Raw genomic sequence first — 72,089 nt, forward strand, 5'->3', positions numbered from 1 at the left:
TATTTGTAATCCCTCAGGTGAATTGGCAACAATATGAATCTTTATATGTGAACATCTTATAAAGCAGCATATAACTCCGCAATTAACATATGAAAGGACAAGTGGATCTTCTGTTAGACCAGTACCAGCAACGTTAGTTAAGTGGAACTGCCCACATATACCTTTAAGTGCAGGTTCCCCTATGACAGCTGCAGGGTCCTTGTATTCTCTCGATCCTATTAATCAGGCCAGGTCGATATCATTACCCAATCACCCCCTTTCATTTACCCAAAACATGTTAAATATTATATCTTTTAACATGTTCCATTTTGTTCCAGTTATTGACCAAGGATGTGAAGCTGCCAAAAAGACATGCGACCAAGTAACAGGACAAGTTGGCGAAAAGCTTCCTGGTGGATGGATGAAGAAATCAAAATAGATGAAATAAGAATGTTAAATATGAGTTAAATAAATAAAACCTATTTACATAACCCAAAATAGTCAACTTTCTTTTTTATTTCGTAAAATACAATGTCTTTTATGTTACATTTTGAGATTCCTCCTACAGGTCCTGATAAATTTACTTAAAAGTGTTCTTCCACTTGCAGTGCAGCCAGTGGCGGATTAATTGTACCATGGGCACTGGGCTGTTGACACAACTTGGGCCCCCTCCTTCCCCCTCACATACAATTCAACCCCTCCAGCCCACTGACACTGTACCAGTCAGTGCCACTGACCTGCCGGATACAGTTTTTAGCACTAGATACAGCTGCTCTGTATTCAGGATAAAAAAGCAGCTGTATCTCAAAAAGTAAAAATAATTTTTAATAAAAAGTATTTAGAAAGATGCACCAAACACTAATAGACTGTTTTATTATAAAGAAAGAAAAAATAATAATAATAATAAAAAAATTATAACACCTCTCTTTATTTTAAACCTTAATAAACCTTGTACGTTTTTCCATCATCGCATTCAAAGATCTATAACTTTTTTTATTTTTGTGTCGACATAGCTGTATAAGGCCTTTTTTTTGCGGGACAAGTTGTACTGTCCCGTACTGAAAACATGATTACAGTACGGGACAGTTGTCCTGCAGCAAGTCAGGGACTCCTAGCATCGTACATAACTATGATGCTAGGAGCCCGGCTGCCTGCACTGTGTTCGGTCCGGGATTAGCGGCCGAAATATATTCCATCCATTACGGACGTAACATGGTCGTGTGAATCCAGCCTAAAACTGACAGGCACCTATTAGGTCATGCCTCCGGAATAGCCAAACAGGCAATCACTAAAGGCAAACCTGGGGGCCTTTGTTAGGCCCCCAGGCTGCCATAGAACCCGTCGGCACCCCGCGATGCACTCCGATGCGGCGCTCGCTATTGAGCGCCGCATCTCAGGGGTTAAATATGATCGGAGAAAAAGCGCTGATTGGCGGAACAACTCATTCTGCCCTGCCAATCAGCGTCATTGTAAGGCGCTGAATGGTCGGGCACGGAACGTACCCGGCAATTCAGCGCTTATGCATGTAATTGTACCTGCGTTCTATAGATGCAGGTACAATTAGTGCAGGAGGAGGTGGCGGTGGCTGGTTTCAGTTGCGCAGCCGCCCCCTCAGAGAGGCAGCAGGGCAGACAGTACGGCCCTATTCCCTCTCAGCTCGCCCCTCCTCCCCATTAGCGGCGCTAGCGTGCTGTAATGTGTTTTTTTTAAATTACATGCGGTTTGGGCAGCCATGGGCCACCTGGGAGCCGTGGGCCCCGGGCGGACGCCCGAACCGCCGATATGATAATCCACCACTCAGTTCAGCTATGCCTCCTGACACAGGACGGTAAAACTGCAGAATTTCCGCACAAAAATTTAGCATCGTTTATGTAAAATAAATGTACATGCTGAAGATTGAAAAGCCGCACCGCAGGTCAATTTCCACAATTGTTTTCTGCAAATTTTTTTCGCAATCCTTAAATAAGATTTGTTCTAAAATCATCCACTTTGCAGATACTGCAATACACTGTGGAATTTCTGCACGGAAAAAACCGCAACATTTCTCTCCCTTTTGCAGGAGGCCTAAAAGGGAAGTGCTATGCAGAAGAGGTTTCAATGTTGTACAATTGCTTAGGCAGCCAGACTACCAGCTTTCTTGGCTGTGTGTCTCCTGCCATCTTGATTCGTACCTGGAATACACTTTATTGCTTTTAGAAAAGACTTGTCTTCCTTTTAGCCAGCCTACATAAACATAACTTGTAGTTGGAGGAAAGGGAAACCATTGCAAAGCTGCCAAAAATCAGTATTTCGTTACTTAGATTATTTTTTCCTATTGTTATTTCCACAAATCTAAGGCAAACTCCAATACTTACAAAAATATACGGTTATTTAGTAGCCAATTATATATTTTTTTACTACAGTTAATAAATAGTTAACAGCTTATAATAAGGAGAGATAGATCTATAGGTGGGTAGCTTTTGAGACAGTAAAGAACATAGCCTAAAAAAGTATGTCTTTGAGATCTCGACTCTGCAAGATACAGTATAGACATTTCATCACTGCATACAAAAAACGTTACATTTGCATCCCAAATCGCGGGATGTTTCAAGTCCCGCCTGGTCCACCAGGGAAGCCCCTTAAGCTCCTTTTCAAGGTCTGGTTTGCATGATAGACCTGATAAAATCTGGACTGTTGGCAACTACGCGAGCACAGAACATGGAGAGATTTCTTGCAAGTGCAATTACAACAATTTGGCATAACTGGGTTAAGACAAAAATTGGGATCCGAGTGCCGTATTAATGAACACTGACCACCACTATTACCAACATGAACAAAATTTCCAGACAACTTATTATTTCAAGTGCTTGAACAGAAAAATGATGATATGCATCGCCAGGTCATTCTGGGGCATGCAGCAGGTTGGAAAATATCAAAAGTAACATATACTAGTTGCTTCTGTGCTGCCATATTCAAAAATGACAGATAAACAAGTAGTATAATTTGTCCTAGTCTATTTATAAATTAGTAAAAAAATGAATGACACATTTGGACCAAAACTACTGACCGTAACCTAGCGGTGAACCGGAGGGACACCTACAGCTGCCGTACCATTTGTATAACACGCATCGTTTGCTGCGCCACGGCCAAAGAAACAGGTGGGCAACCATTCACTACAGAGGGCCTTTCTTATGTGTGATTTTTTTTTTATATGGCATATACCACATTGAAAACACCAATGGCATATCTTCTCTCCAGTACATCATCTTTGTCTCCTTTACATCTCCCATACCATCTTGAGTGATTGTGTAGATGTGGTAGGTCATTCTCCCGGACACGGCTGACCTCTTCAGTAATGCGGCAAAACATTTATTCATACATAGGAGAAAAATGTAGCATTAGGCCGGGTTCACACGAGCGTGTGCGTTTCGCACGCGCAAAAAACGCTGCGTTTTGCACGTGCAAAAGGCACTTGACAGCTCCGTGTGTCAACCCCGCGCAGCCGCCATCATTATAACACTCCGTTTGGATGTTTGTAAACAGAAAAGCACGTGGTGCTTTTCTGTTTTCATTCATCCTTTTGACAGCTGTTGCGCGAATCACGCTGGTCGCACGGAAGTGCTTCTGTGTGGCATGCGTGGTTTTCACGCACCCATTGACTTCAATGGGTGCGTTATGTGCGAAAAACGCCCAAAGAACGGACATGTCGTGACTTTTTTCAGCGGACTCACGCTGAGTAAAAATCACGCACATGTCTGCACGGCCCCATAGACTAATATAGGTCCGTGCGACGCGGGTGAAAATCACGCGCGTTGCACGGACGTATATCCCGTTCGTCTGAATAAGCCCTTAGAAAGAGTTTATAACCATCATAAATATTTCTGTACCACGTGCCTCACCAATACGATTCTGGACAGTGAAATGAAGGCGCAGGTAAGAAAATACTCAAATAATATCACATTTTGTTGAACTAGTTTTGTTTTACTACCTCGGGGAGTTTTTTATGCTTTGTGCACAAACCTATTTAATATTGTGATGTCCTTTTCCATATTGTGCTCCGCTGTTATTGAGTCGCTTTGTTCTACATGCTGTCTATAGTACAATGGGCGCATTGTTTCTAGCAGCGCTTATTACAACCACACCCAGATATCTATGACTAGTTTAGTCATGACAAATACACATGACACATTCTGAGGTCAATCTTTAGGGTGGATTCACACGCGGCAGATTTGTTGCTGAAATCTCCGCAACCTAAAATCAGTTCATTCATCTGAAAGGAACTTGCAGGAATCCATGTGCTTGATTCAGACACAACCCCATTCAAATGAAGTTTCTGTAACAAAATCTGCTGCATTTGACTGCACCCTTAGGGCTTATTCAGACGAACGAGATATACGTCCGTGCAACGCGCGTGATTTTCAGACAGTTGCGTGATTTTTACGCAGCGTGAGTCCTCTGTGAAAAACTCACGACATGTCCGTTCTTTGTGCGTATTTCGCACATCACGCACTCATTGAAGTCAATGAGTGCGTGAAAATCACGAATACCACACGGAAGCACTTCCGTGGGACGTGCGTGAGTCGCGCAACAGCAGTGAAAAGTATGAATGAAAACACCACGTGCTTTTCTGTTCACAAACATACAAACGTCATAATGATGTCATAAAATCACGCAGCCGCGCATCATACGGGGCTGACACACGGAGCTGTTAAGTGCCTTTTGCACACGCAAAACGCAGCGTTTTTTGTGTGCGCAAAACGCACACGCTCGTGTGAATCCGGCCTTAGGGTATGTTCACATGTAAACGCAAAATACGTCTCAAATTACGGAGCTGTTTTCAGGTGAAAACATCTCCTAAATTTCAGACGTTTTTGCAAGTACTCTCGTTTTTCGCTGCGCCTTTTACGGACGTATTTGGAGCTGTTTTTCTTTGGAGTCAATGAAAAACGGCTCCAATAATGTCCCAAGAAGTGCAAGAAAGTGTGTTTGACAGTGACGCGAAAAATTACACCTCGTCTGAACAGAACATCGTAAGACCCATTGCAAGCAATGGCCAGATGTTTGTAGGCGTAATGGAACCGTCTTTTCAGGCGTAATTCGAGGCGTAAAATGCCCAAATTATGCCTGAAAATAGGTCGTAGGAACATACCCTCAGCCTGGGTTCCCAGGGGTCGGATACGCTGCATAAAAAGTACACAGCGAATCCGACCTTCTCTTCTGTGCACAGTCCGGCCTCCTAAGTAGATGTTGCATGTGACGCTGCAGCCTGTGAAACGTCATCCCAGGAGGCCGGACTGCAGGAGGAAAGAGTTCTGGGTAAGTATGAATTATTTTTTTCCTGAGTTGCGATTTTTGCAGCGGAATGGCTGCGATTCCACTGCAATAGTCACAGCACATGGCTTTCTGTTGCAGGTTTTGCATCCCCATTAAATTCGATAGGGAAATCCCTCAACAGAAATGCAAAAAAACACAGCATAAATTGACATGTCAATTTATTAACAATTACACTGGATTTTTTTTCAAAAAACGCTTGTGGGTTTTACAAATGAATAAGATTTACAACCAAAAAAAGCCTCAAAAACCACCTGTATTTTAAAAACCACCTCAAAATCCTTCTGTAAATTTGAAAGTAGATTTTTTCTGCTTGACAAAAAACGGTGAAAATCACACACGTTTCAGATTTTGTTGCAGAAATTTCTGCAAATGAAAATTGGTTCCATTCATCTGTATGGGCTTGTATCTGCTGTGCATGGATTTCTGCAAAGCCAGCAGCATGTGATACTGCTCGAATATGGAACAGAGGGTGATTTCCCTCAAACATATCCATCAAAGACATCAAATTAACATAAAAAAAAGCTTTGTACCTCCCGTGAGAGGTGGGTGAATACTTTTTACTGAATACTGTCCCATGTATCTATTACAAGGTTACATAGTTGATAAGGTTGAAAAAAAAAACAGTCCTTCAAGTCCAAACTATAATCCTACCGTGTTCATCCAGAGGAGGACAAAATGCCCCATTCACAAAGTTTCTTCGCCACATTTAGCCTGTCCCCCGGGAAAGCTGCCGATGCACATGCTAAACGTGTCCATAAGGCTTCATTAGCCCGACAGAGGCCAAATGAGTGTCCTTTGGTATGCATCTTTTTCTTCTGAGGTATGGAATAGAGTAGAAGACTACAGTAATAGTAGAAGACTACAGTAATGCTTCCAAAGATCCTGCAAATAAAAGTATACCGATATGTAAATGGGGGTTGCCAATTGCCTCATATTTAGGGAAAAAATAAATTCCAGCCCCGAAAAATGGCAATCAGAATAAACCTCTTGATCAATGTCACATCTCCAGAATCTAGTGCTTCTAACTTGTGATGATATATCTGTCAACACAGGCATCCAAGCTCCTCTTGAACTCCACAAAATCAACCACCTCAACGTCCTTTGGCAGAGAGTTCCATAGTCTCACTGCTCTCACAGTAAAGAATCCCATCTGTGATGGTGGAGAAACCTTTTCTCCTCTAGATGTAGAGGATGCCCCCTTGTCCTTGTTATAGGCCTAACACCTCTTGCACACTACCGAGTGCTTCAGTGTCTGTTTTTCATTCGATCCGAGTGTCCGGGTTTTTTCATCCGTTCGTGTCCGAGTACCATTCAAGTTGCATCCGCGTCCAGGGGCGTAGCTAAAGGCTCATGGGCCCCGATGCAAAAGTTCTTATTGACCCCCCCCCCGCAAACTCCTCATGGCCGACGGTCCGCAGCTCTCAGCTGCATCGCTGGGTCTCCTAAGTAACCCAACAATGCAGCACTAGCAGCCGGAGGCGTCACTGAGGCTGGGTTCACACACCCTATTTACGGACGTAATTCGGGCGTTTTAGCATTGAATTACGTCCGAAAATGCGGCTCAAAAGCGTTGGCAAACATCTGCCCATTCATTTGAATGGGTCTTACGATGTTCTGTGCCGACGGTCATTTTTTTTACGCCCCGCTGTCAAAAGGCGGCGCGTAAAAAAGACGCCTGCGTCAAAAAGTGCCTGTCCCTTCTTCAGACGTAAATGGAGCCGTTTTCCATGGACTCCATGGAAAAACAGCTCCAATTACGTCCGTAATGGACGCAGCGAAAAACGCCTACACATGCCATTACGTCTGAAATTCCGGAGCTCCTGCAAACAGCACCATAATTTCAGCCATAACGGACGCTGCCGTGTGAACATACCCTCAGGGCTTAAAATGTCAGGGGAAATAGCCCCAATACATGTGTCCGCCCAAAAAAAATGTGTGTATAGGAGACAGCATAGCATATCTATAGCACTACGACCCTATAAACTATGGTTAGGATCAGATACAGAGGCTCAGCAGACAGTATCACACATGATAGGATTAGATACAGTGGCTGAGCAGACAGTATCACACATGATAGGATTAGATACAATGACTCAGCAGACAGTATCACACATGATAGGATCAGATACAGAGGCTCAGCAGACAGTATCACACATGATAGGATTAGATACAGTGGCTGAGCAGACAGTATCACACCTGATCGGATTAGATACAGTGGCTCGGAAGGCAGTATCACACATGATAGGATTAGATACAGCAGCTCAGCAGACAGTATCACACATGATAGGATTAGAGATAGGGCCCAGCAGACAGTATCACACATGACAGGATTAGATACAGCGGCTCAGCAGACAGTATCACACATGATAGGATTAGAGATAGGGCCCAGCAGACAGTATCACACATGATAGGATTAGATACAGTGGCTCAGCAGACAGTATCACACATGATTGGATTAGATATAGGGCCCAGCAGACAGTATCACACATGATAGGATTAGATACAGTGGCTCAGCAGACAGTATCACACATGATAGGATTAGATATAGGGCCCAGCAGACAGTATCACACATGATACGATTAGATACAGGGCCCAGCAGACAGTATCACACATGATTGGATTAGATACAGGGCTCAGCTTGCTGACATTGCGGCTCCAGCGTTGGACCCAGGAAAGGTAAGAATAATAATTTTGCTTCTTTGTGTTACTGATTATTTTTGTGTGTTTGTGGTTTTTTACAGGTTCGGTTGTTGGACTTCGGATACGAGGACTTCAATGATGGCGTTTTTTTTATTCTCAATAAAATGGTTAATGGGGGTTGTGTTTTTTTATTTCAATAAAATATTTTTTCTATGTGCTTGTATCTTTTTAAACTTTATCATCACCGCCTTAGTAATGGCCGCTGGCTGATTGACAACCTCCATTACTAAGGCGGGTCTTAATGTTAGCCGGTGCAAAGGCCAACACTAACCCCCATTATTACCCCGGTACCCACCGACACCAGGGGTGCTGGGAAGAGCCGGGTACGAACCAGTACCCGTCCATCTGTAGTGACGGGCAGGCACCAGGGTGGCCGCAGGCTGGTAGTATTAGGCTGGGGAAGGCCAAAAACAGTGGCCCCCTACCACCCTGGTAATGCTGCCTGCTGCTGCTGTGTTGTATCTGGCTGGTTATGAAAATTGGGGGGGACCCAACATCGTTCTTTCCAATTATTATTATTTTTTTTTAAATGACGTGGGGTCCCCCCATTTTTCATAACCAGCCAGATACAATAAAGCAGCAGCAGGCAGGATCACCAGGGTGGGAAGGGCCACTGTATCTGGCCTTTCCCCTCCTGATAATACCAGCCTGCGGCCACCCCAGTGGCCGACCATCACTACAGATGGTCAAGTACTGGATCGTACCCGACTCTTCCCAGCACCCCTGGTGGCGGTGGGTACCGGGGTAATAATGGTGGTTAGTGTTAGCCTCTGCACCGGCTAACACTAAGCCCCGCCTTAGCAATGGATACTGTCAATCAGCCGGCAGCCATTACTAAGGCGGTAGTAATATAGTTGAAAAAAAAACACAAAGACATAGAAAAAATATTTTATTGAAATAAAAAAAAAAAAACACACACAACCCTCATTAACCATTTTATTGATAATAAAAAAAAAAGCCATCATCGAAGTAGTCCTGGAATTCGACGTAGTCCAACGACCGAACCTGTAAGAAAACACACAAAAAAACAATTAGTAACACATGTGTTAGGCTTAGATACAGGGCCCATGTGTGATACTGTCTGTGGGACCCTGTATCTAAGCCTACCACAACGTAGGCTTAGATACAGGGTCCAGCAGACAGTAATCTTATACAGTATAAGATTACTGTGTGCTGGGGCCCTGTATCTAAACCTACAGTGTGGTAGGCTTATATACAGGGTCCATCAGACAGGATCACACATGGGCCATGTATCTAAGCCTACCATGTGATTGGTTTAGATACAGGGCCCAGCAGACAGGATCACACAATCTGTGATCCTGTCTCATGGGCCCCCTAAGCCTGCTACATTGTAGGCTTAGGGGTTGTGCAGTCCCTAAACATTGATGGCCTATCCTAAGAATAGGCCATCAATAGCTGATGTGTCTCCCGGGACCCGCAAATCAGCTGTTTTGAAGGGGCCGCAGCACTCGTACGAGAGCTGCTTCCCCTTCATTTCACTACTCGCTCACACTGTGAATCGCCGACACGGATTCACAGTGTGACCGGAATGAAGTGACCGGAATGAAGGGGAGCAGCTCTCGTACGAGTGCTGCGGCCCCTTCAAAACAGTTGATTGGCGGGTCCCGGGAGTCGAAACCCGCCAGTCAGGGCTAATCTTACCTTCCTCTTCAGCCGCGGCGGTAGTTCTGTCGTCTCAATGCTGTGCGCGGCGCATACTGCTGTGACGTCATGCGCTGCGCACAGCGCTTGACGTCAGGACCTCCGCTGCGATCCGGAACCAGGAAGGTAAGTAAAGTCTGTTACTATAGTAACAGGGGCCTGCGGCCGGCGTTACTATAGTAACTTTTTATTGATGTGGTGCGGGGGGCTGCGGGCCCCCCTGGCTTCAGGGCCCGGTCGCAATTGCGACCGCTGCGACCCCTATAGCTACGCCAGTGTCCGTTTGTGATCCGATCTGAGTATTAATTTTTTTGCATCCGTTTTCGTCCGAGCACCATTCGTTTCTGTTCCGTTTTTCACTAACCAATGAAAAAAATTAATGGTGTTATTTTGGCAAAAACACCCACAGGAAAGTCACATGGTGTGACAAAAGCCATTTTCTCTGGCATTTACAGCATACAGAGTCTTGTTAGATACCTCCGCTTCCTTGCCTTTGGTTTCTGGCATTTATTGGCATATTTAATCTTGCCACATGTGATCATAATCTGCGGAAGATTTCTTCTTGGCCTGGCTTCTCTCTCGGCGCTTTGGAAAGCAATCTGACATGCTGGAAGAAGAACCGACGAGGAAGAGGAGGAGGTACTGGGTCCATCCCATTGTCTCCCAGCGGGCCTGCAAGGGACACTTCCATACCCTGTACAATCGCCTTCGTCAGCATCAGGAGAAGTTTCACTCCTTCTGTCGGGTGACTGTCCCTACATTTGTTGGAGGCTGTGCGTCCTGGTCTCACCTTCCAGGACACTAATATGCAATTCTGCATATCACCTGAAGAACGGCTCATTGTCACCCTGAGGTAAGCACACACACACTACCCCTGTACCCCATGTGCTCCTGATACAGCTAGCAAGCTATGATTAAGGACCCCACTGGTCTGAAATGCGTAAGCGTGGTCCCGTGATTTTTTGTTTTAACTTCCTTGTTTTAAATATGACCAAATAAACCTTACAACTTTTATTTTGAGTGCTGGATATACCTTCACTATACACCACTATTGCCTTGATTACCTGCTGTCGACACAGGACCAGTTTGGGAATATCTACGAGCACCTGCAGTACTTGTATTTATTTACACCAACTTGCATCAATCAAACGCAATAGAAACACAGTGGAAACGCAACAGAAACGTAGTGGATATGTGGTGAGCGAACTTTTTGTAACACTTCCCCTATTTTAGAACCCTGTCACCCTGATACAGATAGCACTAGTGTGAATGGCCCTGTGTCCTATCACACCCTGTCACCGGGGAGGAATATGACAGTTCTAATTTTTTTTTATCTTTTTCAGATTCCTGGCAACTGGAAATACTTTTTCCTCACTCCACTTTGAATTCCTGTTGGGGACCAGTACCATAGGAAAAATAGTCAGGTTGACTTGTGATCTTATATGGAACACACTTAAGGAGATGGTGATGCCTGTGCCCACAGCTGAAGACTGGCTGCGTATCGCCGACTGGTTTATGGACCGTGCACATTTTCACAATTCCATCGGGGCACTGGATGGAAAGCATATCTGTGTCAAGAAGCCGCCGCACTCCAGCTCCCGATTCTATAATTACAAGCCGTTTTTCTCGGTGGTGCTGTTGGTCTTGGATCACAGTTCATACTAGTTTGTAATTGTGGACATCGGGGCCTATGGAAGCTCTGCGGATGCTCACATCTTTAGGACTTCCAGAATGGGGCAGCAGCTTCTTGACAACCAGCTTGCCCTCCCTGAGCCCCGCCTACTGCCCGGATCATCTGTACCACCTGCAGCCTTTGTTGTAGTTGCTGACGAGGGCTTTGGTCTGTCCACTCATGTGATGCACCCATACCCCAGGCGCGGTTTGGATGACCGGAGGCGCATTTTTAATTACCGGCTTACCAAGGCCCGTCGGTATGTGGAGCGAGCCTTCGGAATTCTGGCCAACAAATGGACGATCTTCATGTCTTCCATCCAGATGGATTGGGACAATGTAAACCTGGTGATTCAAGCTCGTGTCATCCTGCATAATTTCACCAGGATTTATGATGCAAGCTTGGACAGGAACATAGACCAACAAGGGACCGTCTCGACAGTTAATGAAAACTAGACGATGTACGGAAGACCTGGTTCTGCTGGAATTGCTCACTGGGAAGTCTACGTGGACTATTTTGTTTCCCCCGAGGGAGCGGTTCCCTGGCAGCAGGACTACAGTATGTTCGTACAGGTCTATAATTTTTTTCCGCCTCAGGGCACTTGCTTCTGTTTTTTCAGAGTTAGTTAATAGTTTATTTTTTGTTACATAGAGTATGGACTCGCAAGGGAATGAGGACCCTTGACAGGGGTTGTGAGCTTACGTATTTTTGCCAAAATACTTTTTCTTTTACAAAAATGTGAAAATTATTTAAACCTCTTCTGTTTAACATAAATATGTCTAACCTTTTGTATTTCGGCAAAAATATAAACTAATACCTCATCTAAAGAAGATTTTATCCAAAATAATAAAACTTAATACCACCTTAATTGTCTGTGTATACTTTATTAATATTTTAATTATTTTCTGTCAGGCTCTATCGCTAGGACAATCCAGAGATGGTGCATAGTTGCGTGTTAAATCTTTTGAACGTGCTCCTATATCCGGAACGTTGTTTGACTGGTTTAACCACCCCAACTCCCACACTATAAATGACACAAGGCAAAATATTTTTTTTCAGCTTTTTAAAAACCACCCTTATTTTCTTTTTTTCAGGTGCTAAAAGTGCTCATATGCACCAACATGGTGCTAAATACAAATAGCATTGCACCAACATGGTTCTAATTATCAAATTTTATCTACTGGCAATTCAGGTTCTGCCACTCTTCCCCTGCGACTTGTGCCTCTGATTGGTGGACGCTGGAGGTGTATGCCAATAGTCCCCGTGGCAGGAGTAGGTTCCTCTGGCCCCCTCTGTGACTCAGCTGACTGAGTGCTGGCAGGAGATGGGATATGGACAATTTGTGTCTCATCACTGTCCTCTTGCTGCTCCTGTTGTCGAGCCAAGTTGTCTGTTGTGCTATGTAAAAAAGATAAAAAATGAAAAAGATGCACCTTAGCATGATAAGGTGCACACATAACGCAATATAGCATGATAAGGTGCGCACATAACGCAATATAGCATGATAAGGTGCACACATAACGCAATATAGCATGATAAGGTGCACACATAACGCAATATAGCATGATAAGGTGCGCACATAGTATCCTATAGCATGATACGGTGCACACATAGCGCACTACAGCATGCTACAGTGAACACATAGCGCACTATAGCATGATACGGTGCATACACAGCGCACTACAGTATGATGCAGTGAACACATAGCGCATTATTTCATTATACGGTGCACACATAGTGCACTATAGTATGATACAGTGCATACATAGCTCACTGTAGCATGATACGGTGTACACATAGTGCACTATAGCATGATACGGTGTACACATAGCGCACTATAGCATGATACAGTGAACACATAGCGCACTATAGCATGATACGGTGCACACGCAGCACACTATAGTATGATGCAGTGAACACATAGCACATTATTTCATTATACGGTGCACACATAGTGCACTATAGTATGATACAGGGAACACATAGCGCACTATAGCATGATACTGTGCACACGCAGTGCACTATAGTATGATGCAGTGAACACATAGCGCATTAGTTCATTATACGGTGCACACATAGTGCACTATAGTATGATACAGTGAACAAATAGCCCACTATAGCATGATAGAGTGCATACATAGCTCACTGTAGCATGATACGGTGCACACATAGCACACTATAGTATGATACAGTGAACAAATAGCACACTATAGCATGATAGAGTGCATACATAGCTCACTGTAGCATGATACAGTGCACACATAGCGCACTATAGTATGATATAGTGAAAACATAGCACACTATTTCATTATACGTTGCACACATAGTGCACTATAGTATGATACAGTGAACACATAGCCCACTATAGCATGATACAGTGCATACATAGCTCACTGTAGCATGATACGGTGTACACATAGTGCACTATAGCATGATACGGTGTACACATAGGGCACTATAGCATGATACAGTGAACACATAGCGCACTATAGCATGATACAGTGCACACGCAGCACACTATAGTATGATGCAGTGAACACATAGCGCATTATTTCATTATACGGTGCACACATAGTGCACTATAGTATGATACAGTGAACACATAGCGCACTATAGTATGATACAGTGAACACATAGCGCACTATAGCATGATACAGTGCACACGCAGCGCACTATAGTATGATGCAGTGAACACATAGCACATTATTTCATTATACGGTGCACACATAGTGCACTATAGTATGATACAGTGAAAAAATAGCACACTATAGCATGATACAGTGTACACATAGCGCACTATAGCATGATACAGTGTACACATAGCGCACTATAGCATGATACAGTGTACACATAGTGCACTATAGCATGATACTGTGTACACATAGCACACTATAGCATGATACAGTGAACACATAGCGCACTATAGCATGATACGGTGCACACGCAGCACACTATAGTATGATGCAGTGAACACATAGCGCATTATTTCATTATACGGTGCACACATAGTGCACTATAGTATGATACAGTGAACAAATAGCACACTATAGCATGATACAGTGTACACATAGCGCACTATAGCATGATACAGTGTACACATAGTGCACTATAGCATGATACAGTGTACACATAGTACACTATAGCATGATAGGGTGTACACATAGTGCACTATAGCATGATACGGTGTACACATAGTGCACTATAGCATGATACAGTGTACACATAGCGCACTGTAGCATGATACGGTGTACACATAGCGCACTATAGCATGATACGGTGTACACATAGAGCACTATAGCATGATACAGTGTACACATAGTGCACTGCAGCATGATACAGTGTACACATAGCGCCCTGTAGCATGATACGGTGTACACATAGCGCACTGTAGCATGATACGGTGTACACATAGCGCACTGTAGCATGATACGGTGTACACATAGTGCACTATAGCATGATACGGTGCACTCGCTGAGCCTATTTGTGTAAAAAAAGAATACAGAAATAAATAAATACTTACGGGCGGAGGTCCATGACACTGCTTAGTAACCTCAACTGCTCGGTAAACAGGTAGGGCTTCCGGCTAGGTGGGGCATCTCCATTCCTCTTGGCATGATGGATCAGCTCCTTCCGGAATTGCTTGTGACTGCTGTTCCACCTGCCCTTTACATGTTTCACTGGAACAAAATATTTGCATTTAATAATTTACTCATATCACATGACACAGGAGAAACAGAGGTACATGCACTTACAGATTGTTTCACGATCTGTTTTTTCCCTCTGGACCATTCGCTTGGGAAGATCTCCTTGGAGACCGCCTACCACGCAGCATATTTTATATTTTATTGTGGGACACTTCAGAACGGCTGCCAATCTTGTACCAGCGTGACTCATTTTTCCACCTCAAACAGGCGTGGCATGGCTATTTCAGCAAACTTGTGCAGCAGACTCTGTGGTGCAGCAATATCGCCAGGTCTTGTTCCACAATGCTTTGCAGGGCACTGGAGATATTTCCTGCTTTGACTTTTTTTTTAAAATATCTTTACTATATCATGTCTTTTAACAACTGATCAGTGAAAAACAGACGGCACACGGACAACATCCGAGTGCTGTCCGTCTTTTTCACTGCCCCATAGACTTGAATGGAGACTCGGATCACTGAAAACTGACATGAAAAGGACATGTTCTAAAAATTATGGAACGGACACACGGACCAGTTAAAAAAAATGGAAGTGTACATGAGCCCTATTAAATGCATTGATTTTAGTGTATCCGAGTGCTGTCAGTTAATGAAAGTGACAGAACTCGGATAGAAACATCGGTCGTCTGCATGAGCCCATTAGAAAGATCTCTGTACTGTCCAGTTATATATTTGTACATTGTAATTAGATCGCCCCTAAACCAAATTTTTTCCAAAATGAAAAGTTCCTAGATTTTTTTCATCATGGTACTTCGATCTACCTAATAACTATTTTGTGTGGTATTACTATCTGTTTTACAAGCAGATACATTTAAATTTAGAAAAATGCAAATTTTTGCTAATTTTCTCAAATCTAGGTGTTTTTTACAAATAAATATTGAATTTATCGACCAAATTTTTTCCCTAACATAAAGTACAATATGTCATGAGAAAACAATCTCAGAATCACTTGGATAGGTAAAAGCATTCTGAAGTTATTACCACATAAAGTGACACGTCAGATTTGAAAAATTGGCTTCGTCCTGAAGGCCAAAACAGGCTCAGTCCTGAAGGGGTTAATCCTTGAGAAAAGAAAGAGAAATAGATCTTGCAATTTCAGTTCATAGATTTAAAGAGGCTCTGTCACCAGATTTTGCAACCCCTATCTCCTATTGCAGCAGATCGGCGCTGCAATGTAGATTACAGTAACGTTTTGTTTTGTTTTTTAAAACGAGCATTTTTGGCCAAGTTATGACCATTTTTATATTTATGCAAATGAGGCTTTCTAAAGTACAACTGGGCGTGTTTACAGTAAAAGTACAACTGGGCGTGTATTATGTGCGTACATCTGGGCGTTTTTACTTCTTTTACTAGCTGGGCGTTGTGAATGGGAGTGTATGATGCTGACGAATCAGCATCATCCACTTCTCTTCGTTACCACCCAGCTTCTGGCAGTTCACAGACACACAGTGTGTCCTCGCGAGATCACGCTGTGACGTCACTCACTTCCTGCCCCAGGTCCTGCATCGTGTCGGACGAGCGAGGACACATCGGCACCAGAGGCTACATTTGATTCTGCAGCAGCATCTGCGTTTGCAGGTAAGTCGATGTAGCTACTTACCTGCAAACGCTGATGCTGCTGCAGAATCAACTGTAGCCTCTGGTGCCGATGTGTCCTCGCTCGTCCGACACGATGCAGGACCTGGGGCAGGAAGTGAGTGACGTCACAGCGTGATCTCTCGAGAACACGTTGTGTGTCTGCACTGCCAGAAGCTGGGTGTTAACGAAGAGAAGTGGATGATGCTGATTCGTCAGCATCATACACTCCCATTCACAACGCCCAGCTAGTAAAAGAAGTAAAAACGCCCAGATGTAACGAACACAATACACGCCCAGTTGTACTTTTACTTTAAACACGCCCACTTGGACTTTTGCAAGCCTCATTTGCATAAATATAAAAATGGTCATAACTTGGCCAAAAATGCTCGTTTTTAAAAAACAAAAACGTTACTGTAATCTACATTGCAGCGCCTATCTGCTGCAATAGCAGATAGGGGTTGCAAAATCTGGTGACAGAGCCTCTTTAAAGCTAATCTGTCAGCAGACAAAGGATTTTAGGTAGGAGCATCTATGAGGGGCTTTTTCTAAATCTAAACAGCAGCACCTACTTATTGGTTCCAGAACTCCCCTTTTCAGTTCACCTTTTTAAATTGTGTGCTTTAACCCCTTAATGGCCGAGCAATTTTGTACGTTTTTCCATCGTCGCATTCAAAGAGCTATAACTTTTTTAATTTTGTGTCGACGTAGCTGTATAAGGTTTTTTTTTTTTGCGGGACAAGTTGTGCTTTATAATAGCTCCATTTTGGGGTACATATAATTTATTGATTAACTTTTTAATAACTTTTTTATTGGGGTACTGGAAAAAAAACAGAAATGTTGCCATTTATTTTGCGTCTTAATTTGACGCCGTTTACCGTGTGGTATAACTAACATAATAACTTTATCGAGCGGGTAGTTACGATTGCTGCGATACCAAATTTTTATGGATTTTTTTATGTTTTCCTACTTTTACACAGTAATAACAAATTTTTTTCAAAATTATTTGCTTTTGTGTCGCCATATTTTAAGAGCCATAACTTTTTTCTTTTTTGACAGATGCAGCTGTATGAGGGCTTTTTTTTTTTTTTGCAGGACGACTTGTAGTTTGTATAGGTACCATTTTGGAGTAGATGTGACTGTTTGATCACTTTTTATCAAATTCTTTTGAAGGCAGGATGAACAGAAAACAGCAATTCTGGCGTTGTTTTCTATTATATTTTTTATGGCGTTCACCGTGCTGGTTAAATAATGTAATCATTTCATAGTTGGGTTCGTTACCAAATATGAGTAACTTTTTCGTTTTTTTCATTATAAATTATTTTGTAAGGGGAAAAAGTGTTTTTTTTTTTGTTTTTTGTTTTTACTTCGGACATTTATTTATTTCAAACTTTATTTAACTTTTTTTTACTTTATTTTTAGTCCCACTGGGGGATTTTACTGTGCAAACGTTTGATCGCTATTATAATACACTGCAATACTTCGGTATTGCAGTGTATTATTGCCGGTCAGTGTAACACTGACAGGCACCTGTTAGGTCATGCCTCTGGCATAGCCAAACAGGCAATCACTAAAGGCAGACCTGGGGACCTTTGTTAGGCCCCCAGGCTGCCATAGAACCCATCAGCACCCCGCGATGCCAGTGGGTTGAGAGAGGGAGCCCCCTCCCGCTAAAATCACTCAGATGCGGCGCTCGCTATTAAGCGCCACATCTGAGGGGTTAAATATGATTGGAGACCACTGCTAGTGTTCTCCGATCGTTGCCCTGAAGCCCGAGGCTGTTAGCAACAGCATGGGCTTTAGGAGATCCCCGCACAATGCGGGGAAAGTTCTTCGGAAGTGCCGACGTGAAAAGGTGGCGCTTCAGAAGAACTACCCTGAACGGCCGACGTAAAAACACAATACGCCGGTCGTTAAGGGGTTAAGCAAATAATGTGCCTCCTGGCTATATTGTTAGAGAAACACTGCATCACTACAGCCTCAAGTGTCTAAAGGAGCCATGTCAGTAAACTTCTGGTGCCTCTTAGTCACTCAGGCTTAAAGGAAACCTGCCAGTATGTTTGGAGCCACTAAACCACAAGCATGCAGTTATGCAGCTGGGGTTTAGTATTCCAAAAATGCCAACCTCTAAAACTGACTGTTACGACCAACAAGTTTGTGGACCCACTGGGCTATTCCACCGGTTTGGTTCAGGACCACCTCTAAATGTGTTATTTAAGTAGCCCCCCAGTCTTCACTCTTTAACCCCTTATACATGGATCTGGTCTAGTCCCAGCAAAGTAGCTGCTGGCCAAATAGACATGAAACAGGCACTAGCAGATGGTACCTTGAAGGATGAAAGCTAACAGCAGATCACGGGTCACAGGTGTATAGCGGATAAGTGGACACAGGCAGGTAGCGGGTAACAGGTAGGTGGTCGCAGGCAGGCAGCAGGAAACAGGTAGGTAGAGGGTAGCTGGACACAAGCAGGTAGTGGGTAACTGGTCCCTGGCAGATAACTGATAGCAACAGCAGACTGAGTAAAAGGATAGGCCACCAGTGTAGGGACAGGCTGCTGAACTAGGTATGTTACCCGGCGGGGGTAATCGCAGGCAGGAGCGGAACCAACCGGTGGAGTTACACAGATGTTTAGGGAATAATTAGTAAAGTAAGCTAGAATTGACCAAAACGAGTCCGGATAAGGAGTCCAGTGGTAACATGGCTGCAAGAGCATTGTGCACATGAAGCCTCTGAGAATACACCTCCCTTCACTCTGCATGCGTCGTCAACTTCATGTGTGCAATGCACATGCGCCCGATTCCAATCCTGCTCTCGTCTCGGTAAGTTGTAACTTACTTTACTAATTATTCCCTAAACTGTAGTTTTTGATGTGGGCAGGTTTGGAACACTAAACCCCAGCTGCATACTGACAAGCTGGTGGTTTAGTGGCCCCATGTACTGACAGGTTCCCTTTAAGGGCACATTATTTTGCATAAAGCACGCATTCTGGCATGGTGTCCTGAAAAGGTGTTTGGAGGTTCATTTAGTGCAATATATGCTCTGTCTAGTGACATTTTCCATTTAACCCCATAAGGCAGTGGCATCATTTGGAGGTACTTATTTAAATAACTTTTATTATTTATTTTTCATGGGGGTGGAAAAAAAAACTTCTGCCGTGGTTTTTTTTCTACACCATTTATTGGGCAGTATATGTAACATAACTGCATTTGCGGGCATGGCCGGCCGCTGACTGCCACCCGCATCTTCGGGCCATGCTCCCATACAAAGTATGGAAGCACGGGCCGCAAAATGCTAAAGAACGGACATGTTCCATAATTTTCGGAACATTTCTACGGCACGGACACCCAAGGAAGAGGAGCGTAGACCAGCGGAGGCGGCGGCAGGAGCAGGCAATTTATGTTTGTGTATGATGCGTGCATTATGTTCGTGTGATACTGTCTGCTGAACCCTGTATCTAATCCTCCTCCTACCACTGTGCAGTCACCCAGAAAATGGAAGCACACAGTGTAGGAGGTTTGAAGACATTGAAACCCCTCCTTCTCTTGGCACTAGCCAGAAGGGAGGGGGGGATTGTGTGAGGAGAGTGTGTCCACCCCAAATTTGCAGCATAAATCAAGGAGGTTGCTTTACTACAGTGACCATGCTGCAATTTTGGGAACTGCTCCCTCTAGTGGCCAGCACATAGAAATGTTATAAATTAGAATCTAATTTATATTTCCTGACTTGTGAAAATTAAAACATTGTGTAATCACTTAAATACTAATTGTTTAACTGAAAAAAAAAAGTACTTTCTAGCGACACATTCCCTTTAAGGCCATTTCCCAAGAATCTGATATGCTGTGTCAAAAAAGGTCAATTACCCCCACGTCTACCTGTGACCAGCTGCAGGAGGCACATGGGATAAAATGTCATCCCGATTGACAACGCACGGCGGTAAGTATGACCCTTTATTATTTTATTTTTATTTATTTTTTCACCGATTTGCAATTTTCACAGTGGAATCGCAGCTCTTCCGCCGCAGAAATCAATAGGGAAAACCCGCAACAGAAGAGCAGCGATTCCACAGCGCAAATTGACATGCTGTGGAATTAAAACACACACCGCAGGTCAGTTTATGAACGTTCTTTTGGCAGATTTCTTTTGCCGTGTGGATGAGATTTGTTCAACTCTCCTGCACTTTACTGCTACTGTCATACGTTGTGGATTTTCAGCAACGGAATCAATTCCAGAAAATCTGCAGGGTTTACGTCGTGTATGTCCCTACCTCTAATCGGTTTTCTTTGTGCCCATGAAAGCACCTCTGAAGAGACTACTGCCACCACCTCCGCACAGGAAACAGGAACTAAGATGAATTTAACCCTTTCGGTAGTCCTCTTAACTCTTTCACTGCCAGGGACTTGGGTAATACAGCATTTTAAACAATTGCTGTGGCAAGATTATAATCGCTAGACTTTGCTTGGTATTATATTTAAGCCCAGAATCTTTCCGTTCAATTGATACAAAGTTCAGAGCTCCTAGCGTCAGATAACTATGATGTCAGGCGCCCGGCTCCCTGCAGTGTTCGGTCCGCCAAATACTGCCAGCATACAGTCCGTATATCACAGATCGAACATTCTCGTGTGAATTGGCTTCCTGTCCCTAGGAGGGAGGTTTTTTTTTGCATTGCCATGTTGACCCCTGTAACATTTTTATATTTCTGTGTACAGAGCTGTGTAAGGGGCCATTCACGTATATCCGTTGCCCGTCAGTTTCCCTCCGGCATGTTGCAGAACAGCCGGAGGGAAAGGGATGTTAGAACGGATCCCATAGCTTTCTATGGGTTCCGTACAGTCAGTCATGGCTCCGTAGTGCGCTGAACCTGTGCAGGAGCCAGATTCAAAAAAAGTTACCTGCAGCATTATGGATCCGGCTCCCAGGGAGGTCCGGGGTTATATCCTATCTATTTTAATTGTGGCCGGATGAACACCTAGTGCTGCCACATCCACCTTCCTGCAGCACCCAGCAGGGGGTATGTCCCGCTGAGTTTAACCCAATTCCGAAGCAGGGAACCATCAGCTGCCTGCTTCAGAATTAGTTCAGAGCAGAGGAGCAGAGGGAGCTCCTCTGCTTGCAAAGAACTTCCCGGGCACATTGCTACTTTAAGCGCTGTGCTCGGGAAAGTCCTCGATGTCACGGTCCATATATGGACAGGGATGTCAGTGGCTACTGATTGAGCAGATTCCCCGTTGCCGATGATCTGGCCAGGGCTTCCGCTCCTAGAGAAAACCCCTGAAGTTACTCGGTCCATATGTGGACATTGACATCAGGGACTCCTCCTGGAGCGAAATCCCCAACGAGAGTCCATATATGGACAGTGACGTCAGGAGTTACTCCATGAACAGAAGCCCCGCCAACGCTGTGGCCAGGGATTCCCTCAAGAAGAACCCCCTGGCGCCATCTCCAGGGGGGCGCTAGCAATATCTACACATGAAATTCAGGTTTTTAAAAATGTGTTAACTGAAAACCAACACGGAACAGATACAAAACAGCTATTTTCAACAGCCAACACCCGAACCCTGTTGTGTGAATAGAAACAGCAATCCGTGTGTGGTGTGGGTTGGCAATGCGAGGTGGTGTTGGGTAGATTTAAAGGAGCCAAAAACTATGTACTCTCTGAAGTTAGGGCTAGTGTTTGGCGCCTTTGCTTGTTAACAAGGCTGCGTAGAAGATCTGATCCGAGTGGAATAGTAACGGACTTCTGAGCTCTCTCAGCGCTGGCCTCGGTGCCGCACTGAACACGCGTGACATTACAATGTGTGTCAGACTTCAGTGTATCACGGAGGTCGTAGCACAGGTGAGCCCTGACAAGTTTCTAATCTATAATGTATAGAATCAAAAGCTATGCACCACTGATAAAATTGGCACATTTTCAAACCCTAGACTGCTTTTGGTGAACCATTGTGGTAGAAATGGATGGTAAAAATAGACGACTAACGGCAACTGATGGTTTTGTAATAAAAATAGTGAAAGCGCCAGATGGCAACTGATAAATTTTTGCATCAGTTGTAATCACTTGTGACAAAAAAAAAAACAACTGATGCAACTGATATACATGAACCCACCCTAGGCGTCTTTGTACGTGGAAAGATGTCATTTTTCTTAATACCATTTTGGGGAATGTCAGGCAATTCGATCACTTAATTTTTTTGGGGGGTTGAACCGGCAAAAAAAACCCAAAAAAACGATTCGAACATTGACCTTTTTACCCCAAACGAAGTTCATCGTATTGGATAAATGTTTTTATAGTTCAGTCATTTTCAGACGTGATTTGAATTTATATGGTTTTTTTAAAACTTTCTTTACTTTATTAGTCCCCTAGGGGACTTGAACCTGCGATCATTTGATCACTTTTGCCATAGACTGCAATTTCACAATATTGCAGTCTACGGCAAAAACAGTGCATGGCTACTGAGACCTGCCACATGCAGGTCTCAATAGCAATCGTCCTCTAGGAGGCATGGGAGCCAGTGACCAAAACTAAAGTGAAAGGAGCAGTAAAATCCCCTCAGATGTTGGTGGTCCCCTCTGACAGCAGATCTGCGAGATGAAAGGGTTATTAAATAAAGCGATGGTATAATGCTAGGACAGGCCATCACTTTATGATTGTGAAGGTCTGACCCACACCCCCCCCACCAAGCGCTGATTCTGCACTGTACATCTTTCCAGAAGCTTTCCATGCAAAACTGCACCCCCTGCCATTTTTGGGCTAGTGTCCCCCTGAATTTAGTTGTGCCACACCTATATTACCTTTGCATTTTTTGACACAAGTGTTTAACATTGCATAATTCCTGAAAATAGTCAAACCAATCAAATTTAAACGAAGATAACCAAACAAACACGTATTTTGTAAAGGAGGACTTTTAATATAGTATTTGATCATTTGTCATGCGGTTACAAAGTTCTATATTCTGTGACAAATATCTTTGGATCTACAGTGGCATTTTTTTCATAAAAACACTTCAGGTTAATCCAAGGCCATTGAGAGCTAAAAAAATATTTGGAGAAAAGGTTTTGTATTTAGGCAGATGGATTCAGACACTGATAGAAGTGTAAGACAAACAGCTGATGACTGCTACGCATGTAATACAAGACTGCTCAGTGCAAAAAGACTAAATGCACTAAAAGTGGTAAATGGCAATACAAAAAGCTTCAAACTGTTAAAAACAATCCTGATACCATCAACCTCCCTGCAGGAAAAGGGGGCACGCAAGAGGACCAAAAGGCAGTCAGAATGGCATGTATTAAATAAAAGTGGCGTTTTATGTAACCGACTATTTACAGGACGTTATCCCAATAGCAAGATACGAACTTTACAAATGGAACATAATAATAATTCAGCAGCAGTAGGCTTAGGGAGGCCAGCAGAGAGTAATGTGCAAATAAGTCATTGAAAGACTCCCCTGAAACTCCACCCAGGGCCACTTTTCTAAACAAATGCACTGAATTTAGGGATTTTACAGAAACTGAAAAAAAACCATACGCAGTCTCACTTGGTACAGACTGTCAGACACTAAAACAATGCCCTGGTAAAATTAAAGTTATTACAAAATAGCTGACTTATTGGGTTTAGCAAACGTAACCCAATCGGTAATGACCGTCAAACCAGTTATTCTATTGAAGTTAGAATTTTTGTAGTAATGTACCCCCATTCCCAATAATATGAGCGAATGCAGTTACCCAAAAGCTGCTATGGCAATACTATCAAGGGTCTGCAGGATCTTTACCAGCGTCCTCTGTTATGGCTACACCAGTGGTGTAAGGCTTACATGAAAAAAAGAATAATAATGGACGGAAGCATTAAGGATCCTCTATGATAAGTGAGGAGGAAAACAAATGAAGTCTTGTGGTTATATGTAAACTTGTATATGATATCTTTCGGATATGGAGGGTGAAAGACGACAATCCAACTGGCTTCCTTGTTTATGTGAAGGTCAAGCCGGCCTCATTGTACACCTTGAATACTTTCTCAATGGCATTGACATAGGCAGCAGTTCTGAGGTCCAATCCAAGGTTGTACTTCATGGCAGTGCGCATGATTTGCTGGAAGATAAAGTTATACATTTTAGCGAATATTAAAAAGTCAAATCTCCACTTTACACGGCAATGTCAATTTAATTCTAACATCTTATTAAATGATCATTCAGTCCAGCACTTCTAAGCAACCTAAACTTCCAATTTGAAGCTTTATTGTTAACGAGTTTGCTCCTATGCATCAAAAGTCCGAAATATAGTAACACAACCATGACAAAAAAAAAAACAACACAAAACCCTACCATTGTGTCTAGTTCTTTTATACAACAGTCACTGGTTAGAGACTACAAACAATGGTCAAAATATTCAGCAGCCATACTTTTCTCCAATGGTCCTCTACTTCTTGGTAATGTATATTTGTTACGTTCGCAAGATGTAGAGGATAACTTGGAGTATGAAGCAGGATCAGATTATCCAGTTTGTATTTGAACACCATGAAGAAACCGGCTCGAATAGGGGCAGTAATCAAAATCAATAGGACATTTTTAAAATGTAGACCACTGACAAAGTAGCCTTATTTTTAAATCTAGATATAACAAAGAAAAACAAAAGTCACTAAGGTAGACAAAAACGGTTGGCTCATTTGAAGCAAAGTATAGAAGTGTAGCTAAACGGTTGACAAGCTTCTGACATGCTAGAACGAAGCAGCTGAAGGTCTCGTGTGAGCGCTCAGCTGCTTCATTTCTGTTTGGCTGTTTCCAGAGATAAAATGTACCGATGTACAAACTCAATAAAGTCTATGAGCCCGTACTCAGATACATCAGCATTTCAAAAAAAGCCGAACAGACACGAAGCGGCTGAGCGCTCACAAACACTTCAGCTGCTGAGATTGGTGGGAGTCTCAGTGCTCGGACCCCCACCAATGCAAACTTCTGACATGTCACTATGACACGTCAAAAGTTTGTCAAATGTTTAGCTACACTTTAAGCGTATGGGCAGCTAAAGTCAAGTTCCCCCCTCCAAGACACTGAATGAAAAAGAAAATAGAGGTCCTCATGCTCTTTAAAATAATGAACCATTTTGACTTACTCTTGCAGATCGTTCCATGGTATATGCCAAGCCAGAGTGGACAATATCTTTTTCTGAAGCACCCTGCAGAGGAAATTAAGGCTTGTTAAATATAGGATTTAAAATCCTTTCTTGGAGTAGAAAATACTGGAATTATTCAAGTGGATAACAATGGTCAGTGTAAATTTCTCCTTGTTTACTGCTATACACTCAAAGTAGCATGCATGTTTGAGAAGGCTCTGATCTTCACACTTGTGTCAAGTCTTCATTTTGACAGATCCGCTAGGGATCCATTATAAAATAAATTTTAAGGCTGTGGACCTTTGCAGTGAATATTTTTGTATTGTTCATTTGCTTTCTAAAAGCAACTTTAACGGTTTTCTTTAAAAACGACCTACCGGTTGCTGCTGTAGAGTCTGTGCAGCTCCTTTAGATAACTGGCTGTGCTGCTTCTAGCTCAAATCAGTCAGTCTACATGTCCTAAGGCCTGACATATGCTCCCCCCTCACTTCGGTCTTCAAGATAGCAGCAAGGAGGGGGATGAGGTAATACACAGCAGGTCAGTGAGTGGAGAGGGGGAACACTTCCAAGTGTTCAGGGAGGGCAGATCACACAAGCTGTCCATAGCATAGATCAGGAGGAGAGCAGAGGTGGAAATCACACAGGCTATTAGTGTATAGAGAAAGCTGTGCTGATGCATTAAAGCTAGTGAGAGCAGCAGCATCATGGACACACAGACGTCACATCCAAAGTGTATTCCTGGGGGGGACATGGCCACATGAGAGAAGGATCTAGAACTGACGAAGGTTGCGAAACACGCGTTGGGCTGTTTTCTCCTGGTGTAAGGTCCAACCACCATCATGTCCACCACAGGTATACTTATTTGCAATTGTTTGTATTTTTGAGGATCACTGCCTCGAGTACTATACAGGCATAGTTTTACTAACATTTTTTGATTGATTGCCAGTGCTTGTAACGATTGTTATCTGTGGATCAACTAGGACTACGATGGTGTTATACCTGGCTGATTTTATATAAAATGTTTTTTATATGCCTATAGTACATATTTGTAGGGGGGTTGTTTGTGTAATTGTGAATTAATAAAAATTAAATTATATTTATTGATTAAATAAATGTGTATTTATGGAGACATTCTTTTGGTTTATTGTATATTGATATTTTTATGTCTTAACCACTTGAATTGCTAAAGAGATATATATAGGTTATAATATGAACCGGTTAACTGACCTGAATAGCGTGGTCTCCTCAATTCCAGCACTTTTTGGAAACCCCCTCCCTGTTCCAGAGATATGGCCCACTGACGTGTTGGGTCCCTATATGTTAATCTGCTGTAGTTAAAGAGGCTCTGTCACCAGATTTTGCAGCCCCTATCTGCTATTGCAGCAGATCGGCGCTGCAATGTAGATTACAGTAACATTTTTATTTTTAAAAAACGAGCTTTTTTGGCCAAGTTATGACCATTTTTGTATTTATGCAAATGAGGCTTGCAAAAGTCCAAGTAGGCGTGTTTAAAGTAAAAGTCCAAGTGGGCGTGTATTATGTGCGTACATCGGGGCGTTTTTACTACTTTTACTAGCTGGGCGTTCTGACGAGAAGTATCATCCACTTCTCTTCAGAACGCCCAGCTTCTGGCAGTGCAGACAGCGTGTTCTCGAGAGATCACGCTGTGTCGTCACTCACAGGTCCTGCATCGTGTCGGACGAGCGAGGACACATCGGCACCAGAGGCTACAGTTGATTCTGCAGCAGCATCAGCGTTTGCAGGTAAGTAGCTACATCGACTTACCTGCAAACGCCGATGCTGCTGCAGAATCAACTGTAGCCTCTGGTGCCGATGTGGCCGACACGATGCAGGACCTGTGAGTGACGACACAGCGTGATCTCTCGAGAACACGCTGTGTGTCTGCACTGTCAGAAGCTGGGCGTTCTGAAGAGAAGTGGATGATACTTCTCGTCAGAACGCCCAGCTAGTAAAAGTAGTAAAAACGCCCCGATGTACGCACATAATACACGCCCACTTGGACTTTTACTTTAAACACACCCACTTGGACTTTTGCAAGCCTCATTTGCATAAATACAAAAATGGTCATAACTTGGCCAAAAATGCTTGTTTTTTTTAAATAAAAACGTTACTGTAATCTACATTGCAGTGCCCATCTGCTGCAATAGCAGATAGGGGTTGCAAAATATGGTGACAGAGCCTCTTTAAACCAACCGGGTGGAGCTAGCTTTCCTGCTTCTGACGAATCGGCACAAAGCAGCTAAACCGCAGTTCACATTACTGTGGGGCATTAGCAGAAACGTCTGCAAACTAATCTGCTTCAATATACCCTTAAAAACACTACAGTTTATTGTGCACATTGATAGGACTGGTGATTTGGATCCACAGAATATTTATCATCACCAGGGTAAGGCACGCATATATATCTATTTATATTGATGTTGAAATATTTTATTTAATCAGATATATTCAATTTACTCTATAAATATCCTTAAATTCGGCACGTGTGAAAACTGTACTATATGGCAATTTAGCATTCCTAAAGATTATAATAGCACAACCGTAGAGGCACTTACAGATATTCTAGCCTGGAACTCCGCAGTAGGTACCACAGGAATGGCTCCACCATGTTTCCCAAACTTTCTCTCCAAGCTTTCCTGGACAGACACTGAAAATGACATATGAGACTTTAATACATTGGTTTTCCGTCTTGCATTCAGTCTATTAGAAAAACCAAATAGAAAATACATACTCAGTAAGTGGTAGTTCGAATCCCGCTCATATTTGAAGGTCAGCCTTCCATAGCTGACATGATTAAGATTCTTCAGCCACTCAAAGTAAGACACAGTAACACCGCCAGCATTCAGATACAAGTCCTAGGTGGAAAAAAGAATCATTTACTATATGCATTGCAAGCAGAGGCTGGTTAATCCTGATGGTAATGGCCTGTCTGGTCCTACAAATCTATTGATAAACTGCACAACTTTTTTCAATACAATAAATCGCTGGGTTACAGACCGTCCTCCAACTAAAAGGCCAACTAGCTGAATTCAGCCAAAATACCAAATACACCAGCTCTTGGATTACTTTAAAAGTTGTAATAATTCTAGCAAAATTAAAGTGCCATTATAACGGTGGTGTGCTGAGAAAGTGGTGTCAGAGATCCAGCAACAGAAATCTCAGCCATGTTAGAGAGGTTTCAGTGCTCAACGGTGAACCAAGACCTTGTCAATAGCGGAGATGCCAGTTATTATCATTAGATGTGGTCTTTAAAAAAAATGTGTTCTCACCACTGGTAGCCATGCAGGTATTTGTACTTTTTATGTAAAGGATTGGTACTGCAGCTAACCACAAAGTGCCATCTATTCTTAAATAAAATGCGTAATTAATGTTTAACCAGTCAGTGACCGCCAATACGGCTTTTCATGGTGGCCACTGACCGGCTTTATTATGATGGATACGCCTTTTCACGGCGCTGCATCAGAATAAACCAGCGCCGCCAGGAGCAGTTACAGCAGCCTGCCCTCCCCTCACAAAGGTAGCTGTGGGCTGGGAGAAGCTCTGCTCGAGCTGGCGGATTGAAATCTGGCCGTTTAACCCCATAGATGCGGTGCTCAATAGCAAACACTGCATCTAAGTGGTTTTGGAGGGGGCTCCCTCTCACCATGAGGCTTCTATGGCAGCTGGGGGTCTAACAAAAGACCCCAGGAGTGCCTCTAGTTAATGCCAGTTAGGCTAAGTACTGCAGTGTATTATAAAAGAGCATAGTGAAGTCTCCTAGTGTGACAAAAAAATTAATAAAAAATAAAATAAAAGTTTAATAAAAATCCAAAGTAAAAAAAAAACAAAACATTTTTTCCCCTTACAAAATGCTTTATTATGCAAAAACAAAAAAACATGAAAAAAAGACACATTTGGCATTGCGGCATCCGTAACGACCCCAACTATAAAGCTATTACTGTAATTAAACCCGATCGGAAACACTAAATAAAATGAAAGACCATGCCAGAAATGCGGTTTTCTGTTCATCCCGCCTTCAAAAAGGTTGTCCTGCAAAAGAAGAATTAAAAAAAGCCCCCATACTGCTGCATCGCCGGGGAAAAAAATAAATAGATGGCTCTTCAAATATGGAGACAGAAAAACAAATCATTCTGAAAAAAGTGTTTACTGTGTAATAGAAGTAAAATATAATAAAGCTAGATAAATTTGGTATCGTCACAATCGTAATTACCATGTGAATAAACCTGTATTTATACCAGGTGGTAAACGGCGTAAATTTAGGACTCAAAAAAAGTGGCGAAAAAGCTGTTTTTTCCTATTCCCCACAAAAAAGTTGATCACTAAAATACAACTTGTCCCGAAAAAACAAATCCATATACAGATATGTCGACGCAAAAACAAAGTTACAGCTCTCTGAACGAGACGATGGAAAAATGTAAAAAATAGCTTTATCATTAAGGCCTAAAATAGGATGGTCATTAAGGGGTTAAAGATACAAAAGACAAACATATGCAATGCCCACCCCTCTTGTAGCGCCAATATAAACGTGTCCTAGTATAAGTGGAGTGCGCCAATGCTTTGTCCATTTTACAAGGCGAAGCGGGAAATTTCAGCAATGATAAATAGAAGTGCTGGACTCGGATAAAAAAAAACCCCCAAAAAAACACTTTCCTTCTGGAAGTTTCTTTAACCCCTTAATGACCGGGCCTGACGAGGTCTTCATGACCAGCTACATATTTCAGTTTTTACCTCTGCCTTTCTTTTTATGTTTTCATTGACGTGGCTGTACGAGGCCTTGTTTTATGCGGGAGAAATAGTATATATTTTTTTCAGTTTGGGGGTAGAAAAAAAATAAATAGGATTTAAATGTAATATTTTTACAGTGTGAATATAGGAAAAAGCGATTCTTGGCATAGTTTCTTGTTTATTTTTTGTACAGTTCACGTTTCACGCTAAATAACCTGTTTGCTTAATTCTTCAGGTTATTACGGTCGTTTAGATCCCCAATATGGGTAGGTTTCTTTCTTTTTTTTTATTTAATGTAGGGACAAAAATATATTTTATGCAAAATTACTTTTTTTGGGACTTTATTTAGTTACTTTTTCTTAATCCCATTAACCCCTTCCCTACATATCCATACATCATAGGATAGGGGGAAGGATGGAACAGGCTCACGGAGTGAACCCGCTCCATACAATGCGGGTGTCAGCTGTTTGTTACAGCCAACACTTCAGAGTAACGAGCGGGATTACACTCTGGCGTGATCCCGCTCGTTTAACCCGTTAAATGCTCCGGTCAGTAGCTACCGTGGCACTTGAATCATTAGAAAGTGGGGGGGGCGCCCCCCGCTAGCAGCTCATTGCGCCCCCCGCTAGCAGCTCATTGCGCCTCCCACAATGCAATCGCGAGGTGGCGATGGTTGCTATGGCTGCTTGGGGGCCTAATTAAGGCCCCCAGGTCCGCCATCTTTGTGCTCCTACTAGGCCCTGCCTCTGGCAGGGCTTAATAGAAGCCTATCAGAAAGACCATATACTGCATACATTGCTATTGCAGCATACCGTGCAAGCAATCCAACAATCGCTGGTTGAAGTCCCCTAGGGGGGACTAATAGAAAAAGTAACGATTAGTAAAATAGTTTGTTTTTTTTATGTTAAAAAAGGATAATTAATTAAAAGTAAAAAAAAAAAAAATGGCTAAAAAAAATAAAAAATAAAATACATAAACATAATTGGTATTGCTGCATCCGTAAGTCTGAACTATTACAATATATCATTATTTAACCCGCACGGTGTACGCAGTAAAATAAATAAAGAAAGTACATGCCAGAATCTCTTTTTTGGTCGCCTCATCTCCCACAAAAAAAATTGAATAAGAAGTGATCAAAACATCTTATGTACCCCAAAATGGTATCATTAAAAGCTACAGCTTATCCGCAAAAAATCAGCCCTCACACCACTTAATCGATGGAAAAAAAAACCCAACAACTTATGGCTCTCAGAATTTGGAGACAAAATGTAATATTTTACACTTCTATATTTTACTACTTTTACAAGTAAAAAACGACAGATATATATTTGTTATTGCCGTAATCGTATTGACCCACAGAATAAAGTTAACATGTTGTTTTAATTGCACAGTGAATTTTCTACCCCACAAATAATTTTCCCCCCGTTTCCTAGTACATTATAAGGCACAATAAACGGTGCTACGAAAAACTACAACTCATCCCGCAAAAATCAAGCCCTCATAGGACTATATTGACGGAAAAAAAAAAAAAAAAAGTTATGGCTTTTGAACGGTGGGGAGGAAAAAACGAAAATGGAAGTCAGTTATTTTTACGACAGGAAGGGGTTTCCAGTGACGCGATCAAAGAGGGGAGCTCCCTTTGATCTTGCCGTCATGGACCGTGGCGATCAAAGGGTTAAACAGCTGGGGTCCGAATGTTTTCCAACCCCAGCTTTATTTAGATGGCTGCTCTAAGATCAGGAGTGGTTAGTTACAGCTCCTGCTTAGAGGATGAGCTCACAGGAGCGCTCATCAGCCTCATCTACAGCGACACCAAAAGACGTAGCTGTAGACTAAGCACCTACACTGCCTACCGTCAAAAGACGTGGGCGGTCATTAAGGGGTTAAACACATTAGGGGGGGGGGGGTCAACATTTCACACGATTACGTGTTTTGAACACTTGTTTTTAGCAAGAGATCCAAGCTATGGCTGACAGGTTTGTTCGAAACCTCATAAGCATCTGAAATGTGGACCTCTGACATCAGCCTGTTTCTAAGGAATCCTCAAGGATACTTTTTGTATCAAAGAATTGCAGGATTAATAATTTATCATTGCTGAAGGGATTAGTGTTTAACAAACCAAAAAAAACAAACAATGAATGGTCATCATATCCGTTATATAGATTGGGGGTCATTAATTAAAGGGTAACTAAGTGTTAAAACTTCTGACATATCATAGCGACACGTCCAAAGCTTTGATTGGCGGGGGTCCAAGCACCGAGACCCCACCAATCGTTAAAACGAAGCTGCAGAAGTGCTTGTGTGAGCGCTCAGCCTCGGTTTGGCTTATTCCGGAAAGCTGATGTATCAGAGTACAGGCCCATAGACTTTCTATTGAGCCCATATGCTGCTACATCGATTTCCGGAAAAATCTAAACGAAGCGACTGACTGTTTACACGAGCACTTCTGCCGCTTCGTTTTAGCGATTGGTGGGGTCTCAGGGCTCGGACCCCCACCAATCAAAACTTCTGACATGCCACTATGGAGTTTATCGAACATTTTGTTACCTTTTAAGTGTATCTTCTCAAATACTTACTGGAATCACCATGATATTTCTCTCAAGGAATATTTTATCAGCTTCCGGAGTTGTAGGACCATTGGCTCCCTCTGCAATAATCTTGACGGGAAAAAAAAAAAAAGTTAAGATCAGGTCTACACTAAATTATGCTATTCAAATGTAATGACTTGACTGTACCTTTGCTTTAATTTTGTGTGCATTAGACTTTGTCAGCTGCTTCTCACTGGCTGCTGGGATGAGGATGTCGCAGTCCGCTTCCAAGATGTTTCCATCATATGGCTGGGCCTTGGGGAACCCAACAATTGTTCCATGTTGCTGGTGAAGATAATAGAAGAGTGAAGAAATAACAGAGGAGAACGCAGCCCAGCCATGTATTACGGCCTGCCCGTGCCGTAATTACGGCCTGAAATAGGACATGTTCCATATTTTTCAATGGCCCGGGAACCTTCCCGTACGCAAAACGGGAAGGTAACCGTGGCCAATAGAAGTCTATAAGCCCGTAATTGCGGTCGTGTGAATGGGGCGTATAGGAACGGTAAGGTGTCTCCAGTTTGGTTGCTATGAACAAGGACATTTTGAAACCAGTCTAAGATCACACTGCCACCTTGTGGCAACATTATTTTAACTCATTTTTAACCTGAGAACTCAAAAACAATAGATCTTCTAACTATTTTAACATGTTATTTGTAGAGTTCTTTCTTACAAAAGGGGTTGGTCAACACCACAAACGAATTACCGCCTGAGATAATTACAGGCACTGAGCCCCACCGATTAGCTCAACTTTACTATTCACTGCTCTAGTCTGATTAATATACACTAAGAAATAACAGGAGTTAGAAGGGGTTCCCATTTTATTCAAATAGATAGTCCTGGCAATTAATCGAAAAAAAATAAAAAATTCAGTGCAATTAATATTCATCTTGCAAGTTTCGTTTCTCTCAATTTTCTCCTGGTTTAAACAGTATCTGCATCTTCAGGAATCAGACAGTTAAATCCGATGGCAGAGCAGGGGACCTGATGACGGTGTATCGCCGGACACGAGGCAGTGACGTCATCGCGCCGCTCTGCTGCACAGACCAGAGGGATCTCCTCCACTAGTAGTTGGAACGGGGTTAGGAGAGTTTGTATATTATTTTTTATCGGACACTATTGGGGCTGTGTGGAGGGCATTTTACCGTGTGGAGGACAGTTATGGGGGCACTCTACTGTGTGGGGGCAGCTGTAGGGACACGATGTGTGGGGAGCACTATGGAGGCAATAAACTGTGGGGCAGTGTAAGGGCATATATTATATACAGTAGGCTCCGGGGATAAATATTTCAATGGCGTAGCATGCAAATAGGGGCATGGCCTAAATAGTTCATTAATCGTAATCGAGGCCACATGTTAGATTGATCGTGATTTTCATTTAGGTCATAATTGCACAGCCCTACAAATGAAGAATAATCACGGTTTAACCCCTTCCCCCTGCTGGCATTCTGGGCCCTAATGTCCAAGCCATTTTTTACATTTTTCCATTGTCACATTCGAAGAGCTGTAACTTTTTTATTTTTGCGTCGGCATAGCTGTATAAGGTCTTGTTTTTTGCGGGACGACTTGCAGTTTTTATTGGTACCATTTGAGAGTAGATGCGACTTTTTGATCACTTTCTATCACATTTTTTTTAAGTCAGGATTAACAGAAAACAGCAATTTTTCCATTGTTTTTTATTTTATTTTTTACGGCGTTCACAGTGCGGGTTAAATAATGTAACAGCGTTATAGTCGGGGTCGTTACGGACGCGGCGATACCAAATATGTGTAACGTTTTTGCTTTATTGTAGTTTTTTTTAATAGTAAAGCATTTTGTAAGGGGAAAAGCTGGGTTTTTCATTTTTTTTTTTTTCACTTTTTTTTTAACCCCTTCCCCCTGCTGGCATTCTGGGCCCTAATGTCCAAGCCATTTTTTAGATTTTTCCATTGTCACATTCGAAGAGCTGTAACTTTTTTATTTTTGCGTCGGCATAGCTGTATAAGGTCTTGTTTTTTGCGGGACGACTTGCAGTTTTTATTGGTACCATTTGAGAGTAGATGCGACTTTTTGATCACTTTCTATCACATTTTTTTTAAGTCAGGATTAACAGAAAACAGCAATTTTTCCATTGTTTTTTATTTTATTTTTTATGGCGTTCACCGTGCGGGTTAAATAATGTAACAGCTTTATAGTCGGGGTCGTTACGGACGCGGCGATACCAAATATGTGTAACTTTTTTGCTTTATTGTAGTTTTTTTTAATAGTAAAGCATTTTGTAAGGGGAAAAGCTGGGTTTTTCATTTTTTTTTTTTTCACTTTTTTTTTTAATTAACTTTATTAAACTTTTTTTACTTTTTTACTAGTCCCATTAGGGGACTTCCCTATCCTCCGATCGCTATTATAATACACTGCAATACTTTTGTATTGCAGTGTATTACTGCCTGTCCGTTTAAAACGGACAGGCATCTGCTAGGTCATGCCTGCGGCATGATCTAGCAGGCATTCGCTGCAGGCAGACCTGGGGGTCTTTATTAGACCCCCGGCTGCCATAGAAGACACAGACACTCGGCGATTTTATCGCCGGGTGTCAGTGAGATGAGAGGGAGCTCCCTCCCTCTCTGCAAAACCATTCAGATGCGGTGCTCGCTATTGTGCACCGCATCTGAAGGGTTAAACAGGTGAGATCGATACTAATATCGATCTCACCCGGCAGAGCAGGGACGCCCCCAGCCCTCAGCTGCTTCTGGCAGCTGAGAGCAGGGAGATTTCACGGCTCCCTGCTCTGTTTACTTTATTCTAATGCAGCGACGTAGTTTGGCGGCGCTCTAGAATAAAGCCCACTAATGACCGCCGTAAAAAGACGTATCGGCGGTCATTAAGGGGTTAAATTAACTTTATTAAACTTTTTTTACTTTTTTACTAGTCCCACTAGGGGACTTCCCTATCATCCGATCGCTATTATAATACACTGCAATACTTTTGTATTGCAGTGTATTACTGCCTGTCCGTTTAAAACGGACAGGCATCTGCTAGGTCATGCCTGCGGCATGATCTAGCAGGCATTCGCTGCAGGCAGACCTGGGGGTCTTTATTAGACCCCCGGCTGCCATAGAAGACACAGACACTCGGCGATTTTATCGCCGGGTGTCAGTGAGATGAGAGGGAGCTCCCTCCCTCTCTCCAAAACCATTCAGATGCGGTGCTCGCTATTGTGCACCGCATCTGAAGGGTTAAACAGGTGAGATCGATACTAATATCGATCTCACCCGGCAGAGCAGGGACGCTCCCAGCCCTCAGCTGCTTCTGGCAGCTGAGAGCAGGGAGATTTCACGGCTCCCTGCTCTGTTTACTTTATTCTAATGCAGCGACGTAGTTTGGCGGCGCTCTAGAATAAAGCCCACTAATGACCGCCGTAAAAAGACGTATCGGCGGTCATTAAGGGGTTAAAAGAAAAAAGTCCCAACTTTTTAATACTGTTCCAATTTATCAGTTTTAAGCAGATCGGGTTATCAGTAAGGCCCTATGCACACAAGTAAAAATGCCCGTAACTGCGGGCCGCAATTACAGACCCATTCAATTCTATTTAATACAGACTCCTCCTCCGTGTGTTTATGGGATGGCGGCCAGGCTGTGGAAATAATCCAAAAATGATGGAACATGTCCGTTCTTTTGCATTTTATGGGCCGTGCTCCCAAAGTTTGTATGGGCACACAGCCTGATAAATGCGGGCGGCAGTCGCGGGTCGTGATTACAGGCACGGCCGTGTGTATGGGGCCTAAATGAGTAAATTCTGCTCTCCACTGAAAGGTGGCCACGGCGGGAAGGGGTTACAGGGATTGGGTTTTATTTACATATAATTGGTACCCCCTTTTAACATCTGACGACACTCACCAGTTTGTAGTCTTCAAGCTCTTTAGGGTCAATGCCATCTGGATTCCAGATAGTTCCATCTATTTCACCAATGCCAACACATTTGGCACCAAAGCGATGAAGATAACGCATAGAATGTAAACCTACATTACCAAATCCCTGTAAAATATCAAAACTATTTAAATAATGTTATTAGTGCCGTAAAATAAAAATAAAAATAAAAAAAAAAGTCACAGAAAAAACAAATGAGGGAAAAAAATTAGTAGTTTCAAATGAACACCCAGAACATAACGCACAAATCTACACATTAGATTGAAAACTTCTCTAACCATTTACCTGAATAACAAATGTCTTATCACCAAAACCTGGGGTTATTCCCAGTTGGCTCATGTAGGAGGCCTCATTGATGAAGTTCTCTATGCCATGGAAGACACCTCGTCCTGTGGCTGACACGCGCCCGTGGATGCCCCCTTGGCTGATGGGTTTCCCAGTCACACAAGCATGTGCATTGATATCCTGTATGAATTAAAGAGAAACACCGGTTTGCTGGAATCAAATCTTGGAACACTTTGTGGAGTCCCACCCAAAGGATCAAGTTTAAAAGAACTCAAAAGGAAAGTCGTGCTCGGCAACAGAAATATGGTCGATAATGATTGGTTAGTAAAGAGGATGGTGGTAAAAAGCAAGGACATGAGGCTTACAAGAGGCGTATGCAGCACTCTTCTTTTAGGTTTTTCAGTCACTACAGAAAGGGCCATGGAAGAAAAAAAAAAAGAAAGAAGGGCACCAATTTTGGGCAGGTGTCTCCGATGTGTGTAGTTTCAGAAAATCATTAGGTAGAATGACAACCAAAGTTTGTTTCTTTTTCTTCGATAGTTGCATTTTAGCGATTTGTTGTAACAGAAACTGCTCCTATCCTGGTCGACACTATTGAATTATTCTTAGAAACTGATCGTAAAATTACATTTTGCTAGAATTGTTGGCAGAACAAAAGTGAATGTTATTTACTAATATAGGGCTAATCTTACCCTTTGGTTGACTATTAAGAATGCTGCACTGGGGTCATGGGTTCAAATAGAAGCATAACATGATGGGAAAACAATAAACCTATCAAATAGTATGTTTGAGATTGGAAATTTAGGCTGTCCCATGGGGGACTGGGGCTTTTGTGAGTGACGATCACTGTTCAGTTCTGCAGAAAATTTAGGCGCTTTATAAGGAGCAGAAAATAACGATTTTACATTTTTGAAACCGAAAAACCTGCCCTGCAAAAAAACCTGAGAAGTTTGCCTGCCCATTAAGGCCCTGTTTACAGAGTTTTTTTAAAAAAAGTTTGACGCAGAAGCCGCTTCTGAAAACGTGCCAAAAAACGGCCTGAAAATGCCTCCCATTGATTTTAATAGGAGGCGGATGATTTTTTTTCCCCGTGAGCGGAAAACCAGTCTCACGGGAAAAAGTGACATGCCCTATCTTCAGGCGTTTATGTCTCTGACCTCCCAGTGACATCAACGAGAGGCAGAGAAAGCGTTTTTCGATGCGTTCTTGCCCACAGCGCTCAATGGCCGCGGGCAAAAAATGTGGCAAACTGCGTGCAGGCAGATCAAAATCTGCCTCGAAAAAGAATATTCTGCATGCAAAAAAACCTCAGTGTGAACAGGGACTAATAGGGCTTAGATATTTGCGAGCAATAACTGCTGGTTGACTATGGGGCGGTGGTTACGCTTCCTGGACTCTACATGCATAACATGAGATATCAGGAAGAGGAGCCATCACCTCTATTGACATGTCTATTTTAGGATCTACTTGTATTCCCCATGAACTAATTGTGGGTCATTCCCCCATGTCAGGAGAGGTGACAGGTCCTTTAATACCAACCCTTCTCTAATAAACAACAATTCTATTCATGGCATCATTTTTAGCACTGCCAGACCGAAATATACAAAAGGCTCAGGAAAGAAAAAAAAATAAAAGAAAAATAATCACCGTGTGTCCAATCGTGTTGGCATAGGTGTCTGCGATCCATGACATCTCCCTCTCCCCAGTACTCATGTCAGGGGCAGGGACATCAATACCAGGCCCTACGGAGAAGAAGAAACATTTTAACGCACAATCACTAAAAAACAAGTAAAAACCACTGTAGAAAAAAAAAAAAAAAGCACAAAAACAGATTTGAGGGTTTCTGTTTTCTGTGCATGCAGCAATAAGGGCAGATGTAAATTATCAAAAACCAATATGTGACGGCATTAACGGAGGCTTTTTAAGGAAAAGCTTGTGTGCATTTTCAGAGTATAGAGTTTTTTGTTTTTTTTAAATGCGCACATACACCATCATTCTCCATAAAGCAAGCATGGGAACAATGAAATAATATAATGGTAGCGTAGCCACCTCAATGCTAGGACTGTTCCCCATTTCTTGGGATCAGTGAGGGTCCTAGCAGTACGACCTCAACCCTAGTCAATGTATTAAAAAAAGGTCTACTGGAAAAAAATTCTGGTCCATTTTATTTGGAGAATTTCTTGAAATATGGGAAAACCCCTTTATGCCTCATGGTTGCCTTTAGATCAGTATTGTGTCCGTTCAATGATCTTATAACAATCTTACAATTAACTATTCGAGTACCAACTTACCAATGAAGCCTTTCTTGGCAAGCTCTATGGTAAATCTTCTTGTAATTTTTTCAAGTTCTGCATCCTATTGCCCAGAAAACAGTAGCAAAGATAATGAATAGAATAAACAGAAAATTTATATACAAAAAAGAAAAATTAAAATATCTTACGGAGTAATTTTTAGTGTTTATTTTCACTCCAGCTTTGGCTCCTCCAAAAGGCACATCTGGAAAAGTTGAATTACACTTTTATTTACAATGCTTTCTATTTAACCCAGTTTCAAAGGTGCATTCAAAGTAACGCACGGGTGTCTATGGAAGGCCCATAATAGGTGCAGTATTTATTTCATCATTAATAGGTAGAAGCACAAAGAGAAGCTACTAAACCCTCAACAAAATTTGACACAACGGTACATCAGCTGGTAGTTGGGGGGGGGGGGCTAGTATGGAGTAGGCTCATGGGTTGCTCCTGTCCCATACGCCGCAGGTGTCAGCTGTATATTATAGCTGACACTTTAAACTGAATATAGTTAAATAAAACGGTATATGTTTTTGGGTCACCTTAGATTCCCAAAAAAATAAGATGGTGATAAAATCTTATGTACCCTAAAATAAAAAACGACAGCTTCCCCTGAAAAAACTAAAACAAGCGCTAACACAGCTCCATTGAATGAATAAGACCACAAGATTATGGCTCTCAGAACTCAGCGAAACAAAATAACATTTTTGTTGAAGTAGTAAATACACGACCCTCAAAGGGTTCACTTTGCTTTCACTTTTCATTTGGTATAGAAAATTCTGCCTGGAAAAATCAGCTCCAGTTTTTTTTTAAGTGGTTTTGCACCACACGCGTTTGCCACTTTTTTTTTTTAGCTATCTCTTTAACAGAAAGATTGAATAACCGCAAGCGTTTTTTGCCGAATGCGGCAAAAATCGCAACAAACGCGTCTCCCATTGATTTCAATGGGATATTTGGTGTTGAAAACGCCTCAAGATAGGGCATGTCGCTTTGTCCCACGAGACTTTTTGCTCGCAGTAAAAAAACACCTCCACCTCCCATTGAAATCAATGGGAGTCAATTTCAGCCGTTTTTTTCAAGGGCAAAAAAACCTCAGTGTGAACAGGGCCTAAAGCTGTTTTTCCCCATCTTAGACATTTATGGTATATCCACAGGATATGCCATAAAAGGCCAGTAGATGTGGGTCCCAATCTCTAGAACGAGGCCCCCTAAACCCCATTCTAGCTAACTCTGCTCCCGCTATCCGTTGGCCACATCCTGGTTAGGTGGTTGGTAGTTACAAAAATAGCCAAGCTCACTGAGCTATGCTGTTTCCGTAACTCCCATAGGAGTGAATGGGTACTACAGAAACAGAGTAGAACAGCGAGCTATGCTGTTGTCATAGCTACTGAGTTCTGGACACAGCATAGCACATAGTGCACTCCATTCACTTTCATGCAACCACTCGGCTGTCTCCGTCACCCGACCAGCTAACTAAGTGGCAGGAAGGCAGCGGAACCCAGTAAGCTAGAACAGGTTTTAGGTGGCCCCGTTATAGAGACGGGACCCGCATCGATCAGACTTTTATGGCATATCCTTTCTATACAATTAATTCTAGAGAGAATAGCCCCTTGCTGGCTGCTAGGGAAGGCTCTATACAGGGGGTGTGAAAAGTACTGCAGACATACATGGCATCAGGTCTTCCATGATAAAACTATAGCGTACATAATGGCACCACCTAATAGATCATCTGACACAAGGCCCAAAAAACAAGATGCTGGGAATAAAGCTTACCTACAACAGCACACTTGTACGTCATCAAAGACGCCAAAGCTTTCACCTCATCCACACTGACGTCAGTGCTGTAGCGAATACCTACAAGGAGGAGACAAACAATTACATGATGTAGACTTCAATTCCACAAATAAATCTATTAAAGAGAAACTAAAAATGCAAACTTTTATATTCCAGAGACATCACAAATTAGGATGGACGGAGTCTGGATGCTGAGACCCCCAACATTGCCAAAACGTAGAAGCAGAGGCGCTCAGCTGAGCATTATTCACCTTCAGCCCAAAACAGAACTCTGTCAGCCTGAAGATTCTCTATGTGAGCCGTCTCCAGCCTAACAAGGAGCGTTGATTGCGTTGTATAATGCGTTACTGACCATTACAAATAGTATAATAACAGATGCAAACAGATTACAACCCATTTGTAGCAGTTTTACATTGACCCCAATGATAAAAATATCCCATCCGCTAGACAACTTTTTTTGAATAGCAGGGAAAAAAAAATAAAGTCCTGTAGTCTGCACTTTTATCGCAGACAAAAAAAAATAAATGTTGACTATTAAAAATCCCATTAATTTCATTGCGCTTTTTAAAGGATCTGTTTATCTCTTATTCGGATCTAAAAACTGATCAGAGTAAGGCCTCATGCACACTAGCGTAAAAACGCCGTAATTACGAGACATAATTACAGGCCCATAGACTTCTATTGGCCACGGGTACCTTCCCGGATGCTTACGGGAAGTTGCCCGTGCCGCTGAAAAATATGGAACATGTCCTATTTCAGACCGCAATAACGGCACAGGCAGCCCATAGAAGTCTATGGGGCTCGGGTAATTACGGGTGGCTACGTGTGTGCACCTATAATTACGAGAGCGTTGCTAGGCAACGTCAGGGGATAGTCACTGTCCAGGGTGCTGAAAGAATTAAACTGATCAGCAGTACTTTCAGCACCCTGGACAGTGACTACCGCTGGAGTGAATAGCATTAAAAGTTAACTTACCCAGAACTCCCTGCTTCTTCCTCCAGTCCGGCCTCCCGGGATGACGTTTCATCCCATGTGACCGCTGCAGCCAATCACAGGCCACATGGACTGCCGCATCATCCAGGGAGGTCGGACTGGATGTCAAATGAGGGATGCGTCACCAAGACTATACTTATGAACTTTTTACTTTCAATCGCGGTGGAAATTCTGCCCGATAGGGCTGCCCCTTCTCTCTTTCCAGCACTGATAGAGAGAAGGGGCTGCCGATTGGTGCAGAGAAAACGGGTCCGTAAATACGGGTGGAATACGGGTGACACCGGACCCGTATTTACGAGAACGGGTACATAAATACTGGTGGAATACGTGTGACAAAGGACCCGAATTTTCACCAGTATTTACGGGAGGAAAAAAATATGTTCGTGTGCATGAGGCCCAAGGGTGTGTTCACATCAGCGTCGGACTTCCATTAACCAGTGCTGTTAGACCTTTCCCTCGAAGGAAACAATGAACGGAAAGGCAAATGGAAACCACAGCTTCCGTTTGCATTACCATTGATTTCAATGGTAATGTTTCTGTTGCAAATGGTTTCCGTTTTTTTTGTGGAAACAATAGCGGTCGATTGCGCTATTGTTTCTGCGAAAAAACAGAAAACCTTACGGAACAGAACCAAACCAAACCCATTTGAAGAGGATGCATTACCATTGAAATCAATCGTTATGCAAATGGAGGCTATTGGGGGTTTGTTTGCCTTTCCATTCATGGGTTCCTCTGACGGAAAGGTCTAACGGCAGCGATGAACGGAAGGCTGACGCTTACGTGGACAGGCCCTAACTGATTATACAACCCGAGTGTGAATTTAGACTTACTACTGTATATAGAATTATCTAAAACTACCGTTAGAGGAAAAAACTTTTAGAAAAGCAAGAACAGTGAGTCATAGGGTGATGACTCATAGGCACTTTTTTTTGTACACTAACATTTTCCGTTGAACAAGAAACTTGTTGGATTCAATCTGACCACTCCCTTAGAAATTAAATTAAAACAGAACTTCACCGCATTATTTCCATCACTAAGTGCCTGTTCTCTCTACACTACAGTTTTCCACAGCAGCCACGATACAGGGGAATCAGACTTTCTACATTGTAGAAGCCAAAACCAGGACTGGATCCTAAACACAGGGACAAAATAATGGAAAGATTTAGCTTCTCTTTGCATCCAGTCCTGATTTTGGCTTCAAAATACTAATACAAAATACTGCCCAAATCTGCAATGTGTGAATAAGGCCAGTGACAGTCACCCCTACCAGCATCCCGGCTTAAAGGGGTTATCTGGGGTCGTAACATTTTACTAACAGCTGCAAATGTCCTGCAGTTCAAAAAAGGCAACACTCCATCCGCCCTCCTAGGGATTGTTTACATGTAGGCATGTGACCACTGCAGCCAATCAGAGCATGTGTTGTATCCCTAGCGTGATGCCAGGAATAAAATTCATTTCCTGTTGAGCTCTGATTGGCTGCAGTGGTCACATGCTGCCTGCATGTAAACAATCCTCCCTAGGAAGGCGGCTGGGGTATTGCCTTTTTTTAATTCAGGAAATTTGAAGCCACTATTTAAAAAACGAAACAAAAAACACCCAAATAACTCTTTTACCCTTTCTCAGTAAATATGCAATGGCAGAAGGTCCCTAAGCCGTTAAAAGGAACCGGGTTTACATTACGGGCAGCATAATCAGGGCCAGACATGCGGATTACAGGCGTCTGTTACTTACGGAAGTGAAACTTATGGAGAACTTCCATACAGAGCACAGCCGGCGCTGCCAGGGAAGGGTCACAATCACCAGCTGCTGGTCCCACCCCTGACAGATTTCTGCACATGCACAGTAAGGCCGGGTTCCCATGTAGCGTAAACGCTGCGGAATGTCCACAACGGAAAGGTGTGCGGAAAATCTGCAGCATTTACAGTAGTGGCAAAGTGGATGATTCAGAAAATCTCATGCCCACACTGCGGGAAAAAAAAAAAAAGAAAGCCTAAACGTTAACTGAACTGTGGTGCGCAATTTAATTACGCAGCATGTCAATTTTCATAGTTTTTATTTTCCGTTGCGGGTTTTCCCCATTGAATTCAATGGGGATGCAATACCCACAATAAAAAGCCAAATGTTTTGCGACATATTTGCTGCGATTACACTGCAAAAAAAAAAAAAACATACTTCCCCAGAATGCCCTCCTTCCTGCAGCCTGGCCTCCTGGGATGCCATTTCATCCTATGTGACCGCTGCAGCCAATCACAGGCTGCAGTGTCACATGGCCTGCAACGTCATCGTAGGAGGCCGGACTAAGCACAGAGTAGACCGAGGGCTTAAGTATCAGCGCATTCTTCCGCAGCGGAAATTCTGTTCTAAAAATTGCACCACAATATGGTGAGATTTTTGGGACAGAATGTACTGCGGGTTCGAGGTCGGACTGATTTTTATGCAGTGTAACCGACCCGTGGAAACCCGGCCTAATAGGGAGAAGTCTGGCAAACAGAGGAACAAAGGTCTGCATTGTACCCTCCCTCTATTATTCCTCTTGGAAATTGATAAACTGGGTGTCACCATTCCCCTTGTTAATAGAGGGTGTAACTACAATTTGACACATCCAATCTCTGCTGACCAACTGTAGGGACATGTGCCATTGACCATTAGGACGGTATTGATCAAGTTGTCAATTTATACGTTTAGGGTAAATTCTCATGCAGATTTCTTGCAGGAATGTCCGGGTCTATACCCTTAGGTCTTGCTCACAGTGCAGCTTTTTCATGCATTTTTCAAGTCAAAACCAGAAACAGATCCAGGAGAGCGGATCTATGAGGCCTTTCTTTATATATTTCTTCTGTTTAATTCCTGGCTTTAAAAATAAGTGCAAAATCGCAGACTGCTTACTGGTTCTAGCATAAAGGGAATCTGTCAGCAGCTTTAAGGCCTCACACCTGCTGACAGATGGATATAGGGGAGGGAAGGCTTTGGAAACATAACTTTTGTCTCGGCCATGCAAGTTACATGACAGAGAAACCAATGTTTGATTCCCCCTTGGGCAAGTGCCGCCCTCCGCTCTAAGGGGCAGCTTTAACAGCCAATCAGGAGACTGCTAGAGCCGTCACTCGTAGCATAGGGGCAGGGCTGGCGGCGCGCAACACATGAGCACTTTCTCATCTTAGTGGGACTTGCAATGGTGAAGCTGGGGGGGGGGAATTCAAGTCCTGCGACCTAGACAAATCATTACTATCCGCTGCTTGCATAGCACCAACATGTGCTAGAGCGCTGTATAAGAAGCCCCAATGGGCCTCACTATCCAACGTCCTGACACTTCAGGGACATTTTCATAGAAAGCCAGTTAACCTATCAGTGTATTTAGAGAGTGGGAAGAAACAGGAAACCAACAATCACAGGGAGCTCTAAACTCCAAGCAGACGTTACCATTGGTCACCTTCAAGCACAGGACCTCGATGTGGTAAGGGGGTCACAAATATGAACGGTGTCCTTAAAAAGAGTTGGGCCCACAACAAAAATGTATCACCTATCTACAGTATGTGATAAACGTATGATTGCTGGGACCCCACCGATCACAAAAACCAGGGTCCCAGCCACCCACATCAATCTTAGACATGTGACACTCCATTCAAACGGGGAACACTGGTGATCAGCAGGTCCCAGCGATCATACTGATCACCTATTCTGTGGATAGGTAATAAATGTTTTTCGTGGGTCAACCCCTTTAAAAACTCAGAACTCTACATCAATTTCTGCGGTTATCCCCACCGCCCCCAAGATAAAGCGTCTAGTCTTCATTTATCCTAGCTCACTGAGAACTTCAAATACAGGTCATTGTAGGAAAAATAAAAATAATACAATTTCAGTGAAGTTGCTCGGGTATAAATAATGGCAGACAACAGTAAATGGACCCATGTACCATATGGACTCGCAGCTTCGGTCACCCTTCAAATGTTCTTTGTGGGGCATTTAGAGCCATCACGTGTCATCTGTAGGAAGTGTGCGCATTGCTTCTCACCCTACAGACTGTGACCTCGACAGCTGAGGACGGCAGAGCGGAGACTTGATGCCCGGCACTATCTGGATAATGCACCAGATCATATGTCCATATCATGGCTGTACATCGTGCGGTACCAGTCCAAAATAAACCCATGTGCAGCCGAACGCCCCGCAGTTACCCCAAGCCTATGGCCAGCAGCATGAATGGAAGACCCCCATTAGTATGTTAATCAATCCCCAGCCATTTGTTAGGATGGGGGTAGGGCAAAGAAACAAAGACAGCCAAGTTATTGTCTTACCCATAAGATTTTATAAAGGAGGGATCATCTCCGGAAGAACAATCACGGGGAATAATCCTAAGGAGTTACCAGATAGGAGAATAAACCGCACAGCTGTGTGATCCACGGTCAATAATACTGTGAATTTTACATATACATTTGGAACCTATAGACGAAAACTGAACTACACCAGCGACCAGTAAGCTCCTCCTGGCAGTACAACTTTCCAAAACCTCTGACAGGCAGAGGACAGGTCTACATGGAGCTGGAGACCATAGTATAACCCATCGGTTAGTGTTTAGGAGGTTCTGCAGCAGCTACGCCGCCAGGGGGCACTCACCTCCCTTGCAGGGTGTTCGGTGCTGGCTGTGCTGGGCCCTGTAGCCCTCCACCACCTCCCAGTCGCCGTTATCCCTCTTGATGGGGAAGCTGACGCTCAGGACGTGGTTACAGGGCTTGATGATCCGCAGGATGCCCTTCACCCGCTTCCGCTTCTGCTCCTCCGTCTCCCGGGTGCGTAAGTCCTCCACCAGCTTGTCCTCCACAATGCCAGCGCCCCGGTCAAAGAACCCCTCCACCATCTTAAAGAAGTTCGGGTCGTCCTCCAGGTCCACAGCATGACTGTAGCGGCGGAGGAGGAAAGGGGTGGCAGCAGCCGGTAGAGCTGTGTCGGCAGCGGAGGCCAGGACTCCGCCGCCACGGGACACAAATTCCCCCAGATAGCGATACATGGCTGCGGAGTTGTAGCTTTCAGGCGCCGGACAGAGGACAGGAGCTGAGGTGGGGCGAGCACTGCTGAGCAGCCGCCTATATAAGGTACGCCCAGAGCGCGATGCCGGGAGGGCGGGGGTACAACCTTCACTACGGCGAAGCGCGTGCACGCAGCGAGAGCGCGCAGGACATTCACATACGTACGCGGAAGGGGGGGGGAAGCGCGGCCACAACTGAGTGTTTTCAGACACTGCTGCGGTACAAAAGTGAACGCACGGCGACGTCTGGTTACAACTACCTCCCAATAATAATGCCACAGCTACGTGACCCGTTCATAATAAATCAGGAGGTCGGGCGACTTCTTATATAACAGTATGTGTAAGGGCTCATTTACACGAGCGTGTTATACGTCCGTGCAACGCGCGTGATTTTCACGCATGTCGCATGGACCTATATTAGTCTATGGGGCAGTGCAGACAGGTGCGTGATTTTTACTCAGCGTATGGGGGGATTCACACGAGCGTGTATTCGGTCCGTGCGGGCCGCGTGGTTTTCACGCGCCACGCATCGACCAATACAAGTCTATGGGGCAGTACAGACAGTCCGTGCTTTTTGCGCAGCGTTTGTTCGCTGCGTACAAAAAACGCGACAGGTTCAATAACTCGTGGGTGCGTGAAAACCACGCAGGTCGCACGGAAGCACTTCCGTGCGAACCGACTGAAACAGCGCACCAGCTGTCAAAAGGATGAATGTAAACAGAAAAGCACCACGTGCTTTTCTGTTTCCGAACATCCAAACGGAGTGTCTTTGAGATGAGCGAACCCGGACAAGCGAACCGAACTTCACCGGGTTCGGCCGAACTCGTTTTGGCCGAACCCGGCAAAAAAATGTCCGGTACGCGACGTCAGGACATAGTCAATGTCCAGGGTGCTGAAAGAGTTAAACTGTTTCAGCACCATGGACAGTGACTACCGATCCCAATAAACATGAACCTGTAAAAAAAAAACGAAGTTCTGACTTACCGATAACTCCCGGCTTCTTCCTCCAGTCTGACCTCCCGGGATGACAATTCAGTCCAAGTGACAGCTGCAGCCAATCACAGGCCAAGCACAGGCTGCAGCGGTCACATGGACTGCCGCGTCATCCAGGGAGGTGGGGCCCGATGTCAAGAGAGGCGCGTCACCAAGGACGCGTCACCAAGGCAACGGCCGGGAGGGCAGATCTCGGTAAGTACAAACTTTTTCTTTTTTTTTAACAGGTTGCTGTATATTGTGTTCGGCATTCACTGTCGAGGGTGCTGAAAGAGTTACTGCCGATCAGTTCGCTCTTTCAGCACCTTGGACAGTGACAGGCGTCGACTAGCCTCATCTCTATGATGGCGGCTGCACGAAAATCACGCAGCCGCGCATCATACACGGATGACACACGCAGCTGTCAAATGTTTTTTGCGCTCGCAAAATGCCGCGTTGTTTGCGCGCGCAAAAACGCAACATCCGTCTATCTGCCCTATGTCTGCTGCGAAAAACTCACGACATGTCCTATATTTGTGCGCTGTTCGCGCATCACGCACCCATTGAAGTCAATGGGTGCGTGAAAACCACGCATGGCACACGGAAGCACTTCCATGGGACGCGCGTGATTCGCGCAACAGCAGTGAAAAGGATGAATGTAAACAGAAAAGCACCACCTGCTTTTCTGTTTACAAATATCCAAACGGAGTGTCATAATGATGGCGGCTGTGTGAAATGCACGCAGCCATGCATCATATGGTGATGACACACGGACGCTCATGTAAACCCGGCCTAACTACATGTAATATCACTCATTGTGCAAGAGGGTCTACAGCCCAAGGCCTCATGCCCACTTCAGTTATTTTCTTCAGGGTGCCATCCGTTTTTTTTTTTTAACGGATAGCACACTGACCCATTCATTTCTATGGGACCATGCACACTTCCGTTATTTTTGTGGATCCTTTTTGCAAATAACGGCTGTTTCCGGTCCGGGGTTCCGTCTGAGGTTTCCGTCAGGTGAACCCCGCAACGGAAAGTCAAACTGAAACCACAGCTTCCGTTTCCGTCACCATTGATATCAATGGTGACGGAAACATTGCTAATGGTTTCCGTTCGTCACCAACCCGGCAGGTTTCCGTTGTAACGACGGAGTCAATAGTCGAGTCGACTCGGAACGGAAAGCCAACGCTGATGTGAACAGGCCCTTATACAACATGTCCTACTCCTATCCGTTTTTGAGGTTTCGTCTCACCCGTAGCCTATGGGTCCATCAAAATAACGGACCACACACAAAAGGCATCCGTTGCCAAGCAACGGCAGGGTGGACCAAATTTTCAGGCGTTCCCTGTGACATGACAAGTTAAGCTCAATTTTACTTCCTTTCCTTTTTTTGCGGACTATATAAAACGGACGACATACGGGAGCCCAACGGACGCAACATACGGAGGAGCGGATGCGAAGTGAAAACAATTATACGGATGTCAAAAAGGGGCACACGGATCAATTTTTTACGATGAAGGATGTGTGCGTGAGGCCCATGAGCAGTCATTTTTTATTTTTTTTATTTTAGTTATTTTTTTTCTGATCTGGAATTAAAGGGTTATTCCCAAGTTGATAAATGTAGCTAGGAAGCTTCCCCATGAAAAGTTAATAAGTTTTCTAATTACCTGTCCGTCGTCCAGCGATGTCGTTTTCTTGGGATTCTTGATTGAAGTTCACGTCGGTCCCTCTTTGTATCCTGCTCGTTGCCTAGGTTCCCGGCCACCGCTATTTACCTTTAGCGGTGGCCGCGCATTCGTAATGACATCCTCTGCGTCCGGAGCAGAGGATGTCATTTACTCGTGAACGTGCATCCCCTCGCATCTCGGCGCATGCGCAGGAGATGCCGAGGAAGACACCCGTCGCGTGGAGAAGTCTGCGCTCCAGTAAAGGTAAGTGTGTGTGTGTGTGTATGTATATCTGTGTGTTTGTGTATATCTGTGTGTGTTTGTATATATATGTGTGTGTTTGTTTGTGTAAATATGGGTGTGTGTGTGTGTGTGTGTGTATGTGTTTGTGTATATGTGTGTGTGTGTGTGTGTGTGTGTGTTTGTGTATATCTGTGTGTTTGTGTATATATGTTTGTGTATATGTGTGTGTGTGTGTGTATATGTATATATATATATATATATATATATATATATATGGGTGTATTTGTGTGTATATGTTTGTGTGTATATTTGTGTGTGTGTTGGTGTATATCTGTGTGTATGTGTATATATGGGTGTTTGTGCATATGTGTATATGTTTGTGTGTATATGTTTGTGTGTGTTTTTGTATATATGGGTGTGTGTGTGTATGTTTGTGTGTTTATGTGTGTTTGTGTATATATGGGTGTGTTTGTGTACATGTGTTTGTGTATATGTTTGTGTGTATATGTGTGTGTGTTTGTGTATATTTTTTGTGTATATGTGTGTGTTTGTGTGTGTGTGTGATTGTGTATATATGGGTGTGTTTGTGCATATGTGTATATGTTTGTGTGTATATGTTTGTGTGTGTTTTTGTATATATGGGTGTGTCTGTGTATATATGGGTGCGTTTGTGGATATGTGTATATGTTTGTGTGTATATGTTTGTGTGTGTTTTTGTATATGTCGGTGTTTGTGTATATATGGGTGTGTTTGTGTATATATGGGTGTGTTTGTGTATATGTTTGTGTGTATAGGTTTGTGTGTGTGTGTTTTAGTATATTTGTGTGTTTGTGTATGTGTGTGTGTTTGTGTATATATGGGTGTGTTTGTGTACATGTGTTTGTGTATATGTGTGTGTGTATATGTGTGTGTTTGTGTATATGTTTGTGTGTGTGTATATGTGTGTGTGTGTTTGTGCATATGTGTATATGTTTGTGTGTATATGTTTGTGTGTGTTTTTGTATATGTGGGTGTGTTTGTCTATATGTGGGTGTGTTTGTGTATATGTGGGTGTGTTTGTGTATATATGGGTGTGTTTGTGTATATATGGGTGTGTTTGTGTATATGTTTGTGTGTATAGGTTTGTGTGTGTGTGTTTTAGTATATGTGTGTGTTTGTGTACATGTGTTTGTGTATATGTTTGTGTGTATATGTGTGCGTTTGTGTATATGTTTGTGTGTATATGTGTGTGTGTTTGTGTATATATGGGTGTGTTTGTGCATATGTGTATATGTTTGTGTGTGTTTTTGTATATGTGGGTGTGTTTGTGTATATGTGGGTGTGTTTGTGTATATATGAGTGTTTGTGTATATATGGGTGTGTTTGTGTATATGTTTGTGTGTATATGTTTGTGTATATGTTTGTGTGTATATGTTTGTGTGTTTGTGTATATGTGTGTGTTTGTGTATGTGTGTTTGTGTGTTTGTGTATATATGGGTGTGTTTGTGTATATGTTTGTGTGTATATGTGTGTTTGTGTGTTTATGTGTGTGTTTGTGTAATATATGGGTGTGTGTTTACATGTGTTTGTGTATATGTTTGTGTGTGGTTGTTTGTGTGTGTGTGTAGGGGAGTATAAGTATTGTTCACATTGATAACTTTTTTTTTTATGTTGTTGCAGATTTTGATGTACCGATTGGACTACGTCTTCAATTCTTTGGACTACTGCGTAGATCTACGTTTTTTGCAAATTTTAATAAAATGGTTAACGAGGGTTTTGTTGGGGATTTCTTATTTCAATAAAAAAAAATTGTATTTGTGTTTTTTTTTCAAACTTTATTAGTGCCTAGATAATGGCAGTTGGCTGATTGACAGCATCCATTATTAAGGCGGTACTTAGTGTTAGCCGGTGCAGAGGCTAGCACTAACCACCCATTATTACCCCGGTACCCACGACCACCAGGGGTGCCGGGAAGAGCTTGGTATGATCCAGTACCCGACCATCTGTTGTGATGGTCGGGCACTGGGGCGGCCGTAGGCTGGTATTATGAGGCTGGGAAGGGCCAAAAACAGTGGACCTTCCCACCCTTGTAATGCTAGGCTGCTGCTGTGTTGTATCGGGCTGGTTATAAAAATGTGGGGGACCCCCACATCGTTTTTTTTTTTAAATTTAACAATAGACGTTGGGTCACCCACATTTTTAATAACCAGCCATATACAAGGCCGCAGCAGCATTACACGGGTGGGAGGGGCCACTGGTTTAGTACATTCCCAGGCTAATAACGCTGTGTTGTTTGTGGCTGGTTATGATAAATTGGGTGGAATCCCATGTCTTTTTAATAAAAATAATAAATAAATAATAAAAAAAAATGATGTGGGGTCCCCCCAACTTTTATAACCAGCCAGATACAACACAGCAGCAGCAGCCTAGCATTACAAGGGTGGGAAGGTCCACTGTTTTTGGCCCTTCCCAGCCTCATAATACCAGCCTGCGGCCGCCCCAGAGCCCGACCATCACAACAGATGGTCGGGTACTGGATCGTACCCAGCTCTTCCCGGCACCCCTGGTGGTGGTGGGTACCGGGGTAATAATGGTGTTTAGTGTTAGCCTCTGTACCGGCAACACTAAGCCTCCCCTTAGTAATGGACCTTGTCACTCAGACAGCGGCCATTACTAAAGTGGTAGTAATAAAACTTGAAAAGAAAAGACAAAGATATAGATAAAATATTTTATTGAAATAAAGCACCCCCAACACAACCCTCATTAACCATTTTATTGATGAAAAAAAAAGCGTCATCTAAGTAGTCCTCGAAACCGACGTAGTCCAAACACCAAACCTGTAAAAAAAAAATATATTAAAAAAAAAATGAAATAAAAAATGTCGTAGGCTTAGTTTCAGTTTCATGTGTGATACTGACTGTTATACCATGTATAGAAGCCTGCCGCAAAGTTGGCTTAGATACAGGGCGCCAGCAGACAGTATCATACATGGCCATACAGACATTTATACAAACAAACATACATACATGCAAACATACATATATACAAACATACATATATACAAGCATGCACATATATACATGCAAATATACATACATGCAAACATACACACATATATACATACATACATGCAAACTATCATACATACATATAAACAAACACACACACACACACACATGAAAACATACATATATACAAACATACATACATATATACAAGCAAGCACATATATACATGCAAGCATGCATAGATACATAACAAATATGCATGCATACATGCAAACATACATACATGCAAACATACATACAAACATACATACTTGCAAGCAACCATACATACAAACAAACATGCACATATATACATACATGACAACATACATGCAAACATACATACAAGCAAACATACATGCACATATACACATACAAACATGACAACATACATACATGAAAACATACATACATACATGCAAACAAACATACATACATGCAAAAATATACATACTTGCATGCAACCATACATACAAACATGCACATATATACATACATGCAAACATACATACATTCAAACATACATACATGCAAACGTACATGCACATATACACATACATGCACATATACACATACAAACATGACAACATACATACATGAAAACATACATACAAGAAAACATACATGCAAACATACATACATGCAAACATACATACATGAAAACATACATACTTGAAAACATACATACATGCAAACATACATACATACATGCAAACATACATACATATTTGCAAGCAACCATACATACAAACATGCACATATATACATACATACATGACATACATGCAAACATACGTACATACAAATATACATACTTGCATGCAACCATACATACAAACATGCACATATATACATACATGCAAACATACATACATACATGCAAACGTACATGCACATATACACATACATGCACATATGCACATACAAACATGACAACATACATACATGAAAACATACATACATGAAAACATACAAGAAAACATACATACATGCAAACATACATACATGACAACATACATACAAACATACATACATGCAAACATGCATGCATGCAAACATACATGCATGCAAACATACATACATGCAAACATACATACATGCAAACATACATACATGCAAACATACATACATGCAAACATACATACTTGAAAACATACATATATGCAAACATACATACATATAAACATACATAGACGAAAACATACATACATGCAAACATACATACATGCAAACATACATACATACATGCAAACATACATACTTGCAAGCAACCATACATACAAACATGCACATATATACATACATGACAACATACATGCAAACATACATACATGCAAACATACATGCACATATACACATACAAACATGACAACATACCTACATAAAACATACACACAAGCAAACATGCAAACATGCATACATGCAAACATACATACATGCAAACATACATACATACATGCAAATATACATACTTGCATGCAACCATACATACAAACATGCACATATATACATAAATGCAGACATACATACATTCAAACATACATACATGCAAACGTACATGCACATATACACATAGATGCACATATACACATACAAACATGACAACATACATACATACATACAAGAAAACATACATACATGAAAACATACATACATGAAAACATACATACTTGAAAACATACATACATGCAAACATACATACATGCAAACATACATACATGCAAACATACATACAAACATACATGAAAACATACATACATGCAAACATACATACATGAAAACATACATAAATGCACATATACACATACATGCACATATACACATACAAACATGATAACATACATACATGACAACATACATGCACATATACACATACATACATACATACATGACAACATACATACATCGCAACATACCTACATGCACATATACACATACATACATACATAACAACATACATACAAAAATAAACATACATAAATGCACATATACACATACAAACATGACAACATACATACATGAAAACAAACACACAAGCAAACATACATACATGCAAACATACATACATACATGCAAAAATATACATACTTGCATGCAACCATACATACAAACATGCACATATATACATACATGCAAACATACATACATTCAAACATACATACATGCAAACGTACATGCACATATACACATACATGCACATATACACATACAAACATGACAACATACATACATGAAAACATACATACAAGAAAACATACATGCAAACATACATACATGCAAACATGCATACATGAAAACATACATACTTGAAAACATACATACATGCAAACATACATACATGCAAACATACATACATATTTGCAAGCAACCATACATACAAACATGCACATATATACATACATGACATACATGCAAACATACGTACATACAAATATACATACTTGCATGCAACCATACATACAAACATGCACATATATACATACATGCAAACATACATACATGCAAACGTACATGCACATATACACATACATGCACATATGCACATACAAACATGACAACATACATACATGAAAACATACAAGAAAACATACATACAAACATACATACATGCAAACATACATACATGCAAACATACATGCATGCAAACATACATGCATGCAAACATACATACATGCAAACATACATACATGCAAACATACATATATGCAAAAACATACATACATATAAACATACATACACGAAAACATACATACATGCAAACATACATAAATGCACATATAAACATACATGCATGCAAACATACATACATGCAAACATACATACATGAAAACATACATATATGCAAAAACATACATACATATAAACATACATACACGAAAACATACATACATACATACATAAATGCACATATACACATACATGCAAACATACATACATACATACATGAAAACATACATACATGAAAACATACATACAAGAAAACATACATGCAAACATACATACATGCAAACATACATGCATGCAAACATACATGCATGCAAACATACATGCATGCAAACATACATGCATGCAAACATACATACATGCAAACATACATACATACATACATACATACATACATGAAAACATACATATATGCAAAAACATACATACATATAAACATACATACACGAAAACATACATACATGCAAACATACATACATGCAAACATACATACATGCAAACATACATACTTGCAAGCAACCATACATACAAACATGCACATATATACATACATGACAACATACATGCAAACATACATACATGCAAACATACATGCACATATACACATACAAACATGACAACATACCTACATAAAACATACACACAAGCAAACATACACATGCAAACATGCATACATGCAAACATACATACATACATGCAAATATACATACTTGCATGCAACCATACATACAAACATGCACATATATACATACATGCAGACATACATACATTCAAACATGCATACATGCAAACGTACATGCACATATACACATACATGCACATATACACATACAAACATGACAACATACATACATACAAGAAAACATACATGAAAACATACATACATGAAAACATACATACATGCAAACATACATACATGCAAACATACATACATGCAAACATACATACATGCAAACATACATACATGAAAACATACATAAATGCACATATACACATACATGCACATATACACATACAAACATGATAACATACATACATGACAACATACATACATGCACATATACACATACATACATACATGACAACATACATACATCGCAACATACCTACATGCACATATACACATACATACATACATACATACATACATAACAACATACATACAAAAATAAACTCACCTAAGACGTTCCCACGAAGAGCTGAACGGTCCCGTCACTTTTCGTCTTACTGCTCCCATTCACAATAACAGAGCGGTGGGCGCAGATGACGTAATCACGTGTGCCTGATATGATTACGTCATCTGCGCCACAACGCATTGTTACTATGAATGCGAGCGGCGCCAAGAAGAAGGAAGATGGCAAGTGACGGGACCGTTCAGAGCGCCGTTAGAACGTCTTAGGTGAGTTTATTTTTTCTATAGATTTTTTTGTTGTTCGCCGGGTACAAAAATTACATGTAGTGACAGGGTGGGGGAGGGAAAAGTGGCTTGCCGAAACGGGGTGAGTGTAGTGTAGTGTAGTGTAGTGTAGTTGACATTCACGGTAAGTTCATCTCAATCGGGCTTACCATGCCCACTTGAGACGAACATTCTCCCGATGCTGGAGTATCTAGCAACATTGGGAGCGCACACACTGCAGAGCAGAGCGGCTTGATTGACATTGAGCCGCTCACGCCCCTTTTTAGAAAAGATAACCAGCACTTGCTGAGTTATCAAGTGTAAAAAAAAGGTACTTAGGAAATGAATTTTGTAAAAATTTTAACAGCAAATTTTTTAAAATTCATTTCCTGCTTAGAATGTTTAAAAAAAAAAATTTGAGTCAACTTGGGAATAACCCTTTAAGTTATGGGTCTTATATTAATATATGGGGTCTGAATATATTTAGCTACGCCCACCCCTCAAAAAGGCCGTTGACGTTTTACTCGAATTTCACCCTGTAAAGAGCTCTACCAGGCTGACATCTATGAACCTGTGCAAAAAAATTTAAGGTGATGGGAAATCCAGTGATGATACATGTGAATAGATGTGAAGTCTATAAACACAAAAATGTGAACAGCACATTCCAACAAAATGAAACAAAACGTGTATACAGAACACCTGTGACTGCAAATTTATACAGCACACAAGAAAATTGCGACAGCACACTGCAAACACTAATGCCACCTAAACCGCTAAATATAAATAAATATGCATTACTGCTGAATCTACTTACAATAGGGAGGTTCTTAGCGCACATTTTGATCAAATTGTGTGAGCCCACCTGCCACGACAAGGCGAGCTCTATGAGGTGGGAACCTACACTCAAGGCCAGCCCTAGGGGTGTGCGACCTGTGCCCTTGCACAGGATGCATCACTCCAGAAGGTGGAAGGGGGCGCTGCACTGGCACCTTTCCCCTGCTTGTTTCAGAAGGGCCCGGCGACTTGGCAGTCGCCTTTCCGCCCGGGCGCTTCTTAACTCAGTGGCGTCGCTACCGCTGTAGCAGCCATAGCGGCTGCTAGCGGCGACACCGGGCATGAGGGCCCCCCCATGGGCAGCGGCTGCTACAGCGATAGCGACGGCACTAAAGCAGTGCTCTGCTATCTACTAATGCCACTGTAGCTCCCTGAAGGAGGGGAATCCCCGTGTGGCCGGGGATTCCGCTCCTGGAGCGCTCCCTTGATCTCTCTGTCCATATACGGACAGTGACATCAGGGGAAACTCCTGAAGCGGAATCCCTGACCACAGCGTTGCAGAAGCTGTAACCGGGGAATCCACTCCAGGAGAAGCCAATGACGTCACTGTCCATAAATGGACACAGATGACAGGGGCTTCTCTTGGAGTGGATTGTACCAGGTTCTAAGGCTTGTATCGTCCTAGAAAAAAAAGGATGTTAAAAAAACAATGCCAATCTAAAGTAGACATGTGGGAAATGTTAATTAGCAACTATTTTGTTGGGTATTACTGTAATGACAGGGTAGGGAGACAGACAGGTGAGCCCTAATCTACCCGCCACTCAGTCCCTGCCTACTTGCAACGACCCGTCCTAAGCGACGGGGTACAACTGGGCGACGGTCCCTACGCTCAGTAAGTGCAAGACAGACAAACAGACAAGGGTACACAGAAGCTAGGGAAAACAGGGCGGCTGCCCACGGAGACACCGTGAGCAACAAGAGTAGTGAACGAGCCGAGTCAAACCAGGAGAGAACGAGGTACCAAACGCTGAGCAGGAGGGTGGTCAGAAAGCCAAGGTCAATAACAAGCAGAGGATCAGTAGTACAAGCAGCAGCAGCAAGCCAGGAAACAAGCATAGAAGAATCACAGGCAAAGGAGGAACAGAAAAGGCAGGTATAAATAGACAGAGGGTGGGAGCTAGCTCCGTCTGGCCAGGCTGTGATAGGCTCTCCCACTCCTAAGCCTGCCATCCTGAGTGGTGGAAGATGGAGTCAGTCTCACAGACATAGGAGCAGGTGCAGACTGATTGCCCACAGGCGTCGACACAGAAGCTGTGTGGCAAATCCTTTACAATTACTATCTCTTTTTAAAGCAGATTTAAATTTAGAAAAATTTCTAATGTTTGCAATTTTTTGCAAATTGTTATTTTTTTCTCTATTAAATACTGCATATATTGACCAAATTTTGCCACTAACTTAAAGTACAATGTATCACGAGGAAACAATCTCGGAATCGCTTGTATAGGTAAAAGCATTCCAAAGTTATTACCACATAAAGTGACACGTCAGATTTGAAAAATAAGGCTCTATCAGGAAGCCAAAAGTTGCTGCAATGGGAAGGAGTTAATATAATACATTTAGTGAACATGTCTAGGGATAAGTGATCCAAATCTTTTTACTCACTATATTTGTTTCATGGTTTCTTATTGGAGAGTACATGTAGTGCAGCTATTTTGCCTATTGTATATTTGTTACACCCCTTACATGTGCAAAAATAATTCTGATATTAAGGTGTGTTTTTTGTTATATGCAGCTATATCATGGGTTATAACATCTAAGCTCCATTTGTACTTCTATTTATATTGATGATTATTGTATTTTTTTTATATTACTTTTTGATCTCTAATAAAGATTAGAGATTTCATATTTGCTTGGATATATTTCCTTCATTTGCCCTTTTTTGGTTAGCTGTATCTTCTGGAAGGCATTCGCTTGATATTTAATCTCACCTTGTATTGAGGGTTATGTATAGGTTATATGTTGTAAAGGCATATCTAAACCCTACACTGTCTAAGTATGGGCATAGATACCATCACAGGATATCCCTCAGGGTCTCCCTACTTTGCTTTCCTCTTGTATGCAGTGATCTTCTTTGATTGTGGCGTACAAGGGGTTAAACGATGGAGACAGTGCCAACGCAAACAGAGCACCAGAATAGTATGGCAGAGGTCCTCTGCAGACTCCTGCCTGCGCCTGACTTTTATGGCGCAGGTCATCAATGGCTTAAAGAGGCTCTGTCACCAGATTCTTAAATCCCTATCTCCTATTGCATGTGATCGGCGCTGCAATGTAGATAACAGTAACGTTTTGTTTTTTGAAAAACGTTCATTTTTGGCCAAGTTATGAGCTATTTTATATATATGCAAATTAGGTTTTACATGGACAACTGGGCGTTTTTTTTTTCGTATGTCCAACTGGGCGTGTTTCCTTGTTTTACTAACTGGGCGTTGTGAATAGAAGTGTATGATGCTGACAAATCAGTGACCACTCAGCATCATGCACTCCTCTCCATTTATTTACACAGCACATAGTGTTCTTACTAGAACGATGTGCAGCCACATACACAAGTGTCCTGATAATGAATACACATGACATCCAGCCTGGACGGCATGTGTATTCAGAATCCTGACACTTCTGAATCTTTTCTGTGAGAAAATCCCCCCATCCTTATTCTGGCTAGTGCCAGGAGAAGGAAGGGTTTGAATCTTCAAACCTAATACACTGTGTGCCGCCATTTTCTGAGCAACTGCACAGTGTAGGAGGATTAGATACAGTGCTAAGCAGACAGGATAACACAAACATAATACACACATCACATACACAAACATAAATTTCCTGCTCCTGCCGCCGCTGCTGCCTCCGCTCCTACTCCTTGCGCCTTCGCTTCCTTGAACATATGGCCGCAAGCTGTGGCCGGAAGTAGTCGTCTTACTGTCCGGCCGCGGCTTCCAGTCCACATGAAAATGGCGCCGGATTTCACTTTGCCAAAGACCTTCCTTTTGGTCTGTGTGGGAGCGGCGCATGCTCCGTTCCCACACAGACGGTGTACACTGCAGTGAATGGAACGGCTCCCGTTCGCATTCTCTATGGGGTTGGATGTGCCGTATTCCATCTCTGTATGTGTCGTTAATCGACACATACAGAGATGGAAAAAAAAAAGATTACAGCCCCCATAGAGAAGTAATAAAAAAGTAAAAAGTACAACACAAGAACGCAAATAAATAAAATTTATTTTAATATCATACTAAAAGCAATATTATAAAAAATAGCCAAAAATAGTGAAGAAAATCACACTTTTACACACTTAGGGTATGTTCACACGCACTGTTTTCAGACGTAATTCGGGCATTTTACGCCTCGAATTATGCCTGAAAAAAACGCCCCTAATACGCCAACAAAAATCTGCCCATTGCTTTCAATGGGAATTACGATGTTCTGTTCACACGAGCCTTTATTTTACGTGTCGCTGTCAAAATACGGCGTGTAAAATGACGGCTCGTCAAAAGAAGTGCAGGACACTTCTTGGGACATTTTTGGAGGTGTTTTTCATTGACTCCATTGAAAAACAACTCCAAAAACAGCCGTAAAAAAAGCTGCGAAAAACGCGAGTTGTTAAAAAAACGTCTGAAAATCAGGAGCAGTTTTCGCCTGAACACAGCTCCGTATTTTCAGACGTTCTGGTCACTGCGTGTGCACATACCCTTACAGGAACCTTGGAAACTTGGAAACTTGTTGTTCCGTAATGCAAAGGTGGCAAAAGCAGATCTAAATAGCTAGAGATGCCCTGAGCAGAAACTACAAAAAGGGCACAGGTGCAGAGAGCGGGCCAGCAGCAGATCATCGGCAGCAGGGTGAGGACACGGATGTCCTAAGACACAAAATAGAGACGGGCATGGTGTTTACATTTTAGAAGTTATCCAAATACTCAATGACTATTCAATCTCATCAAATTGAATTACAATTGATAATTGTTATGGGGGTTTATGGGACTTGTGCAGTTAGTCATGTCCCTGGACGCGGGTCGTCAGGCTCACTCACCTCCTGACGGCTGCAGCCATGGGTCTGCGAGTACTGGCCCCAGTCTCCTCCTCAGGAAACGCCAATGCTCACTTCCGCTCACCTCGGCCAGGTCCCGTAGGGCGCATCGGATTTTAATGTAAAATTAGCCCATGAGTACCCTGGACTATAAGAAGGGCCCAGCCCCTTCCTACCATGCCTGAACATTGTTGTCGTAACCAAAGTTTGTCTATGCAAATGGTCTCCTAGTGGTTTCCAGTTCCCAGTGTTTCCCGTACCTGTATCCTGTATCCCGTGGTATCCTGGTCTAGTGCCGTGCTGAGCTGTAGTCGTGCTGTGCTGCATACCACGCCTGTCCTGCTACACCACGCCTGACGTCTGCCTGCTGCCTAGTCCCAGCCGAGCCTGCCTTGCTACTGTCCGAGCTGCCACAGGTACCCTATACGAACTATAGACTGTTACCTGTGCCCTGTTGGCCAGCTGCTATACCGTCAAGGCGGTATGGCCCAGTGGGTCCACGAACCCAACGTGGCACAGTTCATGACATGTCACTGATATTTAGCAGGCTAGCCTAGCTTGCTGCTCACGGGTAAAACTCCTCCCTGTCACAGCGTGTCAACTTCCTAAGGACAGTAGATCTCCATCTACAATCAATTGATAAAATGCAAACATGGAACATCTCAGGGAAATCTGTAACTGGTATATTTTTTCTCTCATGACTGGCCAAATACATATGAGAATTCCTTTTTTTAGAATGAATCAAACATTTTCAACAGATCATATTTAATTTCTTTCGATAGCATAGATGGAAAGATTATCATTACGAAGGCTCATTCATGGTGGACTTACCTGTATATCCATGTCTGAAAGTAAAACATACAACACAGAGAAATATCCAAAAATTTTCTCTCTGTCAAAAACACAAGCAAACCAGAGCAATGAAATGCATTGCCTGTTGCTTTTCATGTCTATTACTATTAATTTAGCATATTAGGGTAAGGTCTTCACAAATATGGCCGTCAAAACTCATGATTAAAGATGTATTCCACAAGGTGTATACATTGCTTTAGGCTGCTGATACTCTGAGTTTCGAGGACCCTAGAGACCCTATTATTTTCATCAAACTTAGGGACAAGAGCAGAGTTCATGGTCAATAACTCAACTAAATCAACGTCAATGTATTTGGCAGCAGAATAAATAAACAAACACAGAACGCTGAGGCTATCAGAGTAGAAACTATATAATGAAGAATAAATGATACATAGTATACCTAATATCAAATTAACGGTCAATAAACCTGAATATAGCACTGTGTCTTTATTCAATTCACTGGATCCATGTTGGAATACTTAGCAAATCATACAAAATATAGCACAAAACTCTGAAATGTGCAATGTAATGTACATTGTGAGCTAAGCTATTATGAGCTGGAATGTGGATTTTATACACTAATAGCAGCACTAACATAACTTCTTTATCTGCATCAAGGCACTTAGAATGATGGGCCAAACCTAGATGGTCCCATTTCTACTGGGTGGTGAGAACCTGTGCCCTCGGATCATGGACATGGCATGCTGGGTGAAACACAACTGTCGCGGCTATGGGGTATGTGGACCCAGTGGGCCGCTCCGCCATAGTGGAGTAGCAGCTGATCAAACAAAATGTCAATGACAGTGACTAGGGAGAAAGTACCTGAGTTTCTGGCTTGTGCCGGATAATCAGAAGCAGGCTGGTGCCGGACTATCGGAAGCTGGCTTGTGCCAGACTATCGTAACTTGTCTCGGATACTCGACTTGAACATATTGAACACAGAAGTCGTCTCGGACAATGGAATTAAAAACAGAAAACGTTTCAGACAATGGACTTGACAATTACACTGGACACAGATGATGAAGTCGTCTCGGACACTTGATTTGAACACAAGCCGTCTCGGACAATAGACACAGATACAGGATGCAGCTAAGGAAGCATTTGCATGACAAACACTGGGTGTTTCCTGGTGCACACGCTGGCCCTTTTAGACCAAGGATGCGCTCACAGGCACCCTACAAGCAACAGCAGGAGGAGAGCAGTGTGTGCCGGCGTCTCTGTGGGAAGAGACGCCGGCCAGGATCCAGAGACCTGCGGTCGTGGCTGCCAATAGGTGGGATGTGCCGGCGGTCCGCGACCGCGTGTTTAACAGTACCCCACTTACATCCTCTCTTCTTAAGTCCAGAGTGTAGGAATTTTTTTTTAATGAGAGCTGGGGCATCCACATTATCTTCAGGCTCCCAAGACTTCTTCTCAGGACCAAAACCCTTCCAATCTACCAGGTAGAGGGTCCTCCCTCATACCTTCTTGTAGTCCAGAATGTTCTTTACCCTGAAGACTTCGGAAGCACCACTGGGAGAAATTGAAGAGCCAGGAAATTTACTGTATCGGTTCAGAACCAGAGACTTCAGAAGCGACACATGGAACGAGTTGGGAATCTTGAAAGTAGGGGGAAGCCGTAGCTTACAAGACACAGATTTGATTTGTTGTAGAATCTCAAAGGGACCAAGAAATCTGGGAGCGAATTTGTAGGAGGAGATATTCAGATGAATATTTTTTGAAGACAACCAGACTTTGACTCCGGGAAGAAATTTGGGAGGAATTCTTCTCTTCCTATTGGCATATATCTTCATGCAATCCACTGCCTGCAGGATCACAAAAATTGGTTTGCTGCCAGATGTGAATAAAGCTTCCGAAAGAAGAATTGACTGCAGGCACTTGAGATGTAGCAGGTACAGGCGGAGGAACACGTGGATGTTGGCTTGCGTGATTATTGTAGGAAAATTCAGCTCATGGAGGAAGATGTACCCAATTTTCGTGTTGAACAGATATAAAATGATGAAGACAATTTTCCAGTACTTGATTAGTCCTTTCAACTTGGCTGTTAGATTGTGGTTGATAAGCAGAAGAAAAGTCCAATTTCACATCCAAAAGTTTACACAGGGCTCTCCAGAATTTAGACGTAAATGTTGCACCCCGATCAGACATGATATGGAGGGGTAGTCAGTGTATGTATAGAAGGATCAATGACATGTTGAGGGTCCTCCTCTGAGTCATCATTTCAAATGACTGAGACAGTGCATCGGCCTTTATATTTCTATCAGCAGGACGGAAGTGAAGTAGGAACTGGAATCTGGCAAAGAACAGTAACCATCGGGCTTGACGAAGGTTCAGTCGTGGTGCAGACTGTAAATAAGTGAGTTTCTTGTGATCAGTGTAGATGATAATAGGAGGAACAGCTCCCTCTAGCAGGTACCTCCACACTTCTAAGGCTAATTTGACTGCCAGCAACTCACGGTTTCCAATAGAGTAGTTGCGTTCTGCAGGAGAGAATAGTTTAGAGAAGAAGCCACAGGATACTGCCTTACCCTTGGAGTTTCTTTGAAAGAGAAGTGCTTCGGCACCAATGGAAGAAGCGTCGACCTCCAATGTCAACTTCTGAGACACATCAGGATGGTGAAGAACGGAAGCTGAAGTGAAGGCTCTCTTGATGTTGGTGAATGCCGACTCCGCCTCAAGGGTCTAGACCTTAGCGTTCACTCACTTCTTGGTGAGAGCTGAGATTGGGGCAGTACAAGACGAGAAGTTTGGGATGAATTGACGGTAGAAATTTACGAACCCAAGAAATCTCTGTATGGCACGGAGACCTTGAGGACGTGGCCACTCTAAAACTGACTTTACTTTCTCCGGATCCATCTGGAGTCCACGATCTAAGATTATATAGCACAGAAAGGGCAAGGATTTATTTTCGAATATGCAGTTTTCGAGTTTGGCGTAGATGTTATTCCCCCTTAACCACGACAGGACATGGTGAACATGCTTCCGATGTGTCGTCAGATCTGATGAGTAAATCAAGATGTCGTCCAGATATACCACCACACAGACATATAGTAGATCCCATAGATTTTGTTTACGAATTCCTGGAACACAGCTGGAGCCTTACACAGTTCAAAGGGCATCACGAGATATTCGTAGTGACCATCTCGGGTGTTGATTGCGGTTTTCCATCTGTCACCCTTGTGGATATAGATCAAGTTATAAGCCCTGCGTAGATCCAGCTTTGTGAAAATCTTGGCCCCACAAATTCTGTCGAAGAGCTCTGAGATTAGCGGCAAGGGGTATTTGTTCTTGACGGTGATTTGGTTTAAACTACTGTAGGCGATATATGGTCGGAGAGATCCATCCTTCTTTCCTACGAAGAAGAATCCGGCTCTGACCGGAGAAGTACACTTCCTGATAAACTCCCTCTCGAGGTTCTCCAAGACATATATCGACATGGCCTGGGTTTCAGGCAAGGAGAGAGGATAAACCCCTCCACGAGGAGGTGAAGCTTCAGGGAGCAATTCAATTGGATAATCACAGGGACGATGGGAAGGAAGGACCTCAGGCTCCTTCTTGCTAAAGACATCCGCGAAACAGGCATACTGTGGAGGCAGTACAGAGAATGACTGAGGCATCGGGGACAGGACAGGACGAACTTGAGGCAGGCAGCAGTGAAGACATTGGGATCTTCATTGGAGAATATTTCGGGAATTCCATTCGAAGACAGGAGCGTGTTGGCGAAGCTATGGTAGCCCTCACAGGATGGGGTTAATATCTTTTGGCAGGACATAAAAAATATTTGTTCCGAGTGAAGAACTCCCACTTGCAACTTCAGAGGTTTGGCAACGGAAAGAATTGGATCAGGCAGAGGTTGACCATTCACAAAAGCAACCGCCAGAGATTTCTCCAGAGGAATTGTGGGAAAGTGGAGCCGGTCTACTAAGGCTTGTTGGATGAAATTCACAGCTGCTCCAGAATCCAGATAAGCAGGAATAGAGTGTGATTCTTCACTAGTGGAGATTGTCACAGAAATTGATAGCTTGGGAGAGAATTTTGCAGTTGCTATCCATCCGGTCTTCTGGGAGCATTGACACACAAAATTACCCTTATGGCCACAGTACAGACAATCCTGCTGAACGCCTGTGCTGCCGCTCCTGGTCAGACAGCCTGAGTCTGTCCACCTGCATTGCCTCTTCAGGGACAACAACCGAAGGATGTAGCAGAGGTCTCTGGAACCTAGGCGCCAGTCTGTAGGACCTTTTTTCCCTACACACTAACTGGGCGCGTTCTTGGAACCTCATGTCGGTCCGTGTAGCCGGAAGAATTAGGGCATCCAAAGAAGGTAGAAGATCTCAGGCCGCCAGCTCATCTTTTATTTAAGGAGCTAATCCTTGCCAGAAGGTTGCCACTAAGGCCTCATTATTCCAGGCAAGCTCTACTGCCAATGTACGGAACTGGATAGCGTACTCTCCTACCGTCGACTCCCCTTGGCGGAGAGTTAGAAGTGAAGCAACTGCAGAAGACGTTCTGCCCGTTTCTATATACACAGTGTGAAAATTCTCCTGGAATAGCTGTAGATTGGAGGATTCCGGACCCTCACATTACCAGATAGGGCTAGCCAATGCCAGAGCTTTGCCAGAGAGGAGGGAGACAATAAAGGTAACCTTGCTAAGATCAGAGGGGAAGAGGTGTGCGTGCAACTCTTAGTAGATCTTGCACTGGTTGAGAAAGCCCCTACAGGTTGATGCATCTCCATTATAACGAGGTGGAAGTGGCAATGAAATTCCATGTCCAGAACTGAGTGGAGTGCTGGTGAGCAGTGGAGTGGGTCGGGCAGCAACAGAAGCAAGATCCAAGCGTTTGGCATTAGCATTGACCACTAGCAGACGCTTATACTGGCATGCACGGATATCTTGCATATCTGCTTGCATTGATTGGATCGGCGTCTTGGATTGACCAGTGGGGTCCATGGCCTGAGCAAACTGTCTCAGCAATGAGGTATGTGGACCCTCTGGGCCGCTTGGCCATAGTGGAGTAGAAGCTGATCAAGCAAAATGAAGTTGTCTCGGACTCTTTACTTGAACACAGAAATTGTCTCGGACAATTGACTTGAACACAGAAGTCGTCTCGGACAACGGACACAGATACATGATACAGGTTATGGGATTCAGGATACAGCTAACGAGTCATTTGCATGACAAACAGTGGGAAAACACAACATTGGTCAAAGTGGAAGTGGGCAGGGTTCCTTTTAAAGTCTCGGGTATACTGGGATTGGCTTGGGGTGACTTTCCTGGTGCACGTGCTGACCCCTTAAGATCGGTTATGAGTGCGCGCGCACACCCTACAAGCAACAGCAGGAGGAGAGAGCAGTGTGTGTAGGCATCTCTGTGGGAGGCAACGTCGGCTAGGATCCAGAGACCTGCGGTCGTGGCTGCCGGTAGGTGGGATATGCTGGCGGTCAGCGACCACGGGCATAACACCGACACTATAATAGGGAGCTAATTTTGATCATTGTTATTTGGGCTCCTTATTTTCTGTACGCCACCGATATTCCTAGTTACCTCAACTAGCATTGGAATCCTTGGTAAAACACAGCTTGGTAAAAGGATTTTTCTATTAAGAACAGTAGATAGGAAAATTTGTCGTTTGACTAGCTAGTAGAAATCTTGCTACCTGCAGGTATTTGCAGTTACACATCACCATTACTTAAAGAGGCTCTGTCACCAGACTTTGCAACCCCTATCTCGTATTGCAGCAGATCGGCGCTGCAATGTAGATAAGAGTAACGTTTTTGTTTTTTTTTAAAACTAGCATTTTTGGCCAAGTGATGACCATTTTTATATTTATGCAAATGAGGCTTTCTAAAGTACAACTGGGCGTGTTTAAAGTTATGTACAAGTGGGCGTGTATTGTGTATGTACATCTGGGCGTTTTTACTTCTTTTACTAGCTGGGCGTTGTGACTAGAAGTGTATGATGCTGACGAATCAGCATCATCCGTTCTGTTCCAGTTTAGGAGTTAGGGACTCGCAAGTCTGGGGATCCTTGTCGTGGATTGCGAGCTTGCGTCCTTTTGGCCAAAATGATTACCAATACCCCAGGTATTTTTCATTATTATGTATATTCGCTTCTCTTGGACACAGCCGGGTCTTTGATGCTGGGAGAGCATGGTGTGTTGTTGTTTGGCATAGCAAGCAGGGTAGCCCGCTCTATGAATTATCAAGGCGTCACAAATAGGCTTCTACCTGGCTATACACGTTGTGCCTCATGACGTACACACTATCCCTCCATGTTTCACTCACTTGCACTCCATTATCCCTTTATTTTTATTGAGGCACTTCATTTATTACTGCCCCCTATATTTCACTTATAGTATTACACTTGCACACACACTATTCATTTATTATTTCTTACTACACATCCCATGCACCACACACCACTCCCCTCAAGACTAGTGGGAGTGGCTATTATTATTTAAAGCACCTGCTCGCCCTTTCATCAGCATTTCTGGCCTGGCTGTGTCCATTTGTAAGTATGGCCTTTTTCGGTGTTTTTATAAAATAAGATAGTCACTGAGCTCACCACTTTTCATATATACTTTGCTTTATGAAAAAAAGCAGACTCTTATCTTATCCTTCCCAGGAATAGTTCTGTATATCCCTTTTCTCACAGGATCGATCCTTCCACCTTACTTTTATATTTCTAGCATGTCACAGACCTCACTCCGAAAGCCCTTTGCAGCGTTAGTTTAAATCTGTCACTTAAACGTTACGGATGCCGGCGAGGGTCAGATTCGCCAACTTCAAATGTCTGTATCTCCACCTCTAGCTAGTTCTTTTTTCTGTGTACACCTTGTTGTGGTTCACGCTCCACATCTGTGTCAAAGAAAAAAGCTAAACACTGCGTAGCACCTTTGGTTTTTTGAATTCCTGCTTCTTTTAATATCGTATTTAAAGTGTAAGAAATCCAAACACTTTTAGGCATAAAACATTTTAAAATCCACAGCAGTAAATACAGCTCCTCTGTAATGTCACATCCAGGTTCGTCCTTCCAGCTTCCACAGGGGAATAAGTGAGGGCACTTCCCTCTCTTTTTTTCAAAGGGTATCTAAACATTTGACGAACTTCTAATATGTCATAGGGACATGTCAGAAGTTTTGATTGGTGTGGGTCCGAGCACTGAGACCCCCACCAATCGCTAAAACGAAGCTGAAGAAACTCTCGTGTGAGCGCTCAGCCGCTTCGTGTCTGTTCGGCTTTTTCCGGAAAGCCGATATCGTGGTGTACGGCCCATAGACTTTCTATTGAGTCCGTACTCTGACACATTGATTTCTGGAAAGAGCCTTTAGCAAAACAAAGTATATATGAAAAGTGGTGAGCTCCGGTACAATCTTATTTTATATTGTGAATTTTTTATTGGTAAACAGGGAACCGTATGTTCCATAGTAGCCTTAGAGGATATTCATTGTGTATCCCAAAAATTTGTGTTTGTATATGAACAAATGTTGCATGACCGCCTTATACAACTCTCTTATTTCCTATGGGATCACTTGTTGTGAAGAGTCTGCAATCATTTCACAAACTTTAAGCAAGTTTACAGCTCCTTGGCATGTTGTGGTGAAAAAAAAACCATATAGCCTAGATATTGTAAAAAAAAATTCTGAATAAGTTATATTTAGGAATTATACAATAAGTACTTCATTTTACGGCCTGTTCACATCAGCGTTCGCTTTCTGTTGATCGGTCCTGTCAGACCTTTCTGTCGGAGGAACCCATCAATGGAAAGGCAAACGGAAACCAAAGCTTCCGTTTGCATTACCATTGATTTCAATGGTAATGCTTCTATTGCTAATGGTTTCTGTTTGTCTTCATTGCGTAAGGTTTACGTTCTTTTTGCAGAAACAATAATGCAGACGACTGCGCTACTGATTCCGTAAAAAAAAACGGAAACCTTATGGAACAAAGACTAACGGAAACCATTAGCAATGGAAGCATTGCCATTGAAATCAATGGTAATGCAAATAGAAGCTATTGTTTCCGTTTGCCTTTCCATTGACGGGTTCCTTCGACGGAAAGGTCTGACAGGACCCATTAACGGAAAAACCAAACACTGATGTGAACAGGCCCTTGTATATAAAGCAAAACATGTTCTTTATGACAATAGTTTTCATGTACAATAGAAGTGTGTTTTCAACACATGACATACATTTCACAAGGTGATTTACAGGAATCCTACAAGTCAGGACAAGGTTTTCATTTTATATATTTAGTCTCACAGAATGAACACGTACACAGTAAGGCCTCGTTTACACGAACGTATTATACGCGCGTGCGACGCGCGTGCTTTTCACGCGTGTCGTACGGACCTATAATAGTCTATGGGGCTGTTTAGACGATGCGTGTATTTTGCGCTGCGTGAGTGCGTTGCGTAAAACTCACGACATGTTCCATAATCTTGCGTTTTTCACGCAACACGCACCCATTGACTTCAATGGGTGCGTGAAAACAACGCATGCCACACTGACGGTCCTGCGTTGCATGCGCGAAAATCACGCCAGAGCTGTCAAAAGGATGAATGTAAACAGAAAAGCACCACGTGCTTTTCTGTTTACAAACATCCAAACGGAGTGTCAAATTCGAGATGAGCGCCCCGAACTTCACCGGGTTCGGCCAAACTCGTTTTGACCGAAACCGGTAAAAAATGTTCGGGTACGCGACGTCAGGAGACAGTCACTGTCCACGGTGCTGAAAGCGTTAAACTGGTTCAGCACCATGGACAGTGACTTCCGCTCCGAAAATCCATGAACCTGTAAAAAAAAAAAGACGTTCTGACTTACCGATAACTCCGGTCCGACCTCCCGGGATGACAGTTCAGTCCAAATGACAGCTGCAGCCAATCACAGACCAAGCACAGGCTGCAGCCAATCACAGGCTGCAGCGGTCTCATGGACTGCGGCGTCATCCTGGGAGGTGGGGCCGGATGGCAAGAGAGGGACGCGTCACCAAGGCAACGGCCGGGAGACCGGACTGGAGGAAGCAGGCAGTTCATGGTAAGTTTGAAT

General features: G+C 42.8%; 1 protein-coding gene and 1 long non-coding RNA gene across 3 annotated transcripts in view; one reads left to right on the forward strand and one right to left on the reverse strand.

Annotated features, from left to right (window-relative positions):
- The window catches only part of LOC142664061 (uncharacterized), a 7,029-nt gene extending 6,591 nt beyond the window's left edge, over positions 1 to 438 (forward strand). Inside the window, exon 3 of the long non-coding RNA XR_012851182.1 lies at positions 318 to 438. This is a non-coding gene — a long non-coding RNA (uncharacterized LOC142664061). The remainder of the gene's footprint in view (positions 1 to 317) is intronic.
- Positions 439 to 23,482: 23,044 nt separating this feature from the next.
- On the reverse strand, positions 23,483 to 49,979 carry GLUD1 (glutamate dehydrogenase 1). 2 transcript variants are annotated; one of them, XM_075841722.1, is made up of 13 exons: positions 49,956 to 49,979; positions 41,283 to 41,363; positions 39,662 to 39,717; positions 39,513 to 39,576; positions 38,869 to 38,963; positions 37,222 to 37,401; positions 36,907 to 37,044; positions 33,182 to 33,319; positions 33,023 to 33,103; positions 28,453 to 28,576; positions 28,277 to 28,368; positions 25,701 to 25,763; positions 23,483 to 24,680 (listed from the first exon to the last, which is right to left on the reverse strand). In XM_075841722.1, the coding sequence occupies exons 2-13, from the start codon at positions 41,305 to 41,307 to the stop codon at positions 24,561 to 24,563; spliced, it is 1,176 nt and encodes a 391-aa protein (XP_075697837.1). In that variant the 5' UTR covers positions 41,308 to 41,363; positions 49,956 to 49,979; the 3' UTR covers positions 23,483 to 24,560. The 2 variants fall into 2 exon arrangements, with proteins under 2 accessions (XP_075697837.1, XP_075697836.1); XM_075841721.1 differs by lacking the exon at positions 49,956 to 49,979 and adding an exon at positions 46,908 to 47,381.
- Between the last annotated feature and the right edge of the window lie 22,110 nt (positions 49,980 to 72,089).

This window comes from Rhinoderma darwinii, chromosome 11 (genome assembly GCF_050947455.1).
Source record: "Rhinoderma darwinii isolate aRhiDar2 chromosome 11, aRhiDar2.hap1, whole genome shotgun sequence".
Lineage (NCBI taxonomy): Eukaryota > Metazoa > Chordata > Amphibia > Anura > Rhinodermatidae > Rhinoderma > Rhinoderma darwinii.

Bases quoted from the DNA above. Each gene is read 5' to 3' on its own strand.
- GLUD1 (XM_075841721.1), bottom strand. From the start codon at position 47,298: ATGTATCGCTATCTGGGGGAATTTGTGTCCCGTGGCGGCGGAGTCCTG. The intron at 38,964-39,512 runs GTAAGTTGGTAC...TCTTCTCCGTAG, and splicing joins TGCCAAGAAAGGCTTCATTG to GGCCTGGTATTGATGTCCCT. The intron at 28,577-33,022 runs GTAAGTATTTGA...TTTTCCACCTAG, and splicing joins GAAATATCATGGTGATTCCA to GACTTGTATCTGAATGCTGG.